This window comes from Pelmatolapia mariae, linkage group LG20 (assembly GCF_036321145.2).
Source record: "Pelmatolapia mariae isolate MD_Pm_ZW linkage group LG20, Pm_UMD_F_2, whole genome shotgun sequence".
NCBI classification, from domain to species: Eukaryota; Metazoa; Chordata; class Actinopteri; order Cichliformes; family Cichlidae; genus Pelmatolapia; species Pelmatolapia mariae.
Window position 1 is genome coordinate 40,752,477 of NC_086244.1, and position 72,089 is coordinate 40,824,565.

The 72,089-nt window shown below is 41.3% G+C and overlaps 1 protein-coding gene across 7 annotated transcripts; it reads right to left on the reverse strand.

Moving 5' to 3' along the window:
- Positions 1-3,837: 3,837 nt before the first annotated feature.
- myt1b (myelin transcription factor 1b) lies at positions 3,838-45,066 on the reverse strand. 7 transcript variants are annotated; one of them, XM_063463420.1, is made up of 23 exons: positions 45,013-45,066; positions 36,204-36,310; positions 30,026-30,080; positions 28,183-28,213; positions 27,021-27,083; positions 24,984-25,342; positions 22,027-23,151; positions 19,909-20,043; positions 19,413-19,503; positions 19,008-19,124; positions 17,056-17,270; positions 15,674-15,861; positions 13,393-13,647; positions 12,633-12,787; positions 10,027-10,089; positions 9,572-9,640; positions 7,773-7,835; positions 7,370-7,450; positions 6,565-6,786; positions 5,892-5,983; positions 5,622-5,725; positions 4,832-4,975; positions 3,838-4,694 (listed from the first exon to the last, which is right to left on the reverse strand). In XM_063463420.1, exons 1-23 carry the CDS (start codon positions 45,035-45,037, stop codon positions 4,554-4,556), a joined length of 3,900 nt encoding a protein of 1,299 aa, XP_063319490.1. In that variant the 5' UTR covers positions 45,038-45,066; the 3' UTR covers positions 3,838-4,553. The 7 variants fall into 7 exon arrangements, with proteins under 7 accessions (XP_063319490.1, XP_063319485.1, XP_063319486.1 ...); XM_063463415.1 differs by having other exon boundaries at positions 17,056-17,306; XM_063463416.1 differs by having other exon boundaries at positions 3,838-4,697; positions 45,013-45,064.
- Positions 45,067-72,089: the final 27,023 nt, after the last annotated feature.

The following is a 72,089-nucleotide window of genomic DNA, read 5'->3' on the forward strand; positions in this document are numbered from 1 at the left end:
GAAGTTTTGTACTTTAAAAGGATATCAGTATCAATACCTAGAAAATCACCAGTAAAAATAGCTCATCTGTGTAAAAATGTGCTAGCAGGACAACCCTTGGCTGTGGATTTTTTTTTTTCTCTTTGTCACAACCTATTTTCTTTTTTTTTTTTCTTTTTTTAAACCATTTTCAACTCGTCTTCGATACAACAACAATAACACTGTTTCTTCTTAATACAAATATGTACAGACACTTCCACTTGTTTCAAAATAATGCCCTGCACACTAATGCATTATCTAGGGATGGATAGGATGATGATGATGATGATGATGTTCTTCAGATTCCTTCACAGAAACTGTCCTTGCAGTTTTGGTACCTGAATCGACAGAATGGGATCACAGTTTCCTTAGGCTCGTTGTTTCGTGCCATCTCTGTCACAGAACGGCCTCTGCCTGGATGTGAAAACGCATTTATTCGACATGATCGGCCCCCGCCCCTCCCCAACAGCTAACCCCGCCCCTGAACGTAAAACATCTAGATTCAGACCAAATGTTTTCAGCAGTATTTGAACCAGGTGTAAACATACCCTATCGCAAAATGAGTTCAGCGAGAAAGGCACACATGATAAGACCACACAGCTTGAAACTACAACAGGGAGGATGTTGGGGGTCTTTTGGTTTTGCTCAGCTTGACATTTCTTTCTTATTCTCAGTGTAGAGTGTGCGCGCGTGGGCATCAACCTGCTCTCGCCGGGTGACGATGCGCTCCCCTCCCCCGACCCCTCTGAAACAAGATTCTGGTTCCCCCGAACGTTTCATCAGGTTCAATTCAATTTTCGTCCCAGGTGCTTCGGGGGAAACTGAGCCCTGACCACTTTTGTTGTTCCTTTGCAATTTAGAATAATAAATCTGCTCACTCCATCACTCGGTACTTTTATGTAAATAAGAAAACATACAGTGCGTGGGCGCAGAACCAACCGTGGGCTGCATTTGCTTTCTCAGCTAACATTTTTTCTTTTTTTTTGAAATGCTATGCTTTCATGGCCTCAGTGTTATTAATTTACATACCTCAGTAGACAGTTTCATCAAGCAGTTTAAAAGGGGTCATGCCTTATCAAATAAGTTGGGAGAATATTCAGTCTTAACACTCTCGGGTAGTATTCTCGTGCATTTCAAGAGAGGGAATACGCTACTTTGTTAACCAAATGCATCCAAACTATTTTTCCTGGGGAGAGGTTACACAAAAATATGAGGAATGGGGGGGGGGGGGGGGGGGGGGGGGGGGTCATGGTGTGGGGGCTTTGGCGGGGAGGGTGTGGGGAGTATAAAAGTCATAAAAGGCTCTGACATTCTTTTGAGTGACGGACTCGTATTTATGCAACAAACGCCTCCTCCTAAAGCAAAGGGGAGATTGTGTAGCCGGGCAAATCAATTTCCCACTCCCACACACTCATCTAGGCCTTGATCCAGCCGCTGCTGTTGCCTCTAGCCTCAGCTGACTGGCTGACCTATGGCATTGCTCTGCTCTGCTTTAGCAGCTCTCCCCGATCACCTGAGAACCAAACTCTGCTTCCCATCAGTCTCTTTTGGTTGTTCTTTTTTTCCTGTTTGTTTGGAAAAGAAAGTACCACTTCCTTTTTTAAAAAATACATTTTGAACCCCCTGAATGAAACGGCTTTTTTGTGTGTGTTTTTTTCTATGTGACAAACAGGCAGGACAATTGCCCGTCATCTATCTATTGGGTTTCTTACAAGTCAAGACTTAAAATGCTGGCATCTTCAACAGTTATTGAGAAAGTGCACAAAGGAGATTCATTCTACATTGGCTAAAAGCACATTGAAAACATGCCTTCGACATCAGAGTTACACACGGGGTCGTGTACACCACAGCAGGTGCAACGCAAAGGCAGGTTACACTACGGTCTTCTACTTGCTCACTTCAGTATCGGAAAGCTCACAGAGAGTGAGCTGTTTCCATTATTAACACAATCACTGCACAATGTTGCTAAACACTATGCGCATTACTCAGAGGCATCATCATCGTCTTTTTTTTGTGTTTTTTTTTCAAAAATGTTTTCATACATGAACTCACATGACACTTAGGAACAAAGAGCCAACCATCTAAACTGATGGTTTCATTTCTCAGATTCAGTAGTACAACATACAGTAGATGTTTCTGACATTTCTGGATCAGGAAAGAAAATTAAAAAAAAGGAATCCTATGAGAACACTTCCAAAGTATTGTACTGTATCATCGCCTTCAGCTTTGACTCAATGGTATGTTTAAAGCCACAGTTGAGCAGGTCTTAGTGATATTAATTAAGGTGTAACTGCCTCCTACTGATAACCCCTCCTCATTTCTCTTTCCAATAAGCTAGTGATCTTTTGATAAGGATATACAAGAGAAGAAGAAGAAGAGCAAGTCAACAATTACACTGTAAAAATATATGTATGTTTATATTCATATATATATATATATATATGTATATATATAGCATCTTTAAAATCTATTTATACAGAATGTATATATAGTGTACTTATGGCCATCTTGGCAGAGAAATAAAGGCATCTGAAACAATCACCACTCTCTTGATGCCGTGGTCTCCTCAGGACCAGACATTGTTACATTGCAGAAATGCGAAGAGTCAGGAAAGAAAGTGAATTCTCTTCTTCTCCTTTATTTATTTCTTTTTAGTGGCACTTTGTGCATCAAAAAATTAAAATCTAGAGTAAGGCTACAAGGGTGTGTATGTTTATCTGATAAAAGTTTGTCAAAGGAGGCCATCCTACAGTATCCTCGAGGGTTGGATATGTCGCTGTGTGTGTTTTAGACTCGTACATCCAGACTAAAACACTGCTGGAATAGAGCTCTACACATGTACCACTGCACTGATGTAAAGAATTCAAAACCGTTACTTAAACAGCCATGGTACATCACAGAGATTGTGGGTGAGCCACTTCTGGCTGCTACAAAGCGCTTGGGAGAGGTAACATTTTTTTAAATTCCTCTACAAATTGTTCTCATCACCTGACAAAAGCAAACACTCAGAGAGCGGATAGTGAAAGTGATTGCTTTTGAGTATTTTTTTTTGTTTGTTTGTTTTGTTTTTTTTAACAATCAGCTGCTGGTACATCTATGCCTAAGCAATCAAACAGTATTTGTATTGATTTTATTTATTTTTTCGTTCTTTATTTAAATATTAGCAGAGGATCTTTAAGACTACTCAGACTCAACTGTCACATCACGCACATAAATAACAAAATAAATATACAGCCATATCAGTCAATTTCTTTCATATTAAATAAATAATAAATACATACTTTCTTTTTGTTTTCATCTCCTCATCAGTGTTTTTTTTAATGTAACAGAAAGAACACAAACAAAATAAAAACGAGGAAAACAAGAGCAACAAGCCCAAAAAATAATTTTTTTTACTGTAAAATTATCAAAAAAAAATTTGAGTCTATTATAAAATATTTGCACTTAAAAAGGATTTTTAAAAAGTACTCCAAAACAAACTATGCCTTGTCATTTATCTATATAGACTTTTAAAATATTGACGTACGACATCTGCAAATTGCTTTTTGACCTTGATAATCAGTAAAGATGCATTTGTATGTGTGTGTTTCACTAAACAAAGTTAATAAATAGATTGCTTCAAATAAATAAACCTCAATAACATAAATGGCAATAAGTTACAATTTAAAAGTTCACAGGTATAAATAATTCATATATAACAATAATTATTGTACCACAAAAACTAGTCATTGAAATGAAGTGCAATTCCTAGGCTGATAAGTACTATAGATATGACTAACTGAATTCGAAATGTGTGCACACTATTACTATCATTTCATTGGGGGGGGGGGGGGGGGGGCTGCAGCGTTTAATCTCACTCGCGACCTTGCTCGATGAGGTTTTTTTTCCCCGCTGATGATCGCTGCAGTAATACCACCAAGCAAACGCACATTCAGTTTAGTGCATGCTTCATATTGCTGGGGGGTGTGGTGCGAGTATGGTTGTGGATCACAGAGATTTTCAGAGCTGCAGATGCTTGCCATAGAGAATGCTACAGGAGACAGCGGCGGTGGGAGTCTTCTGCTCCAGTTAGTGCTCCTCTTCCTGTCTCTGGGCTCTGGCGAGCAATACTCGAGCCTCGCCTGTCTCAGTGTTCCGGCTGAGGAGAAATGCTAAAAAACTGACTGACCAGTTGCGAAACCCTCTCCGAAAAACAGTTAAGGACACAAAAGAGACAACAGGTAAACATACAGTATATTTAAACCCCCAGATACAGCTTCTAGTAACATGGATCTTCTTCTGGTTCCTCCTTTGAATCCCAGCAGCAGCATGATGTGGATTTTGGTCCGCGTCACTTTTCTTTAACAGAGTGCTCCCTGGGTTGATTTTTTTTTAAGTTGCCATTTACTTAAATAACCTGAATTCCCTTTTTTTGTTTTTGAATCATATTTCGATATATCATAGAGCATTTCAACCTCTCTCCTTCCTGACTCCACCTCCACCGCGTTCTCTGCACTTTGGGACAGTTTGCGTTCTCCATTTGTATGTGTGGAGCCTCAAACCTTGATGCCCTTCACAGCTTTGTTGATGCTCTCCAGCAGAGCCTTGTTCTCAGGGCTCTGGAAGCAGTCCTTGTTGGTGTACATGTCAGTCAGGGTGCTGATGTATCTGTCAAAGTTCTGCTCTGTGATTGGCTCCTGCTGTGGTGCAAATGAAAACCAATCTCAACTGAGGGGGGCAAACAGAAACAAGGCTCCACGCGCTCTTCAGCGCACCAGATTTGCCTTCAAACAAATGCACAATCAATGACAACAGGGTGTGAATGCGGACTTACCATGTGCGGCAGACGGATATTAGCCAGGCTGCGGATGAGGGCTCGGCTCAGACCAGACAGCTCCATGAACAGAGCCTCATTCTGCTCCTCAATCATCTTATTCTCGTGCTCAATGCTTTTCAGGTTCTTCTCCATAGAGGAGATCTGCAACGCACAGCAGCAGACCATCAGCAAATGTTTTAATATTCAACTAGAAATTCATATCTATTTAATAGCAGCTGTGGTGACTGGCAATGTAGTGGCCATAGTCCAGACATTATACAGACATTTTTTTTCTTCTCTAGTGGCTCGCACCATCTGATATCTTCATTGTTCCTGGGTCCACAAATCTAATGCTGGTTCCAGTTCAACATTGCAAGTAACCAGTCAGATTGTAGCGATGACATAATTGTGGGATGTGGAAACACCATGCATCACACATCACAACAATGTGATTGGTCAGATGCAATACTGATACTGGACAATTTTTACCCATCTTTAAAGTGTCCTGCTGCCTGCAGTGCTCTTTAGAGTCTCAACTGCAGAAACTGTAATCCTGGTAAAAGACGTTCCAGATAAATATCCTCCTAAAATTATAGTTCTCTATTCATTCTCAACAGTGTCATGCTTATGAAACCAAGGTTTCATAAGGTGGTGATAATGATCAATAATTACTTTATCTCTTTTGCAAGAGACTGGCTAAGGTAGGCAGTATTGCTGTTGCATGGAGAAACTGGAGCTCCTCGAGAAAACAAGAGCATACACTGAAGATCACACTAAAGGAAAAAAAACCCCAACAACAAACACACACCTGAGTCTGCAGGTTGACCATGTCAGCCTCCATTTCATTGTTGGATTCATTAAGGTCATTAATCTCTTTGTTGAGCTGCTTGATGTCCTCATCATTGTCCAAAACTAAAGGAGAGGCGAAGAGAAAAGCACGTTTTGCAAAAAAAACCCCAAAAGAAAACAGAAAAAAACTCTATTCTAACATTGGCATTTTTATTATTTGACTCAGTAACAAAAGGGGGGGATTTTCCGCTCAGTAAACACATAGATTTTTCTTAATTAACCATCTTACCATCACTGGCTCTGAACTTAGTGCTCAGATAGTCTTCTGTAGGGAACTTGGCCTTCTTCTTAGCATACAAAGCTCTGGGGCATCCTGAGAGGCTGAAATGAAATTCAGAGAGGGTCAAATTTAACATTACATCTACATAAAGAACATTATAACTTACAGTGGCATGTGTTAGTTATGTACTGCTGCTATGGGGGAAAAGCTTAGCCTAGAAAAATAACTGGAAACGGCAAGACAGACTATTTAACACATGGTGAAAACATCTCGATATTCTTATTTAACTCTCGACAAAGCAAATAAAGATTTCCAAAGTGTTCAAATGCTCATCTTTAACTATCAAGCTGTAAATTAGCTTAACTTAGAATAAAGACTTGACTACGTTCGCCTAGATCAGTTTAAAGTTGAAAATGACCAACTGATGGGGTGTTTACAGAGATCTGCGTATTATTTTTCTGGTCAGACATAGCGATTTAAAAATATAGTATCAAACTGAAGCTTTACATTTTAGCATTTGTGACAAGTTTTTAAAAGAAATAACTAAATAACTAAAATATCCACACATTAAAAAAGAGAGATTCAGAGATACTTAGCCGTTGACTGCATTTTATAAAATCTGAATTCCTCATTTAATCAATTTGTTTCAAATTTGAAGATACTGATCAAAGCCTAAGCTTACCTGCGGTGTGTGAGGAAACTTCCGTTAGCATGTCCAGAGCCATCACAACCTGGGGTGGGGCAGGTTGGACCCTCTGTCTTGAAGGCCTTCCAGTTGAATGGCGTGCCATTCAGAAGACCCTCCTTTTGTCTACGGGCCGCCAGCGGGCACCCGTAAGCGCTACGATGTGTGGCGTACTTTCCACTGATGTGGCCCAGGCTGTCACAGCCCGGCACCGGACATCTGCAGAGAGCAGAGGTGGTAAGAAGAAGAAGAGAGGAGAAGGAGAAGAAAAAGTATGGAAGATAGGAAGCAGATACGGAAAGAAAGAGAATGACGGGGCACAAAGGTTAGACAAGGAGAATGCAAAAATGAAAGTAAAGCGAAAACTAAGATAATTCTTATCTTAAAAACTGAAAGGTTTTTAGCAGTTTTGCTACATTCTGTATTGGACATATTATTACAATGCAAGATATTGCTGACAAATGATCTATTACAATTTGGTACATGCTTTCTCCACATACTGTTATATTAACAGTTTTGTGTGCAATATGAAGCCCATGTATTTCTTATGTAATAACAATGTACTCTGCAATAGTCTACCATAAATTATATTCAGAATCAGTATCTGCAGTAAGTGTATTTTCCCATGAGTAAGTTGATTCAGTTACGGGGACAGATCACTACCTCTGCATATGATTCACAGTGACTTTCCTCTCTTTCTTTCTCTGTCTCTCTCTCTCGCTCTCTCTTTCCTTTATTGCATTTTAGTTTTACCGTCAGTCATGCTAAAAGCAGACGTTATGACTTTCTGAGCGGTACGAACTTTAAAAGCTCGGAGTCCTCCTGGTTGTCCTTGGTAGGAGTTTTAATTCCACTTTTCTTGGCACGCGGGCACCCAGAGAGACTGAAAACAGAAAGTATGGAGTTGATAACATAGGGCTGGAAAGAAAAGGTCTGGTGAAGTGATTACTTAATAAAGGAAGAGAACATGGTAAGGAAGAATAATTTTACAGAGGTTCTTCAACCAAATGACAAACCAAATCCATTGAAAACGCCTAATATGGATGAAAATAGGATCATGTGTATGTGGTGCCTGTCTAATCTATCGTGAACTGTCGCTAGGCCTCTCTGACTGGCTATACATATGTATGTTTGTGTGTGTGTGTGTGTGTGTGTGTGTGTGTGTGTGTGTGCGTGTGTGTGCACGAGCATTTGTGTTCTGTTACCTTCTGTGTGAGGCATAGTTTCCTGTGATGTGACCTGAGCCGTCACATCCTGGAGTGGGGCATCTAGGGAAAAAAACAAAGCAATGTTCAAAGTTAGGCAGAAAAAATTAACACGGGGAGTTTTCACAGCTGAAAACTGAGGTTTACGATGAGAAAAATGGTCAGTTTGTTAGGATAAAACATCCTTGTGCATATTTGTTTTTGATCCCATCTCTCCTATTTCACTTTCTATTTATCTGCTTAATCTTAAACAAATTATCACAATGTGTATATTCAATTCAGTTCCGTTTTATTGATATACTGCCAAATCACAACAACAGTCACCTCAAGGCCCTTAATATTGTAAGGCCCTACAACAATACAGCAAAACCACATCAATCAGATGGCCCCCTGTGTGCAAACACTTTGGCAACAGTGAGAAGGAAAAACTCCCTTTTAACAGGAAGAAACCTCTGGCAGAACCAAGCTGAGGGAGGGGCTGAGAGAGGTGTCTCCCAGATTCACCCACCCTTGAAACTTTGAGACACTAAAAGTCTAGCTGTTGCTTTAGACTCCCTCGTCAGCTCATGAATGGCACACAGCTTTCTCAACTGCGCCTCACAAAATCAGAAATCATATTTTTTTAGCCATTGCAATCCAACTTTCATTCTAAAAGTGACCTAATCTGCTAACATGGAAGAGTATAGTTTCAGAACCACACATCAACGCCCCTCTTTTCTCTCTTCTCTTTCCACTCGCCCCTTCCAGCCCGGGTCTGCCCGAGGCCTCTTCATGGTAAAAGGGAATTCTTCTTCCCCACTGTTTCTAAGTGCTTACACATAGTTGTCTGATCGTTGAGGTTCTCTGTCTAATCTTTCATTATTATTATTATTATTATTATTATTATTATTATTATTACTGTTGTCTTTACTTTACAATAATAATGAGCACTTGCTGTGAAGTGGTGCTATATAAATGTAATTGTAATGACCAGGAAGTTGCTTCTGTTCATAGATGTTGTGTTTTCAGTGGGAGAAATGTTTTTTTTCATAGCTCATCTAAGTGACTATTTCAGTCAAACACCAAAGATCTTGTCTAGTCCTATCTTTCAAATAAGGCCCATGGTCAAAATTAATCCACTGATCTTAAAAAAATAAATAAAATAAACTCATGCTTTTTTTCCCTTCTAGGCTTCAGTTCCCTCCTTTCTGATACACACACAAAAAACTCTCTCTGGACTCTGGTTTAGTTCTTAGTGATCATCACTGAACACATATCATCCCAATCCTGGTCAGCCATTTACACCTTATATTTGTATTAGAACGGATTTTAGGATTTTATAGATCTACATTTTTTGTTTGTTTTGTTTTTTTTAATATTTGTCAGCTGTTTTTCAGCTTACCTGTGTATTTTTCTGTTATAATTGATTTATTACTTGTTTTAGTATTTATCAATTACATTGATAATTTGCATTTTGTATTTTTCATGCCCTTTTCTAAGCTCTGATTTCACCGTGCTATATGAAAAAGTTATTCTAGCTTTCCAGGCTCTTTGCCATTTGAACACACCTGGTATCTGTACATGTTGAGCTGTGAAAAGCCTTTGTAAGTTTCATTCACATTTACATGAAGTAGTTGAAGTTAAAGCAAGCACAGACATAGGAAAAACCACCATGACAGATGCAGCGGTAGCACAGAAAGCAGCCAGCAACAATAGATAAGTTAACGTCAGCAGAATGAAGTGCTGTGGTGCTGGACAGTGTCAGTAGCAGTGAGCTGAAGTGGCAGCGAAAAGGCAGTGAAGGTGTAGAGCAGACATACTTGAGTTCAGGGGTGTGGGCCGCCATGAGGGACCGAAGGCTCTTATCAGCGAGAGGACACCCAGACAGACTGAGAGAGAAAAGACAGGCAGAGGAAGAGAAGGACGAAAAGGGGGGAAGCAAGGGGTGAGAGGGGGTTGAAAGGAGAGAGGAGAAAGATGTGAGTAAAGGGAAATCAAGAATGCAAGGCATACCAAGGTCATTTAGCAAGAAGAGGACAGACAGCAAGAAGTAAATTACTGATGCATATCAAAGTCAATGACCGTCTTTGCTTCCTGGGCTCACGCTACATTATTGCCTCTGGCATGTCAGGATCAAATAAAATGTTTGAATTAGTCTCGGTGTGCCGGCTTTGGAGTGAGAAGCAGAGGGAGAGTCTCAGTAGATCTAACATTTCATGTACAAGCTTATATAGAAAGCAGCAGTGCACACTAGCGCCCGAATAAGCCTACATACCTGCGATGGGACGCATAGTTCCCAGTGATGTGGCCGCTGCCATCACAGCCAGGTGTTGGACACCTGCAGAGGGGACAGACACGCAGTTAGCAGTGGCAGAAGGAGAGAGCGACAACGTTAGGGATTAGATGTACAAAGTTATTTTTTATAAAGGAAAAACAGAGGCTGACCATACACCTCTCTATATTCACGGCAAATATGTACATAGAGTTCACATAGAAGGTCGTTTGTTGTAAGGTTCCCATAAATACCTGGGGGTACTACATTTGTACACACTCTGATGGAACGATCAGAGTGTCACTACCCTTCTCACAAAGCACCAGACGTTCATGGATGTTTTTTATCCCGGTTGGCTGGTCATGGCCTTAAACTCACATCCACAGAACATCTAAATGTGGTTGAAAATTGCAATATGAAAAGTCATCTTTTCAGGATGTTACAACAAACTGGTTTCAACCTAATTTCACTAATAGCCCACTGAGCAATTTTCTGTTTATCAGAGCTTTAAAAGACGTCTAAATGGTACATGCTAAAACAGGGTTACATTTGGTTCAAGAGTCAATGTTTAGTAGATTTCTACATCAGACCGAGCAGGTTGTTTGTTTTTTCCAGAGCAAATACATATGTCTGTGTGTTTTAACTTTAATAATTGATTGACAAAGGATTGTGGCCAGACTATCACGCAACATTCTCTCTCTATACAAATTTATATATATATATATATATATATGTATATATGTATATATATATATATATATATATATATATATATATATATATATTTTTTTTTTTTTTTTTTTTTTTTTTGCAAGCTTTTTTGTGCGAGCCCCTGGACAGTCAGAACGGTGGTATAGTGGTGAGTATTACTGGCTCAACATGAGAAAATTCTGCTGGTCAACAGAAATCTCTTCTTTAACTTTTATTTAGAACTAAAGGGACGTCTTTTTCTACATCCCTTTTCACTGATCTTTGTACTGAACTGTAGGGATGGCAAAAAAAATCACTACAGCACAGTATCGACATAGGAACACTAAACATTGATATTTTTTATGAAATTAATTAAAATACCATGGGAGCACTATGAACAAGAGTGCTTATTAAATGTGAAGATATGTTAAAACCAAAAACCACCACTTAGCTTGACAAAGCTACCTCATAATGAAGTGCAAGTTTATGGTTTTAGTCACACGAGTAAAAATACAACATCAACCTTTGTGCATCTACAAAAAAGATCAGTGACTTGCGACTATAGTGAATTTTGTCACGTTTGGTGATCAGTTGCAACTCATGGTGATGGCTTGAGGGTGTTGATTGCAAGGTGATTGGATTGCACAGGTTGCCTGATAGGAGGCGACATTTCTACAAGCAGTCACAGTCTGACTGCAATCACTCTCAGAGAGATTGTCAAAGATTTGCAAATAACTGCTATTAAATGTATACAATTATAAATTCAGACAGATTGCCAGCATGTTGCCATCGGTCTGAATGAGTCTGTCAATGAACACAACGCGAGGGGCCTCGACTCTGGTTTTGTTCTGGTTATATTCCTACGAAACAGAAAGATTGCTGAGCACAAACGTTACAGTTAAATGTGAATTTCTGTCTATTTAGACAGCAAATGGATATGTGATTTATCACAGTTAATTGCTGTTTTATCAAAAACAGATTTCATGTAATTGCCAACTTGACCTCATTCAACTGCAAACTGGTAGCAGACTGATAGCAGACTGACTCTGATAACACAATTTATGGCAGGTTTTAGTGACAGTGTTGTTTTGCTTTACAATCTTATTTTGCTGCAAAAGAAAAAACATATTGAATAAAACAGATATTGACAAAGTGTAAATTTGAGGGAATATTTTGTAGTTTAAAAAAAGGTGATAAATTACAGTATATGTTATTGCAGTAATCAGGATGCAAAATGTTAAAAATCACAGTAATACTGTAACTGAACCCTGACTCCTCCCTTAGTTATGCTGCAATTATGATGCATTGAGTATTTCTCCCTCAGTCACCTTTCTCACTCACTATGTGTTAATAGACCTCTCTGCATTGAATCATACTTGTTATTAATCTGTGGCTCTCTTCCAGAGCATGTATTTTATCCTGTCTCCCTTCTCTCTCCCCAACCGTTCGCTGCAGATGGCCCCGCCCCTCCCTGAGCCTGGTTCTGCCGGAGGTTTCTTCCTGTTAAAAGGGAGTTTTTCCTTCCCACTGTCACCAAAGTGCTTGTTCATAGGGGGTCTAATGATTGTTGGGTTTTTTCCTCTGTATGTATTAAAGTAGGGTCTACCTTACAATACAAAGCACCTTGAGGTGACTGTTGTCGTATAAATAAAAGTGAATTGAATTGAATTAACCTTGAGTTCAGTTGAGATATTATGATATTGTTGGGTATGTATCGATTCCCTCTACATAAAGAGAAAACTTTTTCATTTTTTAGCCAAATCTCAACATCATGTCTAATAAAATCTTCTTCTTCTATTTCCTTTAAATGAGTTTTTTATGATTATTTCTTAACCTGGGTTGGATGTAATTAAGCACATATAATCTTGTTACGCATCAGGAAATAAGAATGACTTCTAACTCGTTGCCTTATTACTTACGAGAGCAACTCCTTCTTGCTATCTTTGGGCTGAAATTTGACCTTGAAGCTCGGGGTTGTGACCTCTCCTGGGTATTTCCTCTCCTCTAGGCAATCCTGCATCATGTCACAGTCCTCTGGTTCGGATGAGACGTACGACTGGCCGGTATGCTCCATCTGAAAAGTGATTAACACACTGGTAAATCCACTGCAGGCCTTTTGCTCTTTAAATTGTGGCTTGACCTATTATCTGAATTTTGTTTTTTAAATATCTGCTTCCAGGTAATAGTTTGCTATTGTATATCTGAATGCAAGCAAAGAAACTTTGCAAACACCATGTGCACACAATCCTCTTTTATTCTTTTGCAGACAAGTGATGTTTCCAAATGCAGAGTGTCCTCATAAAAAATTAACATTCAAGGCCCTTTATATTTCTTTTGAAAAAGTTCAAAGGAGTAAAAATTAGCATATGCCAAATCCAGGATGGTGCAATGCACCTGACACACTACCTCTGTTACACAGTGCAATGTTTTAACTGTACAGTAACTCTCACATTTCAGTGAAATAAATGAATAATACAAAGAGGAAAAGGGGACAGGGAATAAGAAAAGGGAATTACACAAAGACAAAGTGATGTAAACAATTAAGAGTTTTTCATTCAAAAGGCTTAGGGGGAATTTTGTCTGTTGTTATTTATGTCGCAATATCTCCTCTGTGAGTAACATCTGAGGAAATGCACCGTGTTTGGAGCTCGTACTTTTGTTCCGTCTAATTGTACTGACCTCGTCCATTTCCTCCTCTCTCTGACGGTTAGGTTTGGTGTAATCCAGAGGTCCCTCCCAGTCCTCCTGCTTGTAGGTGTGTATGCTTGGTGATGTCATCCCGCTGTTTCCACCATGATGCAGCGAGGAAGAGGAGGAGGAAGGGTCTGGAGACCGAACGTCGGGACTCGTCCCAGACAGACTTCCCTCTCGTTTAATGGGCTTTTTCATGCTCAGGTCCAGGGTGCCGTTCTCATCCACTTCAATGTCCATTTCCTGGAGACAAAGCAACAGGAATTTATAGCTGAGCCTGTGTTATTACCTGCTTATAAGTATCCTTGTAATTTTCAGTTGTAGAGCCCCAATTTGAGACTTTAACAAATAAATAATTTTAGACAAGTGACAGTGAAGTAACTAAATGAATAATGAATAATAATATCCATATGCCCACTTTGAGGGTATACTACACACGAAATAGAAGACTATCTGCTGAAATCTGCACTGAGATACCATTACAGTAGAATTTAATTGAGCTTTGGGCATACAGAGCTTAGTCTTACACACATTCATGTCATTGTTTGAAACTTTTGCCTTGTTTGAAACTTGAGTTTTAATATATATTTTTTTATTGCAGCTCACTCTGTATATGAATGCAATTATGCTTTTTTTTCTGTTAAAAACTTTGGAGCTCAGTGCATAATCTGGGAGAAAATTAATGGAGAAACACAGCTAACTAATACATCTAATTAAGTATTCTCAAATGTGAATAACTAATGCAGTCTCCTCTGGTGCACTTCACTGTATATGTGAGGCAGTCCTGTGTGATGATGATTGGGATTATTTTAATTACCCTCTTGAGCAGATTCTGATGCAGCGCTACATATCTGCCTGAATTCTAATTTCATATATTCTAAATAAAAACTGAACTTTCATGTGGAGAAATGTTGCTTTCACTTCTCCACCTGCTTGTAAAACTGCCCTCGAGCCTGTATCAAACAAGCATTTTCACAGTCATGCACCAGAGTGACGGCCTCTTTCAGAGCACTACACACTCAAGTTCAGAACACCAGCCTCATCGCCTAAGCATGTTAGTCATGATATCTAATGTACTCTGGTGCCAACAGCACGAACACTGTGCTCCATCTCTCCATGCTTTATTATAGTTCTGGCAGGTGAACAGAAACAGAAGGGTGAAAAGAGCAATGTTTTCAGCATTCATGTAAAATGGTGCTCATATGGGCTGGTCAAGGGCCAGAAAATTCAAAGGGTTAGGAGAAGAGGAGAGAAAATGGGAACAGTTCCCAGAAATGTCCCAGGTTGATGAGCTCAGTGTTCCAGTGTTTCAATATTGGATTTCAACTGGCTCCAACTCTGATTCCAGATCAGTCCCCAGTTGATCTGCGCAGCTAAGGCCTGCTCTTGGATCTGTGCCTTGCTGAACACCTTGCTCTGCTTTGCTGCCAGAGACATTAATTTTCACTTTTTATCTTCCTAAAAGCATGTCAGAAATCGAAAAATGATGAAGCAGTCACTTTCTCTCCTCTGTGAGGCAAAAAGGCTTTTAAAAATCACAATATGGGGGAAAGTGGCGCTCCTATTACACCTCCTGTGCACAGAAAAGAGAAAGGAAGTGAGGGAGTGAGAAACAGAAGTATAGATAGGGAACGAGTGAGGAACAGGGAGCCTTGCTTAGGGAGGAAGAGAGAAAGAGGGTAAAAGGACATGTGAGAAAGAAAATGATAGAAAGAGAGTGGGAGATCCGTCCAGCAGATAATGAAAAAAGGCTACCTGGTGGAAAAGTAATCCAGGCAACTGGCAGTCAGCCAAATTCAATAACAACATGAAAAGTGTGTGGGATGGAGGGATGAAACGATGAAAGAGGATGGGAGAGGTGATGCAACTGAATCTCAACACCATCCTGTTGCTGTAAACCAATGCCTCCTGATGATATATTCATGCAGAGTTGATGGAGAAAAAAAAATGAGCGAGAGGAGAGGAGAGAAGAGGGGTGGAGAAGGCACACCCACTGCTATCTCCTCTCATCTCACCAGCTGTGGCCTGCAATGTTTCATCTGCACTACAATCAGATAATAAAATCTTTCTCTAAGTGTTTTGCAGAGAAGAACAAGGCAGTACTTTACGACAGTAAAACCAAAACTACTTGACTCCCTTCAAATTGAGTACATTTTTGATCATCGAAGAACTACCAAGTGATGATGAAACCGACTGTGCTGTTTTCATTCCAACTGTGCTCCTTTATAACGACTGGGGAAAAAAACATTTGAAAAAATGGTGGGTTTACCTTGTTTTGGGGTTTGGTGCTAAGGTTCTCAGGTTTCTCCCAGCAGCGAGTAGACAGGTTAAGGATGGCAGTGGCAGCCATGTGAGCAGCTTCGGCATCATGGGCGTAGTCGTAGGCCAATGAGGAGCTTTTCCCATAACCGTGGAGGCTGAGGCTAGGTGATGATGACTTGGGGAATGACGGCTTAGCTGCAGGGGGACAAAGGCACAAATCCCAAATTGGCTGATATTCTGGGAAAGTACTAAAACAAAAGGGGATTGAAAAAATATGTGCGCTCAAGAACCTTTGTGTTTTGCTAACACTCTACCTTCATTTTTCATGATTATTTTCTGCCCCACACTGCTGAAGCATTTTAATTTAGCTGATTTTTTTTAAATTAATATATTTCAATATATATTAAATAAAGATCAATCATCAATCAATCAATCAATCAATCAATCAATCGCCTTACGTTTCTGTATTTTTTCAGAAATACATCTTCCTCACAGGACAGCCAATACAAACATATGATTTATAGAATATGATGCCAGACATTAAACAGATAAAAGTACTTAAAATGAGCTCAACCTTAAAAATATGCAGAAGTAATATTAAACCATCCAATACTGACGAGGAACATTTTTCTGCAGAATAATAATCTTTTAATTTGCTACTTCATGCACAGTTTTCCAATAATGCAGTTTTATGTGTACTGAGGTGCGTTCACTGGGTTTTATTGCTTCTTTTCTTAAAGGAATATCCACCACTTGTCATTGTCATTTGGTAAAACAGCAGATATTTATTCAGCTACCATTCTTCAGCCATGAAGGAGTGCAGAATACGTCCACGCAGAGTGCAGACAGACAGCACAAATGGCACATTTTAATCTGATCCAATTTATCTTGTTAAAAAGTTAAATAGCAGACGAAGATGTTTTCGTTTGTGTGTGGCAATTGTCTCTGCTTGCCTTTCTGTAAAAGTCACCGCACACCACTGAGTCACAGCCACTGCTATGCATGCAGACAGGACAGAAATGGCAAACTGAGTGAAACAGTAACTGAAATTTGAACATTTGTCTCTCTCTTCTTTTCACTCATTTTGAAGAATAAAAGTCAGCCAAAGAGCCATGCTGGAGTAACATTTTCAAGAGCCTTAGAAAGGCCAGCACTGCGAGCAAGAATTAGCACAAATGAACATGTCACACTATCTCACATAGCAATGAGTGAATGGTTAGTAAATAACGTGGCCCAGATCTTCAGTTTTCTGTGTGGCTCACATGGCTTTGACCGAAGACTCTAACTCACAGTGAATCCGGCTGCTGTAACCTAGCCACAGGTTTGCCTTATAAAAAAACAAATAAATAAATATGCACGATAGAGAAGAAGCCCGAGGTTCCCTCTTACTTTTGAAGGCTTTAGGTGAGGTTTCGCTGGTGGGCATCTTTGGAGCAAGCGTGCGCTTCCCGAACACTTGAGCATCGAAGCTTGCATAATCGAAGGACACCTTGGAGTACTTCTCCAGCTCCTTGGCCAAGTTGGCGCGAGGTGTGGAAGGCGCCATGTTGGGCCTGTAGCTCCCGTACTGGGGCACCTCTAGCTGCTTCACAAAACACATGGGTCTGCAGGGGGGAGAGGGAGAGGACGTCAGGGTGGGGCTGGGGATTAAAGACAAAAATAAAAGCAGAAACAAGAGATGAGAAATAAAAAGAGGATTGATGCAATAAAAAGACACACACACACACAAAAGCAAAACGGGGGGAAGAAAAAGAGAATAAAAGAATGAGAGAAAAAGGTAGAATGAAACAGAAAGAGTGAAGACAGGAGCAATGGTGTACTTAGCAGGAGTGCAGCAGGATTAAAAGCTCTCTTATCAGCAGAGGGCACATTTGCATGTTGTACAGCATGGAATTTATGAGCTTTAAGCCCTCTCGTTTTCTGGAGAGCCTGGGCTTTTGTCAGACCTGTTGGCGTAAATCCACTGATAGACCAGGGGGAGGTGGAAGGGCGTGGGGAGTGAGAAAGAAGAGAGAAGGGGGAGAAGAGAAGACTAGGAACCAAAGAAGGGGGAGTGGTGAAAGAGGAGAGACAGAGGAGGGGTAGGTTGGGGGTATAGAGCCAGGAGGAACAAAGTGGCCTTACTCATTTTTTTTTTTTTTGCATCCCCTAACCATCTTATCCAAGCCCTCCACCCACTTTGGCCCAGCCCTATTTATTCTCCTCTGCACCGAAGCCTTTCCTCAGTGTTTTTCTCCATGCTCGCATGGTCATTAATAGTCTACAAGACCTGGCCTGTAGTCATACTGCTGCAGCTGGGGTGGCCATCACATAGAGGCCCACTAATAACACGTGTGCAAAGCAGAGCTACAACTGATCACAGGTGACTTTTTTCCATTTTATTAATTCAACATCGTTCCATTAAAACGAAGAATTCTGCAGCTCCACATATAAGAGACAAGGAAGCTCATTTGAATAACAATCTGAAACGGAAAAACAAAGCAGGCCTTATTATGTTTTAATACTCGATGCTTTGTCCAACCACTGATGAGGTTTTCCTCAAGGAAAGCAATTATTTTTCCTATCCCCCCGCAATGCCCCTATAACTTGCATAATTAGCTTATCGGTTGCATTATTAATTAAAATACCAATGAGGAAGAGCACAGACAGCATAATACCAGCGTCTGGTTTGCACTAATTATCATTCTTTTGGCCGGGATCTGGCCGGTCGGGTGAGATGAATGTAGATAAAGAGATCTTAGCATGTGAGGTGACAGTAATGATTAGCCTGCCAGCCAGGATGTTTCAAGACTTTCTTGTTATTATTGAGCCATTCAGAGGCCAGGCTCCACCTTTCATGCAGGGTACCGTAACCAAGGTCAGGATTCTCTCTGCGGTTTCAATGTGGCTCAGCAGTAAAGTGGCTAACCTTGACAAGGACTCAGCTGTGAGGGGTTTGGATTGGAGGAGACAGCTTTTATGTAGGTGAAAGGGTCACTGAGCCCAGTTTATCTTAGTTTCTGCTATTCATCATGTCATCTATGATGGGCTTTGGAAAAGGACAAAAGGCATGCATTTTTTTGCCACATAAACCTTAACTGTGCAACGTTAATACAGTTAATTACAAAATTTTAATCAATATAGGAATCAAAAAGCTCCCTTCTATGCATATAACTTGTAATTAAATTATCAAATAGATAAAATCTTTACATGTCAATGTAATGATATTGGCCAAAGTCAATAACTGCCAGGTTTGTATAACTGACCTCTCGTGAGGGCATTAGGGCTCCATATCTACAGTATGTAATGTAATAAAGCAGAAAAAACCTGAACTATGAGTTTGTACTTTTTTGATGACCCACCTCAGCACTCTGTCATTGGGACTTCCTTTGAGGTGCTCGCTCCCTGACTGAGAGAGATGCTGCTTATCGTGGCTCTTAGACAGCTTCTCTGCAGCAGCGATGGGACAACCAGAAAGACTGCAGGGATAAAGGAAGCAAAGCAGATGAATATTACAAGTACATACTGCTGACTGTGTAAATCTACATCACAGTACTGATGTGGGCTGACATATTTGCTGCCCTGCATACATGAATATACGAGCTTGCAAATACACAAAGTGCACAACACTCTCACCTGCAGATACACACACACACACACACACACACACACACACACACACACACACACACACACACACACACACACACACAAACAACCTTCATATATAGATATACAGTATAAAGGTGCAATGTATATAAATATACCTGCGGTGTGTGTTGCGGTTGCTGTTGACATGGCCCTGACCTGTGCAGCCAGGAGTCGGACACTTCAGCACGTTTTCATGCATGGCCAGAACTGACAAGATGCACAATCACGAGAAAACTCAGAAAATGAAAATCACTGAAGTGGGATTTGCTTATTATTAAATTTGTTTTTATTTCTCATATTAATATTTTTGGTCTTCCTGCAAAAATAACTTTGAATACACAGCTGCACAGACTGTATTGTATAATCCCAAAATTCCCAATAATAGAATAAAATTAGAATTAAATTACGTATTTGAGGGCATTTCTTTGACTGAATTTCACAGTATTTGACCGATGCAAATCAAAGGACTGGTTTCTTCCAAACATATATACCAAATCATGGAATTGGTGGCTCCCGAGACCTCAGAAAACCTCATGGCACAACAATTACACTGTTTAACTATTTTTTTATGCTAAGCAGCTGGAATAACAAAGAACAACAACAAAACCTCACTCTCTGGGGGGATCCTGTCCTTGTGCGGACAGCCTGACAGGCTGCGGTGGTGGGGGTAAAGACCGGTCACGTGACCAGTGCCATCACATCCCGGTGTGGGACACTTGTTCTCCCTCTTCTCTGGCCTGCTGCTCTCTGGGTCAGAGTTGGGTAGGAATGTAGAGGAAAATGGAAAGGAGGACAGGAAGATGGAAGGCCAAGTAAAAGGAAAGGGGAAGGTGGGACGAATAAGGTGCACAAAAGCAAGTGGTTAATGTCATCAGACAGTGTGCTTGGCTGAGCATGAAATCCAGACATATTCCCAACATCTGCACAAAACCCACACCATCTGTATCCCCCGACTCATGGCTTATACATGCCTGTAAATACACCATGCATTTGTCTAAATGTTTATTTAAATACTTTTAAAGATAAAATACTATAAAAATGAAAAACTACACCATCTTATTCTGTTGAGCTGGATAATGCCCCCATGGCTACATTTGCACAACACTTCCAAAGACCTTGTTTAGATCTTGGACAAAGCAGCACCTTACAATACATCAGAAGAAATTCGCACCACTGTATAATTTACACATAATTAAAGATGCCTGCTCCTCCCCTCTCCTATTGGAGGTAGGCCAGGCAGTATCAGTGGCACTGGAGAGAGGAGAAGGGTGCAAGAGGATGGTGTGATGCTCTATTGGCCTTCAAATTGAATGTTAACGAGACACGCATCTCCTAATTAGCGTCGAGCAGAACAGGAACGTCACCGCAGGAGGGAGTTAAGGCCAAGGAGAGGGCAGCACTACCGGGCATGTAATCACACTGCTGCTATACTGTGAGAAGCATGACAAGCGGGCAGCGTGCCAACTGTGTAATACAAGGCCCGAACACACGTAGCATGTAAACAAACACTCCATGGCTGACTGTGGAACAACCTGCACTCCTCCTTTTTCTCTGTTGATATGTTGTTGTCTCTCCTGTGCTCTCTCGCATGCTGTCATCCCTTCTCGCTCCCTCTTTGAGTACTTCCTCCCAGCTCTTCATGGAAGTCTATTCAGCTGGAACCACTTCAACCCCATTACAATAGAAAAGGGAGGATCTAAACAGAGCTCTGTGACTCATCTCTTATTTGGTACACTGTGTTTATTTGTACCCTCTGCTCCCAACATTACATTTAGCACATTTGCCAAAACTTCAGAACATCGTTTTCTGTATGCTCCCTTATTGGTTGCATTCCTCTGATATCATTGTGGTATTTAAAAAAGCACTTGCTGTCTTGCAGAGTATTAGAGAAAATAATGAAAGAGCACCTTTGGCCTGTATTTGTAATATAAGGATAAAGCCAGGGGGCAACTGCCCCCTTAAAGCTAGCTAACCTAACAAAAGAAAAACTGTCAAATTCTGGCACTTGCCTGTGATGTTTTTTTTTTTTGTTTTTTTTTGCGGCAGAAAACTGCTGGTTTGTGTAGAGGTTAAACAAAAATAGCAAATGTTCATTAGGCTTTTTTTTAAGGCCTGGATGAAAAAGTGCCAGCTGATTCTTCCTGTCAAATGCTAATGACATCTGGGTCTAGTTTCACTAAGAATTGTATTAGTCAAACTTAGTTACTTTGATTACATACTGTTTTGCACACATTATAGCCTGTGAGAAACATACTGCTGTAGATTATCAGTCCAGCTCTGTTCAGAGTAAAGTACTTAAAACCTGTGACATATAGGTGCTCTTCCACTGTATGAACTGTGGGCAGACACAAAGTGACGCCAAGATTTACAAGAACACTCCCCTAACACAGGACCATTCTGTTTTTAAGGCGAATAAAAACAGGTGAGTGCAGAAGACGTGCTCAGTGCATCACACAGAAGTTGTGTTGGGGTTTTCAGAAAAATTTCATAGAACGGGGAAAATGTAAATTTTCCCGGTAAACCTATAAAACATTGTTGGATGAGGAATAAGTTTGCAACATAGTACTTCAGTACCATGTGCAGCTAATGTAGCTTTAAAAAAACAAAGATATAAAAAGAAACGGACTAAATGTGGCTGATGTGCTGTCTCCCTCAGGCAACTTTCACAATACCCTCTCAGTACATGTTGTAGCTCTGTCCTCCCCTGGTTGCTAATTCCCTCTGTCATACCTTTGCTGAAATAGCTCTTGCGGATGACCTCCAGGTGCTTGGGCCTGTCCTCCATGGTGAAGTACCGCTGGTGGTGGATATCTGGTGTGCAGAGCAGCTCTCTGGGCCCTGCTGGCTTCACCTGCTCTGCCTTCAGGGCAATGGCTTGCTCTAGCAGGCCCAGGTTCCCTCGGGTCATGTCGAACATCTCTGACTCGTCCGTCACTGCCGAGCGCTGCGACAGGCTGTCTTCATCATCGCGCTCGTCATCTCCATCCACGTCGTCAAAGTCTTTGTCCTCTGACTTATCGGATCGTACCTCGATAATGTCAGGAGAGGCTGAGGATGAAGCTTTGTGGATTTTGTAGTTCTCCCCTCTGGGAATGGGAAAGTAGTCCTCCAGTGGACTGGCCCTGTGGGAGCTGTAGCTTAAAGGAGGGCTGGCCTTATAGTTCGGAATTGAGCTAGCCTTAAGAGAGCTGTCTTGTGGACTGGCTCTATTCTCAAAGGGACTTGCCCCGCATGAGTTGTAGTCCTCCAGAGGACTGGCCCTGTGGTCTTCAGCCTTGATGTGTGTTCCCTGAGCTGCTGCGGTGCTGGTGATGATGCGGATAGCAGTTGGCACATCAGAAATGGGCAAAACACCCCTGTGCTCCTCCTCATCTGCTGAAGTGCCCTGCCTCTGCTGCATTGGCACTACTATCTTTTCTTTTTCATTGTCTTTACCTATGAACTGTTCACACTGGTCACTTTTAGTCAGATGCTGTGGGCTCACGTGGTTGCTCATATCTTCGTGCTCCCCTTGCTCATCCTCCACATCAGCTGCCTCCTGCTGCAGAGCAGATGACTCCTTCAGTGCTTGAACTCCATGTGCCACCTCCTCATCTTCCTCTTCTCCTTCGTTCGTGTCCTTCTCCTGCCCGTCCTTTACTTCTTCACCCTGTGTAACAGCCAATGTGACATCCTTCTCGGTCTCCATAGCAACAGTCTGCTGAATGGCCACAGTTGGAGCATTGTTGTTGTTGACACAGCCCAGGTGGAGGAGAGAGTTGGCCACCTCCTCGGTGCTCTGTGAGGGAGAGTGACACTCCTCGGCTGCAGGTACCGCTGCTCTGAGCTCAGGCTCGATGATCACACACTCCTCCTCTATTGGAGCAAAGATGAAGAGGTCAGAACAGTGACACAGAGGAAAGCATGAGTCACATAGTGACTTCAGGCTGTTGTCAGCAATATCTTTATCTTCACTTGTATCGCTTTTATGCCTGCTAAGTCTTTCACTGTGTATATTTATATATGTGACATAAAAAGAACCTACTGTTACAAAACTGTAGCTGTAAAGCAGTTTGTTGACAGAGAAAGACACTCACAAAGTCCTCGTGCTCCTAGTGGCCATGATTTCATCTTTTCTCTAAAGGCTAAATCTATCACAATCAGTGAGTCTCATGGACTCATGGACAAGAAGACAAGAAGTTCCTAATTTTGAAATATATACAAACAAAGAGTTTGGCAAATGATTATTGGTAAAGAGTCACATCTACTGTCTCTGATACCTGCTCTCTATTGGACTGGAGATCTACTGATGCTGCTGCTCACTAGAGCCAGTGTTGGGGAGTAACGGAATACATGTACCGCCGTTATGTATTTAAAATACAAAATATGAGTAACTGTATTCCGTTACAGTTACCGTTCAAAAAGGTGGTATTCAGAATACAGTTACTTTGTTGAAATAAAGGGATTACACGGCGGTCTTTTCCTCTTTCATATGTTAGGCTATGCCCTCTCTATTTTTGGTAAACACGCATTAAGAGGCTCTAATGCCTGGGTCTCAATCTCGTGTCTTATAATGACGTGAAGAAATATTTTTAAAAATGATTTAATATGAAGGCAATAAGAGAGTGTTACAGGCATCGCCATAAAGTATGTAGCCTCATGGGTAGTGTAGTCCGTGCTGCAGGGAGAATGGACTGCCATACCCGTTATGTGTCTGTGAGCGCGAGGGAGGGAGAAAAAGGAGAGTGGAAAAGTACGAGCTGTCACCGACCAGAAACGGGAGCTGGAAGCATGTAAATATAATAATAACCACTGCAGCCAAGAAGAGTGCCTGACGAGCCCAGTTGTAAGTAAGCTATTAAGACTCGACTGTACACTGTGTTCGTGTTTTCCTCCGAAACAATAAGTTCCGTTGGAGCAGCCTTTCAACGCCTCTCTCTGTCTCTCGCTAGCAAAGTTGACCCAGACAACAAAGTAAAGCTAGTTTTCGGCTACGAGCCCGACACGAACCTGACGTATTAGCCAGAGGTCCCTTTACTACGGTTCGGAGCCGTGGACCTGTTTTATATATGCGAGGAATAGTTTTCTATACAAGATCACTGCAAAAAGTGCAGCCTTCCCTAATGTCCACCCTACTGTTACTCATTTTATATTAAGATTTAAAAATCTAGTTGCTATTGGTATGGCGAGTAACCTTCAGTAATAGTAATAAATCACACAGCATAGTACAATCATGTAGTTGTAAACAGCATGATAATATATTAAGTAATCCAAGGTATTCCGTTACGTTACTCTCATTGAGTAACGTAACGGAATACGTTACAAAATACATTTTGGGGCATGTATTCTGTAATCTGTAGTGGAATACATTTTAAAAGTAACCTTCCCAACACTGACTAGAGCCAACATAGCCATACAATTCAATATATCAGTTCTGCTAATGGAAATACCAGTCTTCCTTGATTATAGTAGTCCTGACTCAAATGAAGAAGCAGGTAGTGAGCTGAGTGGGGTCTAAATAAAAGACACTCCAGTGGGAATCGTACGATCAACCAATTTGGGAGCTTAACCCATCACGCACTTACAGTCGGGATATCTTGGCCTTAATCTGCTTCAGTATTGAAGTACATGATGAATATGTGCTCCTTTGATGCTGTGGTTATTTTTCACTGTACCCCTCTTTGCTACCAAGAAGCTATGTTTCATACCTTCATCAGCTGCAAAGTTCTCCTTCTTATACGTCTCTTCCTCCTCTTTCTGTTGTGTGTTCTCCTCCCGACCGTTTGTCTGTCCGTCCTGTGTGAGTTCTGTCATTTCCTCTCTCTCCTCCTCCACACCTGTGTCTGTCTCCTCCACTTCCTCTTCTACCTTGGCTCCTTCTGTTTTCTCTCCATCGCCCTCAGCCTCACTGCTTGCGTCACTCTCTGCACTGAAACCTTCATCTAGGGCTAGTTTCAGGGGGTGGGACTTCCTCTTGGAGGCAGGCCGTTCTGTTTCCTGTTCTTGTTCCTGCTCTGCCTCTGCTTCGTCTAGACGGCGCTTTCTCGCTATGGGGCAACCCAGAATGCTTGTGAGGGGGGAAAAGGAGAAGACAAGAACAAAAGGGAGAGAACAAAATTAAGAAAATCAAGCTGGGTTATAAGTGAAACAACAACCTAACACGTCTAACAGAACCACAGCAGAAGGAGGCAGGGTATTTTTCTGACATGAAACAGGATGGAGCTGCTTTTTCCAGTATGAATCAACACGCCTGAGGGGGGCGCCATGCTAGCTGACTCAGATATCACAACCAATCTCAGCCAATTGAGTGGAACGTTTAATGAACAACTCGTATGGAGAGGCGGGCGGGCGATGCAGCAGAGGGTGAAATCCAATAAACTCCTTCTTACGCTCACCTGGGAGACGCTGAGGGAGTCTGAGGAACGATCTATAAACAAAGTGCATCTCAAAATTGCCTGCTGAACAAATACACATGTAAACAGATAGCTAATATCTGCCCCTCAATAAAGAGGAGTCACAAGCCAGTGAGCTGCCCCGAGTCTCCCAGGATCTCCCAGGGCGAACGACACAGACGATGAATGGAGGGACGGGGAATGAGGCTGGAATAACACCTGAAGAAATCACATTTCACCACTGCCCACTGAAAGGTTTATTACTTAGGTTTAGATTTAGATGCTCTGGGAGTCTGGTATGTGACATAATGAATGTGCTCTATTTGCAATCTGATTCAGTAAGTATCTTTAAAACTCATTCACATTGTCTCCATCTGCAATTTAAATAACAAAGAATCAAACTGGTGCTGAGGAACCCGAGAAGCTGTGCAGTTTACCATTTGGTTTTTCTATTTTTTCTATTTCTATCTTTATTTTACAAATAATCAGAAGGAATTATAAGGACAGCAATGAGTGGGAGAACTGGATTCATTTTATGATTGGGGGATGTAAAAGCAGGAAATGTGGACATAAAGCAGAAAAACGTATCCTCAATCAGCTTCCCTCTAATCTGTGCTTTTTCTCTTGTCAAAAACACTTTTGTTGAACCTGATCTTGATTTCTTCTGATCTGAATGTAAACAACTAACTCTCTGCTACATCCTTCTCCATTAGCACTGCAAAAGAGGACCATTTTGCTCATGACTTGACTTCAGTAACATCATACTATTAACACTACAAAACTAAAAGATGTAGCTTACCTCAGCTTAACAAACATCTAGCCTGGCTGTGTCCAAAGATAAGTAATTAAGTTGATAAGAATCTTTAAAGCTCATTAATCAAGAAATCATTTGTTTGTCTGTAATGTGAATAGCACTGTTTTATGCCAGGAGATACATTTTGGAGTCTTGTTGTCATGGTGAGGACAAAAGTCTCCCAAGACCACTACTTTGAACTGTGGTTCCAAAGTGCTGTTTGGAAGAATTTGGGGGGATATAGCCATGGCTACCTATAGTTAGAACCTAGCTATTTCACTCAATTCTATTCTTTATGCTTTTTTAATTATTATTATTATTTTTTTTACATTTCATTTGTATTCTTTATGCTAAGCTAGGAATCCAGCTGCTGGCTTGAGCTTCATAATTAGCGCACCGATATAAAAGTAGTATTGATGTTCTCGTCTAACGCTCAGTATTACAGCGAGTAATGCCGAATAAAAGCACAAAGCAGATGATATGGGACAGAGAACAGAGAGGACAGACAAGACTGAGACAAAGGACAGAGAGACAGAGGGTGGGGTTTTAATCTGCCCTACCTTCTGTGTCGTGAGTATCTCCCACTGATATGGCCAGAGCCATTGCATCCAGGGGTGGGGCAGCTGGATGGGATGGATGGAGGTTAGAGATATGTTTAAGGCACGGGTGCATTTTAGTCCCTGTGCAGTAGCAATGATAAACACAGGCAGTAAATAAAAAAGAAAAGGTCAATTAAGACAAACAAAATAAAGTGAAGCACAGACATGCAATCTGAGCGCATGTGTCACACAAACGCACGTGCCCCCACTCTTCTACCAGACACACATAATGCATGAATGCAGGTGGCATCATGCAGGAGAAAACATAATATTCTCTGTCATACATCAACCCTGGCCTATATCCTGTTACTGTGAGAGATAAGGATCAGCCGAGGCCTGCTGTAATTTCCCCTGCTCTGCTCTCTTCACCAGTCATCATCATCAGTTCTCGCTCACTCTATTTTCTTTCTCTCTCTCTCCTTTGATTCAGGTTGCTATGACCCCTCAGGATGGCTCATTTCAATTCTCATTAACTTCCACCAGCAATTGCCCTTTATTACTCCAATTATCCTTATTATTAATTTCACTTATTAAAAAATGCTGCATTTGCATTTTAAATCAGCCACTCTCTGGCCTCTTTTTTTTTTCTTAATCCCAAAACCTCAAGTATTTTTTTGGAGTGCTGAGTAGAGATCAATGCTCAGAGGTGAAGTGTGACAAAATGAGACAGGATGAAAAAATCATTTGGAAGGAGGGCAAGGAAGGGCGATGATTGGCTTTTGTGGACCCTGAAAGCTGGTCCCTGAGTGGGAAACTATGGAGAGGAGCTAAGGGCGGGAGAAAAAACTAAATAATAGCCCTTCACAGTCCTCTCTTCTTGTGCTGCATCCTTTGATCAGACTGCAAAAAGATCGTACACCTTTTTCATTGGATGTACTGTATGTGTTCATAGCAGGAAACAGCAAAAGGCTGCAAGAAATCAATTGCAGCCTGTTGGAGGCACTGACCACGAACTGAGAAGTGCTGATAATGAGTAATAGAAAAAGAATAATATACAGCGTCATCTAAAGACGCAGCGTTAGTGAGTGTATGAGTGCCAGGGTGGGGGAGATACGAGGTGGGGGTTTGGCGGGATATATAAAAGAACTTTATGAAAGGGATTTGCACAAAGGTGTTTCCTTACCTCAGCTCTTGTCCTACAACCTCAATAGGAACTGAAAGGGGGGGCGGGGGGGGGGGGGGGGGGGGGGTCATGGGGAGAGAGAACAAAGGTGAACAACTGCTCAGAATGCCGCGCTGCTAAAAGAAACTCAGATCAATAAATCACAAATGCATACGAATCCCAGAAGGATTCCTCATAGAGGCTTAGACACACACACATGCCGAAAAATCCTAAAACACACCTACATGCTCCTGGGTTCACACATACACATCTACATGTAAAACAAACAAGAGTAAAGCAAACATGCTGCATAAAAAAGGCACTCACACACAAACAGAAAGGCTAAATCAGCCAAACTGCACAGCACCGTTCAGAAAAAGGTGACAGTTATATGCAGACTTCAGCAATAAAACATGATTAATTGTTACACTTTAGTTACCATAATTGGGGAAAAGAAATTAAAAGGAAAACTGCCTTCATCAGGAGAAAACAGCACTTCTTTCAGGGCCAACTTATAGTAATTGCCTTCAAAACATAAATCAAGCTCTGCTCCCATAGAGCACGCGCACACTTGCCGGCTGTGGGCATCGATTGGGAGTTGAGCGATAGAACGAGTTTTTGGAGAAATATCCTATTTTCATTTGAAGCCAAAATGAAAAAACAATAGGATCCTGGAGGATTCAGTTTGGCCTCCGATATCACATGCATTAATCACATGTCAGAACGAGCCTGGGTATCAAGATACACCAAGAGCACTAAGACACATGCACACATGCATACACACACAAGTTTTTTTTTGTTTGTTTGTGTGTGTGTGTGTGTGTGTGTGTGTGTGTGTGTGTGTGTGTGTGTGTGTGTGTGTGTGTGTGTGTGTGTGTGTGTGTGTGTGCGTGCGCGCATGCAACATCGTAGTTTCTCAGTCTTTCATCATGCAGTTGGAATGACTGGACGCCTTCTGAACGCCCTGTGAACTGTTGCTTTGCCGTCTCGTTTCTAAACATCAAACACACGTGCAAATGCAAACACACCAAGGAACTCACACATATCAATATGGATATTTACACATTCATTCAAGTGCACATTAAATTTACATGTGGTTGTACACATAAACACACTGGCTTTGCAACAGCCATACGTACATGTGGACTAAAAAAATATGGAGTTGCAAGGGCTGTGGTTTTTGTGATATTCTAGGAGTTATGACTCAAAAGTAATGCATCGATATTACTGATCTGTTCAGTGGGCATTAGCACGTACACATAAAGCCACAAGGTTTCCTTTCATTGTTTGTGCCCTTAGAGAGAAGGGTCATACATTGGGTACGAGGGCTCAACTTGAATGGTTTATAATGAGGATGAAAATGATTAGAATCGTGCTCTGGTCTTATCAGATGTCGACATAATTGAACACCTATGGTAGGATTTGGAGCAATGTGTTAAGACAGCCCTCTCCAACACCGTTATTACAGCACCAAATATGTTTTGGGAGAACGGTGTTCATCCTTAAAGCAGAGTTGCAGAGACTTGAGGAATCAGTAGCTACATACATGTACAGATTTACTTAGAGGAGCAAATTAGCCTTTGCTAATATTGGGGCAGACATTTCCACATGTTACGTGTTACATCCAATACTACAGAGAAGCTCTGATGTTGGAGAGCAGTGTGTGTACATACTGCTGAGTAAAGACACGCAGAGGCCTTTTTTTATTCATCGTCTTTGTCACTCATGTTTATGTGTACAGGCAAACATACGTTCTGAGTCCACGAACGCACACGCTTGTCAAAAAGCAGAAGAGATGCTTGGCTGTGAAGGAGTGTTTGTAAATGTAACTGTTGCAGACTGGGCCTGAGTGACCGACACTCACCTCTGATTCCCTTGGACCGAGTGCGAGTTCGCTTATCGTCACCCTCTACGCTCATCTGTGAAGAAAAGGAGAAAGCACGAGCAGAGAGAGCAAAGAAGAGGAGAAGGAGAGGGGGAAAGAAACCATCAGAGGTAATTTCTCAATGCTCTCACTATTTTCCACCACACATCTACAGCTAATTGCACTTGTCTTCCTTCAAAACAACGACTATAATAACCCACGCTCAGGAAGTTCCCATTAAAACACACCAAAGGTAGCTCCGACACAAAGAGATGATCATATCTTTAATTCTCCTTTGCTCACCCGACTCACTTAGTATGCTTTAAAAACCTTAAAACCCACTAGAGCCAACATCAGTCTCGTTTAGGCTACTATAAAGGCAGCATGGTGTGGAAAGAAAAAGCAAACTTGGTTGTTCAAGCTACTTTTTAGCTCCCTCCCCACCCTCACCCCTCACACACCTCTTATCACTCCCCCTGTAATTTCCTGCATCTGAGTGGTGCTCATGATTGTAGTCTGTAGAGAGGCAACAGGCGGTGAACGCAGAGGGGCCATGGCCCCTGTAAGCAAAGGGACTGACAATCATAACTATGCTGAATATAATAATAAAGCAAAAACACACAGGCAGCCAGAAAGCCACTGTAATAACCCTTTTAAGAAGAGGACTTGTATGTGTGTGTGTGTGGGGGGGGGTGTGTGTGTGTGTGCTGGGTCTGCCACTAACTCCTGGCTCAGCTTTTAAGGCACAAAGGAGCAGGTGTTAACCCTGCTACCTCACACACACACACTGACCACACCTCCTCAGCATTACCTCTCCACACTGAACACTGCTCCCAATGCACTCTAAAGCTATCAGATGCTTTTTAGACACAATGGAGCCATTAGCTTTGATTACTGGACTCTGGGTAGATTTTTTTTTTTTTAATCGCAGGTCTACCCCTTTTTCTGTCTCACTCTTCCTCCATCCTATGCTCGTCTACCACCCTTTTATCCCCCCGGTTGCCTGTACTCCCCTCTTCATGCCCAGCCACTTAGCTGCTTTGTTGCTTCTCTATAGTCAAGTTGGCAGAGCCACAGTGGGATTCAAACACGGGGTCCCTGTTTCTTGTAGTCTTTTTCTCCTCCTCTCTCTATTTGGCAATGTCCCTTTCCTGCTAATAGACTACTTATGAAAAGAAGGAGGGAAAGAGGGATGAGAGGAGGATGAAACACGCTGTTGTTGTTTTTGTTAAGGGCTTTTCTTTCCCCCTGTCTCCCGAAGAGGGTGCACTTCATTCATTAATGTTTAGTGTTTGGCCGGAGGTACAGGTGCAGGCACAGGCCCCTCCCTTCCTCTGCGAGCATCCACTGCCTTGCCTTGCCCTATGCTCCTCTCTCTGTCTCTCTCTCTCTCTCCCTCACACACACACACGCACGCACACACACACACACACACACACACACACACACACACACACACACACACACACACACACACACACACACACACATAGACTGTCTCTTGCCACTCTGGCTTCAGCTCTTTTGATCAAGCGCTTAGTGTAGAAGTCATGCAACAAGCACCAGCTTTGTGCCCTGCCTGAAGGGAGCAGTTGACTCCTTCTGTGCTCCACTCTCAGTGCTGTGTGGGAAGAGGAGCGGATGAGTGTGCAGTAATGACTTCTCGGTCATGTGTGTATGCTCTTTTAGCCTACACAAGTGTGTGCCTGCCTGCATATAGCTCAAATCCATTTCCTTACACTCAATTGTCTGCACTTGTTAGAATGGAAGTGTGAAAAGAGCAGACATGGAATATAAGAAATAGATTTGCAAGCTGCCTGTACTTCACTTGCATGTTTCGGAGTTGTTGTTTTTTGGGGGTTTTCCTCCTTCTCATTCTGTCTCAAAGAGAATACTGTTCATCTAACCCCACTAGATTTAGAAAAAATGTGGAATGGCTTGTCTAATTTGAAATATTAAGCACAAATTAATATTATCAATAGCAATGAATGTCAAATATTAAAACAGCTAAACAGCATGTGCTGAGAAAATATAATAACCAGGTGAGCCCTCAAGCTTAAACATTAAAAACTTTAGCTCAGTATTTTAAATAAAAAAGTAAAAGTAACAGATAAGTGAATCTGAATGTAAATATTAGGTAGAAGTAATGGCTAAAGAGATAAAACAGCTAAAAGTTAAGACTTATAGTATGATAGCTCAAAGGGAAAAGTGGTAGAGCAGAAATATATTTTGCTTATAATAACCAGCTTGTATACTTGTATGAACACAACTTTTTCTTGTTGGTATTTTAGATTTTATTACTGATACAGCATATAACCTTGTAATATTAACACCCATACCTATAATTTAATTAAATGGCTTTCCCAAAGCTCCAACTGTCAAACTAAAATTGTTTATTTATCCACACCCAAGTTTGCTAACATACATGACAAGAAATTGATTTGGCTTGAAAATTGACTGAAAAGATTAATCAGTCATCAAAACAGCTGCAGACTCCTTTTCCTTTGAACAACGAGGCTAATTGAAAAATCAGTTCCTCGTTTCAGCTCTTATTGCTACTTTTACTTAACCAATATGATATGATTACTTTTTCTACCAGTGAAGCAGAGTGGCCAGACAGTTTGCAAGGCAGCGATTTAGAGAAAAAATACAAGACATGAAACACAAAAAGAGCTTTCTAATAAATGTTTAACCTCTAAATCAATTTAGATTTTCACAGTTACAAAAGGTAAAGTTATATTTAAATGTGATTAAGAGATTTAGTAGATGCATCAAAGAATCAAAGGCTAACATATGAAAACAGATCTATGTGATCTATGTTCTATGTGATTGGGTTTTACTGGAAAGGAAAGAAGATGTCTGTGAAGATGCGATACAGAATATGTGCATATGAGACTGAACTACACATTCCTCCTTCATGAAAAGATGATATACTATTCTCTTACCCCTGTAGTTCTCCCTCCTCTTTCCTTTCCCTCCTCCCTATATTGATAGGCATTGGATGAATCAAAACCTGGACTGAAAAGGGCTCCCATTGCTTTCATGTTTGTGTAACCATAGCTACGCACATTTAAATAGGTAAGCACATCTGAGCTCTCCCCTCTTTCCTGTCCTTTTTCTCAATTCCAGCTCATTAAATTTGTATGAACACAAAGTCACTGCAAATGAATCCAGATGCAGCCAGGCAAGCATTCACCTGATTTTTATAATCCTTTTCAAAAGGTCCTTTTTAAAGGTATGTTCAAAACTTGTCCTTTACCTTGCTTTCTTTTAATTAGACTCCTTGAACATTGCACCTATGTAGGTGGACCTACACAGTACCAGCAATGTCTTATGCACAACAGAGAAAGGCAGAGAATGAAAAAGAAGGAGATAGTGTGTCAGGCTGTGAGTGTGCGGCAATATGCGCGCGTGTGAGATGTGGGGTTTAACTAGTATGAAATGATGAAATGTGGCAGCAGAAGAAGGAGAAAAGAAGAGGTGGAGGAAGAGGAGGAGGAAGGCTCTTCCCTACAGGCTGTGTTGTACATTATCAATTATGTCCTTCTTTGTGTGCAGGAGGACCTCAGCTCAGCTCTGCATTCTGACAGCTCTATGTAAATGGCTGGCTGGGGGCAATGACTTCAGAGAGAAGGTCATCCTCTGTCCCCTGGTGCACATAAATGACTCTTTTATTCATTTTCAGGTTTACAAGAGTAGATGAGGAAAGGAGGGGGTTAAGGTGGGGGGGTGCGACACAGGGAGAGGAGTTGGAGGAAAGCGTTTGCAACTGACAGAGAAGACTGACATCTCCAAAAATCACCTGAAGCTGCCAATTAGAGGCGGGCCTGCAGTTCCCTCTGCACGGCCTCCATGTTGGACCATCGCACGTCGAGCCCCTTGACAGCTTCACTTTAATGATTCAGGGAGGAAGGAGCACGCGAGAAGACTGAGCATGTGTGACTGCATAATGGGTCAGCTGCTGTCAGAGGTTTGCCATTTACAGTGTGAGTCATCCTCGAGTGATTTCAAGGTTTGTAACTAAACATCTTTTCGGTGCTAATGCTCAGTCTGTTTCATCTATCTCTACTGCAAGTCAAAAAAGACAATAAGAAGGTATCATAAGTGGCAGAGGCCTCTTCACGTGATGTAGTGTTTGAAAGCAGCACATCTCTCTTCTCCTCCTCTCTGTCACTCCTTCAGTAGCAGAAATCAAACCAAATCAATAAAAGTCATCACTTTAGATGAACCCTAGCCATCAGGGGGGAAGCAAAACTACTTTTACTGGGCCCAGGGGGAAACAACCCCCACTCCTCTCTCCTCTGACACTCTCTTCCATCTTGTTCCATCTAATTGTCGCTCTCATTTGCAGTGCAAAGAAAAGACTAAAAGTTGGTCTTAATGATGAAAGTAGAATTCTTAGAATTATGACATTTTCTAGGTATTTCCCCTCAAAGACTAAAACCCAGTTAAGGTAAAAATTATTTCAAAAGCATCTTTTTCAAAAGAGCTTCCAAAGCAGAAAATTACTAGGAGCACAAAAAGGGGCTTTAAAGAGACTCGGGAGTTTTTCAAAAGGACAAAACGGCAGCAAGACAAAGTGCTGAGCTGCAGGAGCACCTGGGGTCAAAGCAAATGCAATATCAGTGACTAATGTCCCCTATAACTGATAACATGATCTTATTGAAGGCTTGTGTCAGCATTTCATAAGAAGAACATTATGCCAACAGTCAAACATGGTAGTGGTAGTATGATGATGTGAGGCTGTTTTGCTGATTCAGAACCGCTGTGATTTGCCATAATTGATAGAACCATGAATTCTGCTCTCTACCAGAAAATTCTAAAGTCTGCCCTGAAGCTCAAGTACACCTGACTTATGCAGTAGAGCAACAATCCAAAAATACACAGCAAGTCCACCTCTGAATGGCTAAAAAAAAAAAAGGTTAAGAGGTGGTCAAGTCAAGGTCTGGCCTTAAATCCAATTGAGTTGCCTTGGCATCAAAGAAGAGCACTCCAAAATTTCTCCACAGTGGAGTGAAAGACAATTGCCAGTTAGCGCAAATGCTTGAGTGCAGTTTTTGCTGTCAAGGGTGGCCCAACCAGTTATTAGGTTTAGGGGGCAATCGCTTTTCCACACAGCACCAGGAAGGTTTGGATAGCTTTCTTCCATTAATAAATGAAATCGGGATATAAAAACTGTGATTTGTATTCACTTGTTTGATGAGCTAAAATATACGTGCGACAGAGAGAATAAGAAATCGGGAAGGGGGCTCTGTGCAAAATAAGCAATTAATAGCAACAGTTTTGCTTCACATGTGTGGGTCTGTGCTTTTCAGTCACACAGATAGATGCTGCTTTCAAACCAGGCTTTCTAGCTAATAACTTCAACCTCTCGTCCAAATTCATTTACCTCTGGCTCCAGGAAACTACGACAGCAGGTCCAAAACCCATCGGTGATGTCACAGTGGCTATCAGTTTCAAAATGTAAATGTTTTAGTCCCTTCCTTGTTCAGAGTTGCTTTGAGAATGGGAGTCCTTGCCGGAATTTATTTGGGCTGTGTCTGAAAATCTCAGAGAGGACTGTCAGACTGTTGTTTTCAGAATGAAGAAACCTCCTTGAAAGGATGGCAGAGCAGGTCAGAAGGTTTAGACACGGCAGAGCAGGTTAAAGAAAAGAAAAGAGGTGTTGGTGGAAGGGAGCATTTTTCTCCTCTGCTGATAAGGCAGAATATCATGCACTTAAAAAAAGTATGAGCAGCTCAAGGACATCCTTTTGAGTTTCTTTTTTTATTGTGTTTCAATAGGAAAAAAAACCCTGTGAAGTGAACTCAGCAGTAGCAGGAAAACGCTGAGCTGTGCCACGCTGAGCTTAACTAAGCTGAGTGGGGCCGAGGCAAAAGATGGGCAGGGCCAAGCGGGAGATTTGATGTGCTGTTTGATTCATGTTTTTTCTGTCCTGCATGGCTGTCTAAAATCCCCTGCACCCTAAGACACACACACACACACACACACACACACATACATATACACAGCCTGCTTTATTGCCCTCTGCTCCGTCTGCCTCCACCCTTTTTGACTTTCCCCTGCTGAGTTGGGGATTGGAGGGAAATGCCCAGGAAGCAGAATCAGATTGGAAAGGGGCGTGGTGGCGAGTGGTGAAGCGGGTGGGGATGTACAAGGGGGCTGTGTTGTCACTCACCATGATTGGTCGACGGCTCTGCAGTCTCTGGGAGGCCTGACAGCGGCTGCTGGTCCTCTCGCCTCGTGTCCACCGCTGGTTCACCAGCTCGCCCCGAAACTCATTTTCTGTTGGTAGAAAAGGAAGAAACAAGAGCAAGAGGTGGGGCAAGAGAAAGCGATGGGTTAGGAGAAGGGACAGATTTGGGAGAAAGAAAAAGAAGGGAAAAAGAGAGAGAGTTGTCATGTGAAATCATCAGCGCCAGTAGATGGGCAGTGTGTGGTTAAAGGAAGAGAGAAGAGGGTGGGGGTTTTTCTTTGAGGGAAGGTTGGGGCACTCAAGCGTGCTGCAGACGATCCTTTATTAACTAAAAGACAAGTATGTATGCATCTCGTGGATGCACGCACACACACACACACACACACACACACACACACACACACACACACACACACACACACACACACGTACACACACACACACACACACACCGAGGCACAGTTAAGTGCCCCAGCTGGGATCCCTGTCAGTCTACTATTAGAATCAATCAAATTTGTGCATTTTTATCAAGCTTTTCAGGGAGCGTATATATGAAGAAACGGGGTGGTGGTAGTGGTGGTGGTGCTGGGGAGCAATGTCAGGGGAGAGAGGTTGAAGAATGGCTAGCATATAATGAATCGCACATAAATCAAACCGCTCTTCTTCCTCCCCCCCTCACTCTTTTTTCATCAAGGTAATAGCTCTTCAGTTTATCTTTGTGATGACGGCCTGAGACAAACACACTATTACAAATCCCTTTCTGCTCATAGCGACGCCAGTGCAGGTGTTAAATACAAAACAGAGACGTAGTTTCAAGATCAGGTGGGGAAATAAAGTGTAGATTTTTCTTTTTTCTGGGAGTGCTCAAGGCTGAACTTTGCAACTCGTGTCGCTTCAGCTCTGTCTCTTTCTCCCACTCGATTTTCAAGCACTGCTGAGCTAGTACAGTGAAATCTGATCCTTTTTGAGATAGACACACACATATATTTGTGTATATATATATATATATATATATATATAACCTTTAGCTTTCACCTTGGTTACACAGAACACTCTGAAAGAGAAAGCGTCCTTCAGCTTAGACTGACTGTATGACCAGGCATTTGGGCCACTCTGTTGAAAATGTAAATGGAAGCTGCAGTGGTGCTTGAGAGCAATCATGCCCAGAACTCAGAATCTGTGGTGGGAATTCAAGGTAGAATCTTCTTAAATAACTAATGCAGCTCTTTCAAATATCCTGCAGCAGTCTTCAGAGGCAACAAAACCTAAAGCTCTCTGAACAAATCCTCGGCCTTTGTTGACTACATCCCTACCTTTTCATTTCTCTTAAGTTTTTTTTTATTCTTTATTTCCATGCTTGACTGTCCTGTGCGTGAACCCATGAGTGAGAGTGGCGCACTAAAAGCAGTGAGAGCAACGGTGGACGAGACAACAAAAGGCTGTGTGTCCGCATCCAAGGGGTCCTGAAGCAGACCCCTTGAACACCCCCTCCCCTTTCCCAACACACACACACACACACACACCCTGACACACCAAAGCTCAGCCATTTACAAAATGCTTGTTTATCAACTTTCACCACCACCCCACCCCAGAGTGAAAAAGTGATTACAGCAGCAATACTGTAGGTCTGCATCTCTATCTCTGTCTCAGCTATCTCCACACAAACACATACACACACAAGTAGGCAAACTCCCATGCCTATTTTGCTTCCTCTCTGGTCTTTCTCCCTCCTTTTAAAGTGAAGTGAAGTGAGCATCCATCCTGTATTGTTAGTTTTGGGGCCAAGGAGCTGAGAGCCCTTCCTAAATGCCAAACATATAACAGCACTCTATTAGGACACATAGCCTGGGGCCGTGTGTCAGCAGCCCCCCGTTCACTCTGCTTAGTCCTGACCTCGTGCTGCACACACACACACACACACACACACACACACACACACACACGCACACACACACACACACACAGAGAAAATACAGCTGGAACCAAAGCTGAAGCGATTCATCACAGAAAGAGGTGTCAGAATTAACCCTTCTTTGGCATCTTGTGTTAAATTTAGAACAAAAAAAAGGAAATTAGAAAACTAATTTGAACCTCGCGTGCTCAGGATCTGCTCTCTCTGATTCTTTGATCACATGCTGCTCATTCTCCACCTAAAAGACTCACAGCTCATTATTTTACAGCAAAAGTTGGAGGAGTATGAGACAATTAGCCATTCACCGGGGACGTTTGGTTAATCAGAAGTGAGACGGTAGGTGGGAGTGAATGCAAAATGAATGGGTTTTTAGCTTGGGTTGTTTTTGTTATTGAGGGGCAAATTTGCCAGTTATCTGCACAGAAAGCAAATAAATGATAAGAATCAATACATTTAGCCTGATCCAAAAAAGAAAACCTTTTACCTGAAAACAAAGTTTAGGCTCAAGTAATACCATTACAGGACTGCGGCTTACTGTACTGGGACAATAGAGCAAAGAGGCCTAAATCCATAGTTAGATTAAATACCAGGGTGAACTGTCTGTAACAGCATTAGTGTGTGTACAGCGCTGGGGCCAGCTGTACACCCCTGGTCCCCTGTTAAGCAGGATTTAGAGACAACTTAGTGTGATTACAGAGAGCTGAGCAGACGGGAGCGAGAAATCAAAAGTTGTGCACCGGCGGGGTGGTTTCATGTTACTCTGTTGGTTTCTTTGTGTCAAAGCACAAAAGAAAGGAGAGTTTCCAGATTATGAGGCAGGTGTGAAAAGAAAATTTGTGATTTAAAGATCCTAGCTTGAAGGGCAAATTAAACAGGAAAGGTGACTAAAAGAGGGGCAGATTGCAAGATGCTACTATCAGTTTAGTGATGGGGATTGGATGGAAAGGCAACAGCACCATGGCAACCAGCTTTTAGGAGGGGGGAGCTCCCCTGAGGGTCACCTTGACCTCTGAGAAAATGACAAACCGCTGCTTCTAAGACTAAACTGAGCCGCACACCTGAAAATCTGTACCTCTCCGTTTTCCAAACACTTCTCCAAGTTGCGTTCCTCTCTCGAAGAATCTGTGCACTTTTGTCTTGCTTTTTTAATTAATTTTCACTTTTCTTTTTTATTTATTTCCCATTTCAATGCAGGGCATGAAATTCATTATTTCCAGCCTTTCAGTTGAAATGCTTCCTCTCTACTGAAAGCCAGGGCCAACCCTGACCTTTGCTTGTATTGCTTAGATTTCTGATAGGCTTTGAATGACGAGGGTGCAATTTGGCCCCAGCTGCTCCTCCAGTGCGTTTATTGCGCTCCCTCCTCCGGCACCTGCTGTCCTCACCATCGCCTATTCAACCCTTCATAAATAGCGAGGTTTCCTCCTATCACAGTAACTACAAACACACACACACAGGAGCAGGTCATATCAGAGGCTGCTACATGCAGCTCTATACGCTGCTGTAGCAGCATAAGGCACCAATAACCTAATTCTGTAATCCCCCTCCAAAACTAGGCTACATTTCACTGGAAACGTAAACAGAAGAAAAACAATAGGTGTTTTATCATTTCTGCCTAGGATGCGTTACATGTGTGGCTCTGTATTTATTCTACATTAAGCCAAACAATAGGCCTGCGGATGCTTTTTCCATGCATTTAAATGAGCTTTAACCAACTCCAGTGGAAGATTGTAAAAACTATTTTAAAGCCGCAGATATTTAAAAGCAGCGGAGACATTCTGCCGTTTAAAGTCTGCGTTTCCAACGGCGAAAACCAGGAAGCAAAGTAACGCCGAAAGCTTTCCTGACGGGCAGCTCAAGTTTCTCCCACTCTCTTCTGAGGTTACTACTGCTACAGGGGAGTGGGGAGAAACTTAAAGAGCGGGTGACATAACACTGTGTATCACCATCATCGGCAGCCCCATCTCTTTCCTCCATCTTAGGACGCGGGTGCTTTGACAAGCCGCGAGGCGCACACATCATGCGGCCATCTAAGCAAGGCAAGAAGGTGGGGTGAGCAAGAGAAGGGAGTGGGGGGTGTGAGGGATAAAAAACAAGAAAAAAAAAAACAACAGCACAGACGCACGGGCTCGCTTTCTGCACCGTGCCACAGTCCGAAAAGATCCAGTGAAACGTGCCTCTCGAGGCTCCCCTCCCCGGCGTCTATTTTCAGTGCGCTTCTGAGGACTTTTTTTTTTTCATCTGCGCACTACTAAAGGCGGCTGACATTTGAAGAGAGCATCTCTGTTTTTTGCTGCAGAGGATCAAATGGTCAACCCCTCCCTCCATCCTTCCCTTTGCCTTTCTCTCTCTCTCGCAATCACACTCACTCCATCCATCCATCTGTCCACACACAAACACACGCAGGAGTCCTGCTGCTCTACCTTTCTAATAATACAAACTCTGCACACATATCTCAATTTACTAGAAAGGGTGGGACGTGGTACAGTAAACGAGCAAATTTATTCCTGGAGACAGGAAGGTGAAACTAGAGGACGGAGCAGAGGATGGAGCATCGTACTGAGTGTGTCTTCTTCAAGCCCCACACTCTGATGATGAACTATTCGACACGGGCAGAGTGGCAGAGAAGTGCACGCATCAACTGAGGTTCCGAGAAAGCGCCATAGTTGGTTTATTCCCACTTATTACACGGCGCCGGTGTAAACACACGCAGCATGGAAGGGGCTAAAATATAGCTTCATCTCCATCCTGAGCGGAAAATACTAATAGCAGCTGACAACGTAAATAAATGGAGCGCACTTCTCAGAAAAAAAGAAGAAAAAAAATCAGGTCAAACTGTGGGGAGATCGCAGCTGTGGGTAAGTTTTAATCCACACCGGGGAATTAGGAAATATAAAAATGTGACATCAACACTAAACCGGTGCTAAATCGCGCTGTGGGGGGATGCTTTTAAATATCACACAGAGTCAAAGTCACGCACAAAGGCTGGGTAATTCCAGATGAATCATCCCAGATCTAAACACTCAAAACATTTCTGATTACCTGTATCCGATAATATTTCCTCTGTGGTTTCGGCGCCGCGTCCTCGCTCTCTTTTCAGAGTTGCAGGCCAAGTAGTTTTCTTTAAAGAGACACGATATCCCGAGTAAAAGCTCTCTGTGTTTGTTTTTTTCTTGTAAAAAGCAATCGTCTATCCCGTTCCAAACGTCCAGATGTGATAAATAAGAAGAGCGAGTTGAAGGTTGCACCGGCCTCTCCTGCGCAGCGCATCGGCGCACGGCTCCGTATCCGGGCGTTAAGATGTTACTTGTTTGTAAGCAAAAAACATGGCTTCATTTGCCTTTGTCAGCGAGGAGGGGAGAAAAAACGTAATATTGACTTACCTTTCCCTCATGAGCCATTGTACCACCCCCTCCCTCCACCCTTCCCTTCCTCCCTCCATCCATCCCATCCCCTCTCAACTCCCCACCCGCCCCTTTCAACTCCTCCCTCCGCCCTTTGCCGTGACATCACGGAAGCTGTAGTAAAACCTCCAGCATCAGATGGGCAGGGCTTGAGGTCCCCTCTTACTACACACTAACTCAATGGGCATATGTGCACACACACACACACACACACCCCTCCCTGACTTTCGTCCTTCCTCTCTCCTAAGCATCTCTCAATACAGCGAAACGTACAACTTTTAACCAAATTTGACTCTAACTGCGCGCCATTTCCCACATATGAAAATAAAGTTTCCATCTCTCCAAACATCCCATAAACACCATTATCAGCGTGAAATCGTTGGTGAAGCATCTCTACGCCTCTGGGCTCCAACACAATATTAGACACCAGAATTAGCTCATGTTTTATACATTTCACCCGCTGACAAGTTCTTGATGTCCCCCAAAAGCATTACTGTAATCCTTCACCACCCCCAACGCACCCCGGAAAGTGGTACCGTCCAATAATTCATTCAGGGGGACTTTTTTTTTTTTTTTTAGTCGAGGACCGTGAATTGATGTAGTAGCAGAGTCTGGATATGCGCGCAGCGCTGACAGCATCTGATAACTCCTCCGTATGGGAAGAAGGGGGTGGGGGTTAACGACATATAGGCAAAGAGGGAGATTATATGTCTCCCCCGAGCATAAAAAATATTTATGCTCAGGGGAGGCGACAAAAGGATTGAAGTGTGATATCGGTTTGAATAAAAACAGAAGCAGGAGTTTACTAAGACAACTAATCACTCTCACTTCCTGATCTGCTCATCGTTTTTAGGCTGACCGCCGCAGCTCCGAACAACAAACAGCCGGTCTTAACAGAGCAACTTGGAGTCACTCCCAAATGTTGCTCACATCATGCTTTTTGCTTTGCCGTTTTGAAACCATTAGTGGAAATGACAACCATTCATTACAAGCCATTTGAGAATAGTCCCCACAAATGCCATCCTTTATCTGCTGTCTCCACGCCGCGCACGTAGGGAATATTCAAAAAGCCCAACCTTCAGCTTTCAGAAATTCTATTAAATTCTTATCTCTTTGCAGCAGGCTCTTTTTGTGAAATCCCATTGTTATGCATTGGAGCTGAAATCAATCACCGGCCGTGCACGCCGCCATCAGTATGATTTCAGACAGTGGTGTGCAGAAAGAGACGCAGAGAGAGAGAGAGAAGGGATTCACAACAACGCCATCGACAACCCAATAAACAAAAGAGAGAGGGGGGGGGGGAATAGGAAATATCCCGGGCCATGATCCAGCACAGGGTGGACCGGTGTCGCAAAGTTGAGGCCTGTAGGTCAGGTGTGAACTAGAGACACACGGAGGGTTTCTGGCGGTTAAAGAGAAGAGAGAAAAGGCCTCAAATCTCAAATCACAATCGCTCGCTGCTATCAGGACTGCGGACAGCTCCAAAGTGCTGCTCCAGAGGTGCGTGTTCAGAACCGTGGACAGCTCTGGCAAACAATATCTACTACAGCCCATTGTTGAGGCAACAAAAGCGTTTGTCTGCCCACTGTTGACACTAACTATCTGCCATCAGCTAACTTTAATGGCATCAAACAAAGGTCCTATTTTTAAAATGATAATATTTCACCTTTAAAAATAGGGAATATTGCTCCATTTGTCCCAATCCTCGATAACGTTGCTTCAAACTTGTCAGTTTTTCACATTTTATTTTAAAAGGTAAATCTTATGGTTTCAAGTAAAATCAATTTACACTAATAATATGAATGCTTACATGTAAACTTTATTTAATACTGTTGAACACACTGTCACAAGAGTACCAAGTGGGTGGGTTTTTGTTGTTGTTGGGTTTTTTTTTTTTTTACTGTTGTGGCTTTTATTTTGAAGGATAAAACTTGAACCATATTTGCCCTCGTTATAAACTAATACAGAAAAACGGAATGCCAAATCTATGAAAATGAATATCCAAAACTAATGTTTATTCCATTTAAAGGTCTAAAAACTTTATCATATCACCACTGCATTTTATTTTTTTTTGAAAGGAAACATTGACAAAATAAAGTACAATCATTTTATCCTTAATATAAACTGAAATAAACAAAGCAGAATGCAGCTTTTATAAGTCCAAGCTCTGAATATTAAACTGTCTTTAATTTAAATATCTAATGACTCGTATTTATAGTCGATCTATTTACGTTTTTACTTTGAAAACATATATAAATATATATAAAACTATTTTCCATACTCACCCCAAACTGCCCCCCCCCCCCCAAAAAAAAAAAAATAAATAAAATAAAATAAAATAAAATAAAATAAATAACTAAAATAAATATCACTTTCATGAATGGACAGATCTAAACCTATTTAATGTATACGTTTGAAAACTTTACAATATCAAGCCATTCACTTGTTCTTGCCTTTTATTTTGAAGGGTAAGTAAGACACGGTTAAACTCACCTCATTCGGAAAGAAAAAGTAAAATACACAGTGTCACTTTGTATAAGCCTAAGTTGGCACAGTTTAACATTTGTAATCGGTCGCCCTGAAGAAATGAAAACTGAAAACATAAACTTTCTTCTGAAGGCTGAGTATGAGTAATCGAGCAGCCGGTGCACGAGCTGGGAAAACTTGTTCCTCTGTTGTTCTAAAGTCTGTCTGCAGATGCAGATGGCAGAGGCCTGCAGCACTATAGCTCTTGTATGGTGGCTATATTGTGCGGAGTGCAGGCAGCCAGTATAAATATTACATGGGGGCAGCAGCTGAGTGAGCGCTTAGGTTGGGACCGGGGGAGGCCCCTATAGTCCCTCGACAGATGGAACAAGCCGACAGACTAAACACACACACACACACACACACACACACACACACACACACACACACACACACACACTCCGAGAGAGAGAAAGAAAAAAAAACTTTTTAATAAGCCCGCAGCTTTGGCAGTGTCCCCATGGTACCGGGGCCACACGGTCCCCCAGGGACCAACTGTCCTTTGTCTGGCCAGTTTTTATCCGAAGAGGCTGGAGTTTATCTCTGCTGTGTGCACAGAACTCAAGTTTACATTTCTTAAGTTTATTTCGAAATGCTTGCATGCGATGAGTTTGCCCCGCGGAGAAGTTTTAAAGTTACAACTGGTGTAACCAGACAGAGCTGTAAGCCTCTTTTAATTCAGCACAGCGATGGCCACAATGTCTCTAAAGGGATTTTTGTTGTTGTTGGGTTTTTTTTTAATCTTCTATTTATTTATTTCTTGGACGCTAACAGAGCTGCTGCAACTTTTTAAAACAAAGTTCCGGAGCGTGTCTGTTGACTGTCTGCTTATATCTGCGTCAGCACTGCCGAATGATTCTAAAGAGAGATGGAGATGCCGAGACACAAAGTTTAAATACCAAGTTTCAAAGTTGCTCCTCTACAGTTTAAAAACGTGAGCGATACGAACCTAGAAAAGTGCGGCACAGCTTCATCTCTGCGGTGCTCCTTCTCTCGGTCCCTCTGAAAAGTCCCGCAGCGGCCGTCAAGTGCTGCTGGCAAGTTTACTTCAGCCTAACAAAGTTGCTCAAACTTTACTTCAACTTCCCGACGGAGTGACGAGGGGCGGTGACAGACCACTGACCGACACGCGCGGGAGCCAATAGGAAGGAGGGCTGTCCTCCTGCTGCCAAGAGCTGGAGCCTATCCCGCCCCTTCAGTGTCAGCTTTCAACAACAATAGCCCGAACAACAGCAACAAAGAGCATCTGCTGCGCCGGGCAACTTCTCACACTCACGCTCCCCCAGCGATCTGACTGAATGCACATAAACTCTCATCTGCTTCATTTACATCAACCTGCACATGCTGCTGCACTGAAAACTTCCACAGACATCAAACATAGATTCAAACGTGTTGCACAAAGAGCTTCGCGGGATTAGATCACAAATATCTCACAAGTCCACCACAAACTCGTGGACAACTGCATGGACACGTAATGAAGCAGAACCGAGCTGCAGAATGATGAATCTAGCTGTAAACAAACATGGAATTAAAGCAAGGTATATTTTTTCTACATTCTGCTTATGTTAGCAACATCTCTTTTCTTTTCTCTACTTTTTTTTAAAAACATGATTGGTCAGTTTCCACCAGCCTCCCTCATCACGTGTGACCAAATGTACCAGATGTACAGCTAATTTAGGGAAGTTAGAGGAGCATTTTTACTGGAACTCCAGGCCTATTCAGAGCGTCTGTGTCTGGGACAGACAGACAGTTCCTCCCTCCCAATAGCAGATGGTCTGCCAGATAATGAGCTCTCCCATTGCTTGCTCCCATTACCCCCATCCCCATCTCTCCAAGATGTAATGGGGGGTAAAGCAACCTCAACACATTCTGCATGTACATTTAATGTTCTGATTGCTTATTGCTATTGTTTGTTGAAGAGAGTTGCACATTGCCAAACAATATCCTCTCCTTTCATGGAGGCGTGTGCTTGTCTACACTTTGAAATTTGTAGTGTTAATGTAAAACCAGCTCATCTCAGATTCGGTTTAGCCTCCCTTCATCCTCTACGAGTTTAAATAAATGAATCACTGCTCACTAATAAATGCACTGAAACGAAACAAACTACACTAAACAAAACTCTTAATCTAAATTAAAAAAATTTTTTAAACACAAATACACTATGTAGCTTACATATTGTATTTTTTATATTGACAATATTTGTTGCTAAACTAAATTATAAAAAAATAAACTAAACTAAAAATACTCAACTTAATTATTTTAACAAGCCTGAGATAAAGCTTGAATACTGAACTCAGATACATTTTTACTCAATTGAAGTGAATTAAACTAAATTTCATTATCCTTAACTAGAGTATAAGCTTCACTAGCAAATAACTATGTGTTACTAGAGTAAGCTAAAAGACAAACTCGAGCAAAACCAAAAAAAACCCACATTTGCTTGACTCACTTCTAAACTTGAATGGTCACAATAAATAAACTAAACTACACTGAATTCAACTTTCCCTTTCTGTGTAAGCACAGTAGATGTAAGTGACTAAACCAAGCTGTATACATTATTAGAAGAATCAATGCTGCTAAATTAAACAAAAATAAAAAGAACTTGGATGACTTGGAAAAACTTTTAAAATCCCCCCAAACTAAACTAAGCTGTGGCAGCACAGTAAATTAACAGAGTCTGACTACAGTCAAATTTCCAGTCTTCATCATAAAAAAGGAAATATTAGAACAAGTCAATAATTGTTCCACCAAGCTGGAAAAAAGAAAATGAAAGACAGAATGAAAGAAAACAAAACTAAATTCACAAAGCTCGCTCCTAGCCTGTTTGTACTGTAACAAATGTAACAAATCTGCACAAAATGCATTCCTCTTGACCCAAAGAAAAATCCCTTAACTTGCTTCATAAAGCCTGAATTTTCAACACTGAAGACTAAAGATATTCAAATAAAACGTAACTGAATTAAAAAACAAACAGACAAATCTGAACAGCTGACAACAACTGTGTACGCTAAACTCAACTCAACTTGTGTCAACCAAAACTAAACTCCAACAGATTAAATTAAATGAAGCTAAACTAAACCTAACTGAAACAGCTGCTGCAAATGCCCTTAAACAGACTGTTGGAGGCTTATTTAAATGGGGTTGCAGAGGGACTGTAACCTGTTCCAGCTGACATAAGGTAAAAGGTGTGGTACAAGCTCTACATGCTGCCACGGGGCTTAAACTAAACTAAACTAAACTAAACTAAACTAAACTAAACTAAACTAAACTAAAGCGCTTACTTAAAAATTACTTAAAACTAAAAAGTCCAACTAGATCAAATAAAACAAAATCAACTTAAGCCGCTTATTTGAGCCCAAACTCTGATTACTGAACTAAACATTGAATGAAATGAAACTAACTAGATGAATTTTAGTTTTAGCCGTGCGCATCTGAGCTAAACTTACTTGAATGTGCACTGAATTGTGGTTCTAAATGCTGTCAACAAATATCTGACCGACACAGCCTTTAACTGAAGCGTAGTTTTCATGTTTATTCTTATCATCGAGTGAACAACAAAGCTAACCATATCTAAACATTAAACTGAAACTAATGCTCCTAAAAAGCTGGATGTGGTTTTCTAGTTTACACATCTGCTCTCCACATCCCTTCACTCTCCATCTCTTTGCTTTTATGGCTCCAAAAAACGAGAGAAACACATCTATAATGAATTCACTGCTTATTAAAGTGGCTTTTGGTGTGCGTGGACAAAGAACGTGTCGCCGTTAAGGAGGACTGCTGGGTCTCCACTAATGCCTCTGCAAGTTTTTTTTATCTGGCCATGCCAGACAGCCTCTTGTATTCTTCCTAAGCACGGTGCTCTCATTAGCCTATTAACTTCACTATTCACCCCCCTTCACCCTTCTGTTCCACTACGCAGATAGGACTAAACACACACAGACACACTCACGTACACACACACACACACACACACACACACACACACACACACACACACACACACACACACACACACACACACAAACACTACACATTCACAGGCATATGCAAACGCACACAAATGAATGCGAACACTCCTCCCCACACCATACCACCCCACCCCCCACCCTCTCTCCTCTCATTCTCTGCTCTGTATAACAAGCAGCTGAACTCTGACATAGCCTCCAGCTGTCCTAGAGACACCAGTGACAATAAAGTTTAAACAAATACACACAGAAACACACACAGGGACGAGCAGGAAACAGAACATTGTTGAGAAAATGACTCCCGTGAGTTAATTAATGGAAATTTCACTCCATCTTCATCATCATCGTTATTCAAAAGTCCTCTTAAATGTTCACTCCTACGCTTTCATTATCACTATTCAGCATCTCGATTTGGAACAACTTTGGGCTGCGCTGGTGGAAAGACGTGAGGGTCAGTGTTCCACCGGAAGGGAAAAAGTTTTTCTCTTTGATAAACGAGCAAATTTGTGTTTGAAGTAACAAATGATGTGAAAGATGTGAATAATTTGTTAAGGAAAATAAAGAGCTTTATTTCTTTTTTAAAAAAATAGCAATTAGACACACGCTCACTTTGACACAGAAACACATCCTGGTTTCGTGCACAGATGGACACCAGTCCTGAACCCACTCTTGTGACAACAATCAGATTCATAACACGACGACTTTATTTTCCTACATGCCCCCTCCCTCCAACCCCTCTCTTACTGTCATACCCCCAACCTTGCTTCTTCTTTCTCTCTAACATGCATGCATCTTGATCATACCCATATCTGTCAGCTTTCATTAGATACAGATAAGCCACTAGTGCTTGGGTTTCTGAGAAATCCATGATTTTAAATGTCCACCCCAGCAGTGTTTTGCTAAAGGACAGCTTCACTTTTTTCAGGCTGGTCTAAAATAATAACACACCCATACTGAAATATCTTCTGATAGACATGACTTCAAATTTTTTAATGAAATAAGAAGGCCGCAAATAATGAGTATTTGCATTGTTAATTAATCTGCAGATTAACTAAATAAAATCATCCAGTCTATCTCTTCTGCTGCTTGTAGGAAAGCAAAGATTTGCTATCTTTCAGCTAAAACCATAACCCCCCCAAAAGCACTGAGAGAAAGGGTTAAGATGATGTTTGTCATGGAGAAGATCACAGCAGGACTTTATCTGAAAACAGAATTGCTGATGGAGAAATGGGCACTACATGTACAGGCTGTGCAAGAACTCCGCATCTAAGATGTAAAGACCCCCACTTTGCTTTGTTAAATGTTAAATGGACTGAGGAAAAATAAAGTAGAAATCCAAGGTGATGTCTTTGAAAGCAGGGTTTTGGTATTCTTCACAGCTTTTGAAGACTGAACTATAGATCAATCAAAACAGTAAGTATGTTTTGATTTCACTTAATAGTTTCAGGTCTGCTTTAAGTTGTTTCCTTTTTGTGTTTCCCCATTACTTGTTCCTGCTGAGCAAAAGAAAAGCCGATACAAACAGAGAGCCATGTTACTTTTGCCTAAACTATCTCATGTATTTTTGGTGACATGAGGACTATGTCCAACATCACTTACAATGGAAGCGCGTATCATGACAGCTAAGCCTTAGCAATTCAAATGGTGGATAAAATCAAATCATAGTTGCCATTAGACTAGCGTATGGTGTAAAATCTTATAGACGTTAGACTGCTTCTGAATTTCCTTGTTTTTATGTATTGTGGATGTGTGACAAAGTGATATAGATGCACAAACAGTCTTAAAATGTTCACATTTTGAAACAGAGTTGGCGTTCCCATGGTTCTCAGGTGTAAGCAAGTAAAGTTTATATATTAAACACATGTCACAGACAAACATTTAGAAAGCGCTGTACACAAAAAGAGTAAAATAAAAAAGACCATTAAGTGCCATAATAGCCCATGATAAGATACAAGTCACAATATAATAAACTACATAAAGATTTGCTGCTAATTCCCAGCTCCATACATTTATTCTTTAACACTGTTTAGGTAACTTTGAATGAGCCATAGTTCGGAACAATCCTTATTGCAGGCTTTCAGTTCAACCTCTGACTGAAACACTGTACCCCTCTCTGTAATCCACCTTACTTCTGATTGGCTGTCCCTCCTAATCGGAACATGTCAATAGCAGGTGGATGTAGACCACACACACATCATACAGATCCAAGAGTAAAGACTGCCTGAAGACTGGGTGTAGAGTGCCGTCTGAAACCTGAACATCTGGTACTTGTACGTACACTGACCTCATTATCTGAGAAACTGATGATATTTTATAAAGGAAATCCTGAGGAGAAACACTGAGGAGAAGGAGTCAAAGTGCTCCCTGATTTCTTAAGCGTCTTGTGGCTGGTTGAAACCACAAGCATAGTTAAGTTCACTGTCGTGCTCGAAGCTTAACGGGTAAGTTTCAAGCATGGGTAAGCCAAGTGTTAGTGAGCATATCACAGATACATCTATATCTGTGTATATGCTCATTGACATTTACCATTTTTATTTTTTATTGTTTTAAACAAGACCTAATACAAAAAAATGATGCAGAGTGGCCCTCATTTGTGAAATGCAGCGCTGCAAATTGGAAACAACGTCAATTCAAATACTGTGTATGAATAATCATACATTTACATCACTGTTTCCTTTCATCCATCCATCTGCTTATCCAATCCACAACAATCTGTAAGAGGTCAGATGTTTGACATAGAATGACATATCTATATCAGATGTTTTGTGAGCTCTAGATGATAGCAAGTAACATCCATTTTAATCTACACCTCGAATGTGCATTTAGCTCTAAAACTGTGAACCAACTCTCTACCATAATCAACTCATATGCAGTCAAAATATATGCTGTTGTAGCATGATGAAGACACAAGCTGCCTGTAGCTCTTCATTACTCACAGATTCCCCTTCTCCTTCCTCTGTCTTTTGTGGGAGTTATGAATTTGTAACAGGCGTGCACACACATACACTCAGAGTGAAAGGAAAAGGCCAAGAGACAGACAAAGTTGGGTCTGGATGCCACTTCTGATGACCGTCATCTCTAGAGACCCCTCCCCTGCGTACCCAACCCCATCCGCAGCCTGAGCCTCCCCATGGGGTGGGTGGGAGTGGGGGGGGCAGCTCTGCCAAAAGGCATCACGTCGTTCAGCTCCTCTGCGTCGTCTGCTCCTCTGTCTGTCCTCTGTACCGCTCTGTCACGTTGCCTGTCACTTACACAAATCTACACTGCAGGACTTTTTCTCTCTTTCTCTGACTTGAATATGAATATCTTAAAGTGAGCTTGAGCCACAATGCAGCATCAGAGTTGTAAATAAGCCTTCCCCTTCCACCCCCCTCCTTGTCAATCCAGTGGTACAGACTAGCATCCCAGCACACTCCTCCCCCTGCGTCCTACACTCTGTGCCCCCGCTGAGGTCGCCCGCCTGACCCCCTGTCACCCTCCAAAGTCGATAAGTCAAATTCTTCCAGGCCTCTCCAGGCTGATTTCTTCACTTCCCTTTCTCCATCTGGAGTCACCGCACCTTCTCTCCACACTTGACCCCTCCCATCCTTTCATCCTCTCTCTACTCATGTTGACAACTGCTTCCATCTCCTCTTTTTCTCTCCCCAGCTTTCCATCTCTTATCTTTCCCTCCCTGTCTTTTAGCCCTCTCCACGTACAGTTTCTCACCCCCTCTCAGACCAGGCAGCAGCAGCGGCAGCAGGCTTGGCAAATATGCAGCCCGAGCAGCGGTAAATACAGGCAGCACTTCAAAAACAAGGCCTGATTACAATGACAAAGGCTGCCACACTTTAGGGAGGAGCTTGGAGCAATTTGGAGGCTGTGGGGGCCATTGAGCGAGTGGCATACTTAATGGGCTTTGTGTGCCAGAAGAAAAGGGTCTGAGCTTCTGGGCCCAGCTGTCACTACGGAAAATATCAGACTGACACAGCACCCGACGCTCTTTGGCTTGCTCTCTTTTCTTCTTTCACCCCCTCCTTCTCCCTCCCGCTCCCTCTTTTCCCCTCTCCACTCTTTTTTCTCTAGTTAGTGAACACAAAAAAGTGAAAGCTGCTAGAGAGAAAGAAAAAAACTAATTGAGAACTCCCTTTCTTGATCTCTGTCTCACACATAAGGAATAAAAAGAAAGCATGCAGCCATGGTCTCTGTCTCTCTCTCTCGCTCTCTCTCTCTCTCTCTCTCACACACACACACACACACACACACACACACACACACACACACACACACACACACACACACACACACACACACATAATGCACTGTAGGCTGACTCTGCAGCAATTATTTAAACCCTAAACCCAGAGGGATAAATTACATTATTACATTTCACTACTTAATTACGTGTGTGGATAGTTACTAAGTGTTAGCCATCATGCATGCATAATTCAGTTCAGTATAGTTACTTTGCTTCATAAAGCACCCCTTTCATTACCAAATGTATGGCAGGAGAACACCAAGCGAACACATATGTGGTGCATATCTACGTGAGAAAAAGGAAAATACAAGTATGCATTAGTGTAAGGCCTCGCAAGGCAATAGTAAGTCCTAACATTTAGTGTATTTCCAGCACAGCCAAACACCAGTTTATTTTATGGAAATTATTTTTCTCCAGTGATAATGGGCTTGGCTCAAAAACAAAGACTTGAGAGATCCTCTGAAGCAGCTCTCTGGTTATGCCTTCTGAATCCTTACACACAAAAAGTGCTCACACTCCAGATCCAACTGTATTACACCAGCTCTGTGACTTATGGCACTATAACACTGAGCATAATACGCACACCCACACACATACACAGCCGAGCTTGCGCGCCAGCGAGCAAAGCAAAGCGTGCACTGGAGGCAAAACAGGCACAACAAACACTTGCGCATGGTCGCACGGCGCTACATTATTGAAACACAGCACAAAGCCAGAGTTGGATGTTGTTTCACCTAATCTCTTTGATACCACTGTGGTGCTGCTAAGCTCCAGAAAATCAGCTTAGCAGATGTCCTAAAGTGTAGGTGGCTTGTTTCATGAGGCAAGAGAAGAAAATGCTACAAGAAGAAGACGAAGAAGAAGAAGAAGAAAAAGAGACAGAGGGAGGGCGGGGGAAGGACCACAGATTTAGAACCTGGCCCTGACAAGTTCAACTCAATCCCCTTTTTTACTTCTGTCTGCCAGGCACAGTTGTTCCAGCAAAGTAGAAGGAGTGTTTTTTTCTCTCTCAATTCTCCCATCACTCCATCCTCACTTCCTCCCCCAAATCACTCACTTTGGAGCCTTCTTTCTGCTGCTATTTTTCAAGCCAAAGAAGCTGTCTTACTTCTGATAATGACGCCGATAATGACAGTAATGAGGCTTTTTTTCCCCAAAAGGTTGCACGTGCTGCTCTGCCTTGAAGCCTTAACCTGTGCTCAGATGTCAGCTGATTGCAGTTGCAAACTGCACACAAACACACACACACACTCACACACAGACTGGTGAATGCATTATCAGCACAAGTGAGACATCTGTATGCAAATGTCATTATGCTGGTGGGGAGGAGAATGGGAGAGGGCCGACTGTGAGTGAAGCTATGATAGTGAAGGAGGGAGGGAAGAAGGTCAGGTCTAAAGAAGTGTGTGTCAAGAGTTAGTATATACACTATATGTATACATAAATGGTAGCCATAGTAACCAACTAGCCCTAGCTAAATTCAAGATGGCTCACTGATGCTGTCACTTTTTTCTCCAGCCTCAACTTGTTTTACTTGCACACGTAGCTTACCTGTTCACAGCGATAGAGCAGCAAAGAAAGACCTGACTGTGTTGTAGACGCATCGATGAAACATCTAATCCTTCATTGAGATACTTCACTTCCATAGTGAGATAAAAAATGTTAATGATCCCAGGTGCTGCATAAATTTAATTCATCCTGCTGTAGCGAATAACTGCAAATGTGGACATCTCAGTTGTTTCTAAGAGCTTGTGTGGTATGGAGCAAGCACTTCAGTGTCAAGTCATCCTCCTGTTTTAGCAGATTCTACCATGCCCACAGCAGCAAAAGATGCCAAATGGAATGAAGGACATACTGGAAAAGCTACAAATGCTCTCAAGAAATGTTACATGGACATGAAACATTTTACCATGCTAGTTTCAACAAGCACCATAACTTAAACAACCATAATCTGTGTCCTATTACAGCTAAGCAGCAACCTTCAAGACTGAAAAATGAAGCCAATGCAGATACTTCATTTATTACACGCAGGTTCTAAAAGCAAGTCAGTCCCCGTAGACTCACACGTTAAATCTTCAAGTTAACAGCATTTAAAAGCTGCAAGAAAATGGACAGAAGTGGTCTATCACTAACCACTGTGGTTATGGGATAGGCTATCACATGACAAACAATGACGGGGATATGCAGCCCAGAGATTTTAACTTTTGGTAGTAAAGCAATGAAGGTCTCAAAATCTCAAACCTATAAAAAAGGCATGAAGATATTCTAAAAAGTTAAAGGCAAAACTGGCCCAGCATCACTCTCAGCAGTTGTAGAAAAGAGGCAATAAAGAATTTTCTTGGGAGGTGAACAGGGAGTCTTTGGTCGGTCTGGGATTACATGAAGAGACACAACCTGCATCCTCAGAAGAAATCTAGCAAGTTCTCCAATATGCTTCAAACAGCCTGTTTTGCTAAGTACTTTGCAAAACTGTGCGTGAGTGCATGTGTCTTCGGCACCGTGCTGTCAGAAAGGCAAAGGGTAGTCATGCCAAATTGATTTGATTTTGGTTTTTTGGTTTGTTTTTTTCTGTTTACTCCACTTTCTTGGAAGCGATAAATAAAACCTATTGATGGAATTATATTTGAAAGCATCTCCACTTTACTTTTAGTGACTAAAACGTTGGCATAGTACTGCATATTGTGTGACTTCCAAAGCTCTACCTGGTAATATATTTTGTGGCTGGAAAGAGGAAATAAGTAATTCATAAAACATTACTTTCTGTGATTTTTTTCCAGTCAATTAATTTATAGTCTTTTTAAAAGCATTGCTATTTTTATGTCACATATCTACTCCTACAACTCCTACAGATTGAAAATTCATTTTTAATTTTTGTAAAGAACTAAAACAAAAAAAAAGGTTCTTCATCAAATTGTGGTGCAGTACTTCTAGTCTGTGTAAAGCTCAGCACTCTTTGGATAAGTGTTTGACCGGTTGCCATGGAACATGTAAGGCAGAATTACAGTAAGCCAACGACAACTTCACATGATGCTGTTTTCCAACCTCTTGGATGTCTTGGATTTGCCAGGATTCATATTAAACTTCAACAGCAATTGGAAGATTTACACATGAGTAACATTTAAAATTAAAATGCTGGTGTTTTGATGATGGTAGTGGAGAGAGGTATTTAGCACATCAGTCTTTTATTGGCGTTAAGTTAGGCTAAGATTAAAATAAAATCACTGTTTGTATTGTCCTTTAATTTGTCTTTCTGAGCGTACGGTCAGAATGAACAGTTACATGCTTTTATTCACCATCGCTGTAATCAGTAAAAAATATGAAATACAAGTAAGAGAGAGAGAGAGAGAGAGACTATTTGGTGTACATACCAGTATCTTTAAAAGTGACTCACCTTCATGCATGAATATCTATAACAGCCTAATTATAATAATGAGCCATGATGACAGAAAAAAGAGAAATGCATGAAACTGCATTCCAAAAATGGCATATCATAAATATTTAAGACCCCTCCCCCAACACCCACCCACGCAAACGCATGAACACACACACACACAAACAAAAAGCATGTATGTATTTTATATATATGTAAACTCTAGTTAATATATGTATTAAGTTTTATTACTTTGGGAACAATACTTATTGCTTGTGTTCTAACCAAATGCCTGAAAAAGATATTCACTTCCTTCCTGCAATTTTTAAATTATGATTTTATTTATTAAGGGGAAAAAAACTCTCCAAATCTGCCTGATCCTATGTGAATAACTAAGTGCCTCTGTAGTTAAATTAAAAATGTACTGTGATTAACCATACTCTTTTGGAAAGGTAAATTTTGGAAAGGTCAGTTTCTCACAAGCCACACCAAAGACTGATTACTGACAGACCTACTGAATCAAGGAATGAGTTAAATAAAACTTGTCTGACAAAGTGAAGTAGGCTAAAAAAAAATCTCAAAATGCAACACATCATGACACAATGCAAAAAAACAGATGAGAAACTGTCAAGTTTGATGAGTGAGGGCCCAATATGCAGACGCAGAGAGACAGGTTGAGGCCAAACAAAAGGCGAGTCATTTATCTAAGCTGATGTGAAGAGAATATGGCAAAAGACAAAGCCAAATGAAAAACAAAGTTCAAGAGAGAAAACTCACAGGACATGGAGAAGTGGAACAGAATAACACTGGGCAAAGACAGAAGACAGCAAGTATAAATACACAGAGGGTTTATTGGGGCAGACAGGAAAGACTGGGGGACAGCAGCTGAAACTCTTGGGAAATACAAGACTAGGGAAAGTAAAACAGAACACAGGGGCAAGGATTAACAAAATAAAACAGATAAACGTGACACAGAGAAAATAAATACAGGGACAGGACTGACACGAAGACAAGAGTGAGGGAACAAGAAGAAAATACAAGGAGGAACTAATAAACCTGGAGTCACTAATAACTAAACTAAGACTAGGAGGCACAAATATTTAAACTCATGAACACTAGGAAACACAAATACTGTTAACAAAACTTGTAATCTCCTCTTAATCTAATCGCCTCTCTAAAGCCACAAAAACTTGAAACTCAGGGCCCACGATAGAAATAAAATTATATACATCTCTCAGTCTGGAAGGAGTTACAAAGCTATTTGTTAGGATTCCAAGTTCAGTGAATGATGGTGAGGGCCATTATCTACAAATGGATAAAACAGTGGTGAAACTTCCAAAGAGTGAATCAACAACTCATCCTGGAGCTCAAAAAAAGAACCAAGAACATCATGTGAAGAACTGCAAGACTCACTTGACTCAGTTAAGGTTATTGTTCAGGACGCATCAATAAGAAAGAGACTGGGCAAATAAGTGATAAACGAGAGAGTTCCCAGGCAAGCCACTGCTAATCAAAAAGAACACAAAGGTTCATCTCACATTTGCCAAAAAGAAACATCTGGATGATCCCCAAGACCTTTTAGAAAGATATCACATGGACAAAAAAAAGTTGAACTTTTTGGAAGGTTTGCATTCAGTTTCATCTGCTATAAATTTAACATAAAAAGTATTTCATACCAACTGTTAAACATGGTGGTGGTAATGTGATGGTCTGAAGATGCTTCAGGACCTGGACAACTTGCTGTAAATAATGGATCCAAAGCTGCTTTTTACCAGAAAATGCTGAATCAAATGTTATAAGTTCATGCCCTGAAGGTCAAGTTCATTTAAGTTATGTAGCAGCAAGTTATGTAGCAATGATCTGAACCAGACCAAATCCATCTCTAAAAAAAAGAAAAGAAGAAGTTTGACGTGGACTATGTAAAGACCCATATCTGATTGAGATGCTTTGGCACAACCTTAAACAAGCCATTCATGCTTGAAAATCCTCCAGTGTGAATAAATAAAAAAAATTGTAAGGAATAATGGACTAAAAATCCTCCACATTGAAGTGAAAGACTCGTTACGAGTTACTGCAAATGCTTGACTGCAAAGGGCGGTACAGCCAGTTACTAGGTTTAGGGTGTAATTACTTTTTAGCTAGAGTCGGATAAATTTTTCCCTTAATAAATGAAATCATCCTTTAAAAACTGCATTTTGTATTTAACCAGGTTGACTTTGTAAAAAGGTTAAAATTAGTTTGATGATCTGAAACATATAAGCATGACAAATATGCACAAAACCAAGAAATCAGAAAGGGGACAAATCCTTTTTCATAGCACTGTAGTTAGGGGAGAGAGACTTGTAAGTGCAGCAAACACGAAATAGAAGAGAAACAATGGAGTGAAAGGTTGGCACTCTAGAAATGAACTTTATCCTGTTCTCTGTTATTATGTTTCAAAGTCTTTATTTATAAATGTTCTAATATTAAGAATGATTTATTTAGGAATGTTTTCTATGTGTTCTCCTGGAATACTATATACTTACAGTATATATACTATATACACTTCACTAGTTGATTAAGACCATTTCCACACTTACTTTTGACACTGTTTTGACACAGGTCATATGGCCATGGTCTCCAACCACTGTTTTCACTCATGTGACAAAAAAGTGATAGAGGACTGCATGTTTCTTTCTGTCATTGTAAGGTCTTGCCCTTGCAACATAAAACACATTGAGATGCTGTTACACACTGATATTATATCCAATGAAAACAAATGGATGACAAAAGAGTGATATTACTTCAGTATTTTATATTTACCACATCAGCTGCTTTTTTCTGTTTGTTTGCATTGTGGATGCTCTGATGTTGGAAAAATTAGATATTTGGGACTTTCAAATAGACTAGCAAACATCACATTACTTAAAGTTATCTTTAGACAGCAAATGGTTCGTGTGCTGGTAAGTGATTCAGCACTGGCATTTCATGCTCAGCCAAGTCACCAATACTTATTTTATCCTCTAAAAAGTCTGCTTTCATTGCATTCTGTATGTAGAAATGTATTTGCAATACCAGATCTGCATTGAGGCATAAGAGTTAGAACTGTTCTCTGCAATCCCACCTTGCAAATTTTGGTGAATATAATAATCATATTTCTACCTGTGAAGCATAGTTTTATATAATGCTGAATTGTGGATAAAACTATTTTGGTTGTTTAAAAATACAAGTTTGTTTTTGTTGTTGTTGATTTTAAGGGTATAAGTAGAAACAATAAAACTGCAGAAAATGTTGATTATCTTAAGGAAAAGGGTAGAATTAGCTATTAGCATCTAGAAATCCAATAAGAACCATGCTTTTAAATAAGGTGTTAGGTAGTTTTATACTTTGAGTTGTGTGGAAAACTGTTGCACAGCCACAGTTGTATTCTTTATAGCTACTGTTGATTTAGGATTGAAAGGAAATTCCATTGTTACACTTTGAATATTTCAAAGGAAAGTGTGCCTGAGAAAGAAACAGGAACTATTCACAGACAGGCATACAGCATCCCTTTTCATGATCTTCTGTAGCTGACAAATATACTTCATAAATCCTCTGTTGACCTAATTCCTTATGAGTTCAATTTTACCTACATACACTGCACACATGAAATATTTGGTCAGATGGGCCAGACTAGGTTCTGAGCTCACACCCTACAAATACACTCCCCCCCCCCCATGTTAGTCTTACCCAAATGGTATTGTTAGTTGCATCTGGGTGGTTTTCGAAATGTCCATGTTGCCTCCCTGTTAACGCACACTGATTGTATCTTTAACCACTTTGTTACTATCAGATTGTTTGCCAAAGATGCCAAAAATAACACATTTTGGCAGGAAAATTTTTATTTTTGCACCAACATCCATCCATCCATCCACCTTCTTCCGCTTTATCCGAGGCCGGGTCGCGGGGGCAGCATCCTAAGCAGAGAAGCCCAGACCTCCCTCTCCCCAGCCACCTCCTCTAGCTTATCCGGGGGAACACCAAGGCGTACCCAGGCCAGCCGAGAGATATAATCTCTCTAGCATGTCCTGGGTCTGCCCCGGGGCCTCCTCCCGGTGGGACATGCCCACCCAGGAGGCACCCAGGAGGCATCCTTGTCAGATGCCCGAACAACCTCAGCTGCCTCCTTTCGATGTGGAGGAGCAGCGGCTCTACTCTGAGCCCCTCCCGGATGGCTGAACTTCTCACCCTATCCCTACGGGAGAGGCCAGCCACCCTTCGGAGGAAGCTCATTTCCGCCGCTTGTATCCGCGATCTTGTTCTTTCGGTCACTACCCACAGCTCGTGGGCAATGTTCCCTCTAGCTGCGCGCATGCGCAATTGCGCACTGCTTGCACAGTCTCTCCGCACAGAAAAAAAAATCTAACCTGAATTGAAATTAAAATTAATACTTTAACAATTCTGTTTTGCAGTGTTAGTCAGTAAGTGACTGGTTGATTAGAACGATGCCTTATCCCATAGTCCAGCCAATAATGCGATTCACATTCGTATATACGCAGCTAATCAAAGTCGCTGACAGGCTATGACAGCGTCCTTATGTGCCGACACCGGTGTTTTAGCTAGCAAAGCGGCGTGGCTGATGTGGAGTGAAGCCACGTTAATGACAACGTGTACAACCATTGGAGATGTGAGCAGGACAGACGGAACAATTGACAGAAAAAGTGTGGACTTTATACCAGTTTTTAAATTGTGTTGATAGGTCACGTAAAACCAGAGTTATGATAAAAATATATGCAATGTTTGGTTTTCTTACTGCAGGAAGAAACGGTAAAAACAGCGTTTTATAAGGAAAAAGCTCGAAAGCACTCTCCGCCTGTGAGCAAAAACAAAACCAAAAAAAACCCCACCCTTTCCTATTGGTGGAAAAATGTAACATGTCGACCAATCAAAAAATGATATGGCAACATGGCATTTAGTTGTTTAGGAAGGGGGAAGTTTTAGGAGTGACAGCGGTGTTTTGAGATGTGAGAGATTTGCGACGTTTAGCGTAAATCTTGTGTAGTTAGTGTGTAATGTAGTCAATAGTTTTGTTGTGTGTGTCAGAACAATGAGGCGACTGCTGAATGTTACAGGTGTTACAGGAGTGATACATCTCCTGTTGTCAGGCCTGCAGGTATCAGGCTGTTGTTCTCCTTTATCTCATAGTGGACAGAAATTATTTTTTGGAGTGGCACAAATAATTTGTGTGGCATCAAATTTGATGCAGAACAGCTGATTGTTCTGTAAATAGTTTGAAATGTTTATTTTATTTTATTTTATTAAAAACGCCTTGGCTGCATTTTTAGGTAAACAGCTGCAAAAAACTTTGTTGTTTGCATAACTCAGTTATTTTTTTGAAGAAGTAACGATATAATTAACTGCCCAACATTGGTCATTATATCCTGTATTTTGCAGACAGAGAGTTACAGGACTCTCTCCCAGACCACAGACTCATACTCATAATACAAGTCAGAGCTTTATAAAAAAAAAAAGAAAAAAAAGAAGGAAAGTTTTGTTTTCAAAATTGGAGCTCAAGTTAATTTTACTTCCAATAGTGTTCATGACCTTGTTCACAGGTCATGAACAAGATTTTTTTTTTTTAAATTTCATTGTAAGTGGGCTAAAGCACTTAATTAAAAGTAGTCCAACATAAATGTAAATGCTGTAATTTGGTTATTTTAATAAACCATGTAACTTGGATGGATTAGATGCTGGCGTGACCACAGTGCACACATCTACTGTTGCTCACAGTGGTCCAAGGGACCGCTCAGGGAGTTTGTGTGTTCGCTCAGACACATGAAAAATTAGAGGGAACATTGCTCATGGCCATAGGTGAGGGTAGGGACGTAGATCGACCGGTAAATCGAGAGCTTCGCTTTTACACTCAGCTCTCTCTTCACCACGACGGACCAGTGCAGTGTCCGCATCACTGCGGCCGCAGCACCAATCAGTCTGTCGATCTCCGGCTCCCTTCTCTGCACCAACAACATAATACCCAAAAAGATATTAGGCAAAATGCGTGCAGTTAAACCGGACACAGTGCAGCACACTGTTGCGAATTATAGCAAAACAAGCAGTGGCAACCCTAAAAATCTATTTACAGCAAATGAATGGTATATTAAAGGAAATAGGAAAAAAAATCCAGTAAAGACCTGACACAGGACCTGGGAGATGCATCTACTGTTTGGAAAAGCCTCATCAGAAATGTTCTCTCAGCTGGAAAGGCCTTATAGGAGCCTCATCGCAACAAAAAAAAAACCCCTCTGAGGTATGTCAGATTACAAAAAAGCTGGACTCAGAAGCAGGTCTTATGGTGTGATGAATCCAAATTTGACATTTTTGGTTTCAAATTGTTAGAAGTATATCCAAAGGAAATCTGGAGAGAAGTACAACAGTTGAGTGTCTACATGTTTGAGGTGTTTCCTATCTTATCAAAACTGATGGAACTATGAATGCACAAACATCTCACCAGAGTTAGATCTATCATGTAATACCATCCGGTATTACAAATAAAGAAATGTGGGATAAAATCTTTTACTAGCCTCAGTTTCTTTATTAAAATGATCTATCAGCCACAATTAAATAACTTGCTGAACATCATATTATTTGTATTTATCTATTATTTTATTATTTATTTATTATTTTATACAGGTTTTGATGTTTTTTGCACATGGTTTAAATATTATGATATATAATCAATATAATGTACCACACAAATAAGATTATCATCTTCAAGGCATAGATACTGGCCCTCTTGGGGTTTTCTTTGTTGTATCTGGCATTAGGAAGTTGGCAGTGAAACCTTTGGTTGTGTTGTGGCTGTCTGTGTATTGCCATGTTTTGGTGCAACATGAGGAATGTTCGTTGTCACAGAGATATATAAATTACTGCAGGAGGAAGTAATAATCTTCTTTTGGGTATAGTGGTCCTGACTGAACTAAAATATTTCAGTCAGGACCACTATAAAAATATCCCCCCAAAAAATCATTCTATGTGTGTTCATTATACTGACTCGTATTGTTATAAACATTTTATTTAATATTTTTCTTATAGGTCCAAACAAATGAAAAAGATGGCGTACAGAGGGCCCCGTCACTGGAGCAATTTTCCAACATATTTTTCATTAATCAAATTATGTCAACTAAATTTATATGAGGTAATACAAATGTCTTGGGATGTGAGCTTTGCTTGGTTAGTAATCCAGCTGCTTGTGCCAGTGTGATGAAAACATGAAAAGAGGTGGAGATAGAAGGTTTGGTGAGGACACTGTGCTTTGGATTTAAGTGTCTGTGAAATAGCAGATGAGAACACGAGTGCACACTCAAAAAAATAAGTGGAGATTGGGGAAACATCAGCTTGCAGGAGATAAAAGACACAAGAATAAGGAATCATCCATCTCCGTTTACAGCTACACACATACTCCCTCTCGCTCTCTCCGTCTCTCTCTGTCAGGATGATGGGTAATTGAGGCAGTCACAACACAGATCGGGATGCAGTGTCATGCTGTGCCCTGGGTCTGGCTGCCTGCCCCGGCCCTTTGGCAGCATGCTGCGAGACGCTCTGGAGCGTGCGCACACACACACATTTACACACACGCACGCAAATAAAAACACATGCTTGCTATGCCTGTGCACATATAGGGACACACTCTTCACACATGCTCATTACAAACATACGCAAATGCTAACAGGCGGTCTTTACACATGTGTGTGCAGTCACACAGGCAAATAAAGACAGAGGCACAGGCAAGTGTGAACACACACACAGACAACTTGAAGTCACACTTTCTTTCCAACACACTACCATTGCATGCCTCGACAAGTCCACTCTCCTCCTTTTATTTCCTTTCTTTTTGTTATTAGCCTGTCCTGCCCCATGTTGTTTTTCTGCTCTCCAGTCTCTTCAGCAACTTTCCACTCCAGCCTCGTTTTATCTCCTTGCTTACATTGCTTTCTTCTTACATACAGTCTTTTTCTTGCGTCTTTTCTCTTGTAACTGTCAATCTTTCCTCTTACTTCCTCTTTCCCTTGTACCCTTTTCCTTCTACTTTCTCTACTTGTCGTGGGGCAGCTGGCTGGACTGGATATCTGTTTTTATTGTTCATTAACCTTTTTTTGCAATGCTAAGTCTCAGGTGGAGTAGCTCTGCTGGCTCCTCTCTCTGGGCCCGCCCCTGGGAGGAATTTCTGTTGGAGCAGTCCTTCATACACCTGCCGTTGTCTGATAATCAAATGTGGAGTATATCAAGGCTGGAGGACGCAAAAGTTCTCTGCCAGATTGTTGTTGCCATTATGATGAAGATCAGGCCACTGACCTGTTGTTTGTGATCGCCTGCTTCTTTTAATTCTGTCTCTTCTTGTGTCCAAACAGAAACCTCACTCACCTCAGTGTTGCTGGTGGAAACCTCCAGCTCTGCTTACCTGCTCTGACAGCAGCTCTCTGTAACCTGTCAAAGGAAGGAGTTACCTGCTCGTCTGCCTACCTGCTCTCCATCTGCCATCTCCGCCAACTCTTGGATAACCACCAGCTGCCCACAAACTCCCTCCAACTCTGTATTCATTCCTAACCACAAACTGTTATTAGCTATCAAGATATCACAAATGAACCAAGTTCTCCTCTTGGACTCCTGCTAATTCCTTATCTCTTTTCTGACAGAGCTCCTGTGTACAAACCTGTAGTGCTGCTGAATCTCCCTGCCAAGTGCTCTCTATCAGTAAACCATTCACTCCTTGACAATAAACACTTTAAACCTGCCAACTTCTGTCTGAGTCTCCTCTTTGGATCCATCTTTTGCCAAATGTATCAAATGTATATTTCCAGTTTTTCTGTTTTTTATTAAATATATATCTCTTTTATTTGTTGTACATTGTCCTTGGGTGCTCTGAAAGGCGCTATTTTTAAATAAAATTTATTATTATTATTATTATTATTATTATTAAATCATAACACTACTCATTACTGTTTTCTTTCCTTTCTTCTTCAAACTATTATTTTTTTCCCCTACTTAGTGCTATGTGATGTCTTCCCCTCTTCCATTTCCTTCTATCTCCTATGGCCCCTTCTCACCTGTTTCCTTTTTCGCTTTGCCTCACAGTTCCACAAATCTTTCCCAAACCCAATCCCACAGAATTTTTTACTTTAATCTATTCCTACATGACTGCATCCTTGCTTTCTATACTTTCTTTTATCTCTCATTCCTTTCCTTCCCTACTTTCCCCCCTCCCTTCCTTTCCCTGCTTCTCGTAGTTTTGGTTTCCCATTAGTTTTCTCTCCTTTGCTCAGTTGTCCTAAACTCTTCTCTTAGTATCCACTCTTCTCTTCTCCTCCTTTCCTTCCTTCACTTAATTTTCCTTTACTCCTCTTATCAACTCATACACTATACTGCCAAAAGTATTCACTCACCCATCCAAATCACTGGCTTCACATGTTCCAGTCACTTCCATGGCTACAGGTGTCTAAACTCAAATTCAAATTCTTTATGTATATGCCATATTTGGCTTTTTGTTGCACTTCTGTACACTCTCTGTACATTCTAGAATTAGAATTAGATTTCAGTATGTATGTACAGTAAGTATGTACAGGCTATAACTGAAGTGAATGTACAAGCTATGTACAGGCCTGAACAGGTTACACGTATGGTTATAAATTTGAAAAGCTATAGCACATTATCAATATACAATTGCGAGTATTAATAAACAGTTGTAAAACTATAATTATTGTATTGTACAGTATGATTGTCTATACAGCATTTACAGTAGTGCAGTCGAGATCAGTGAGATATAAGGATAAATTATACAGTAGTTATGCCAGTGGTTGTAAGTGGTGGTTCAGTCCAAGTTATTATTGTGTGTACTCACTCTTTACATTAGTGAGTAAAGTTTACTTTGACTTGACTTTGATAAGGTGCCACCTGTGCAAAGAGTCTAGTTGAAATTTCCTTGCTAATAAGTATTCCACAGTTAGCTGTTAGTCATATCATAACAAAGTGGAAGTGATTGTGAAGGACAACAACTCAGCCACAAGGTGATGAGTGGGGTTAGTGGCACCAGCTTTCTGCAGAGTCAATAACTACTGACCTCCAAACTTCATGCAGCCTTCAGATTAGTTTAGGAAAAATGTGTAGAGAGCTTCATGGAATGGGTTTCCATGGCTGAGTAGCTGCATCCAAGGCTTACATCACCAAGCACAATGCAAAGCATCAGATGCAGCGCACTGCCACTGGCCTGTAGAGCGGTGGAGACATGTTCTTTAGAGTGGCTTCTCTGTCTGGCAATCTGATGGGTGAGTCTGGGTTTGGTGGTTGCCAGGAGAACGGTGTTTATCCTACTACACTGTGCCAAGTGTAAAGTTTGGTAGAGGGGGGGATTATTGTGCGGGGTTGTGTTTAAGGAGTTGGGCTCCTCCCCTTAGTTTCCATGAAAATAACTTTTAATGCTTCAGCATACCAAGACATTTTGGACAATTTCATGCTCCCAACTTTGTGGGAACAGTTTGGGGATGGCCCCTTCCCATTCCAACATGACTGCACACCAGTGAGCAAAGCAAGGTCCATAAAGACATGAATGAACGAGTTTGGTGTGGAAGAACTTGACTGCCCTGACCTCAACCTGATAAAACACCTTTGGGATGAATTAGAGAAGACACTGTGAGCTTGTCTAACACCAGTATCTGACCTCACAAATGCGCTTCTGGAAGAATGGTGAGAAATTCCCATAAACACTCCTAAACCTCGTGTAAAGCCTTTCCCAGAGTAGAATAATGGGCTGACATCATATCAAACCCTATGGATTAAGAATGGGATGTCACTTGAATTTATATGCATGTGAAGGCAAGCAAGCAAATGCTTTTGTCAATATAGTGTATTTCACCTCTTCTCTATTTCATGTCTCCTCCTCTTTCCCCCTTTCCCTCCGCTCTTCTTTTCATCTCCTCTTATTTCTTATGGCCTTTTCTATTTCCCCTCCACTCGTCATCATCTCTTAACTCCTTCTGTACGTTGCTTTTCTGCTATATTAATTACATCTCTTCCTCAGTTCTTTCCTCACCACATGTACTTTTCTAATTTTTTCCTTATCTTCTGCTCCCATTTCATTTTTCTTTTTAGCTTTCTTCTCTTAAACTCCTTTCTTTTTCACCTATTAGATATATCTCCTCCCCCATTTCCTTCCCTCTACTCTTCTTTTGTCCTCTCCTCTTGCCTGTCCTCTTCCTGTTTGTCAGACCTGAGGCAAACAGGCTTGGCTCTCGGCAACACTGAAGCCTCTTCTGCTCCTCTTTACTCTGCTCCCTCCCTCCATCCCTCTCCAACCCTCTTTCCTGGCGATCCTCCAGTTTAAACAGAAGGCAATGCTGGGGGAGAGAGTGGGACACAGAGAAAAAGAGAGAGGCCGGTTGCTTGTGTGAGTGCTGCATGATTCATGTTGCCCTGTAATGAAGCCGGTCCAGTCTTTTAAGTGTTTGGTGTGTAATGGAGTTTCAGGGACAGGCCTATCATTTTCTCCTAATAGCGCTTTCTCCGCCACACGCCATGACCCCTCTCTCCACGCCCCCACCCCATGCATCCCTACTGTGGTAACTGCACATTACCGCGGCACGCGTGCGCATACACACACACGCAAAAACACACACACACGCAGTGATTACTGACAGCTGCGGGAGTTTCTGAACGGCAAAAGTGGCCAATTTTCTCTCTCTTCCATTTAAACAACAAACAGGGTGGCGTGTTAAAATGGGCAAAAGGAAGAGAAAAGGGAAATTGGGCTGATAAGGGTTATTGTGAATCAGGAAGAGAGTGGGTTAGCTGCTGGGAAGTAGCAGTGCGTGGCGAGCAATGATTTTAATATTCTTACAGAATACTTGGAGGGAGAAAGCAAAGAAATAATGTTCAGTGGGGTTTGTTGTCTATAGAAGAGTCTGCACAGATCCACTGAGAATCTGAAGCATGCTTGTGCTGAATTTAAACACCATGTAGAATTCCTACAATGCGCAGCTTTTTTAAAAGAAATTTATTTTAGGATTAAAGTCTGATGCCTTCAGAAATGAAGGATCAATGTGCATGTGTGTGTGTTGGGGGGGGGGGGGGGGGGTCGAGGGTATGGCCAGTTTTACTGGAGCAGATTGTGGAGTGTGTGCACAGACCAGACCTGAGATTACTGAACAGATTGCACAGCTGGCAAGCAGCCCTCTCTCCACACACAAACAGAGCCACACATACATACACACGTACACACACACACACACACACACAAATGCAGAGCGAGATAAACAAATATTGACAAAGTATTGATCCTGGGTGTATTGGTCCATATTGACAAGGCACTAATGCCAGGAATATCATTCTGGTCCACGTGTTAAATCACAAGTGGTCAGATTCCCTAATTAGATAAGTTGTATTGGCAACAAAGCAAAGACATTGTGGAAAGAAGGCTGCTTAGTTATTAAACTTATGCATCATGGTTGTATTATGTTAACATGGAATAAAAATGTCCATTGATGCTATAATGTTAGCATAGTAAAGAGTGAACATGTAAAGGACACAAAAAGTCATTAATAACTAATAGGATCATTAACCCATCAATCAGTTTTTTATTTTGGGTCACTCTGATACACTGGTATACTCTGACACACACAGAGAGAGAGAGAGAGAGAGAGAGAGAGACTTATCTATGCTTGTATTCAACATCTTGTCCTATTTGGGGGCAGTGGTGACTGCGTCACAGCTAGAAGGTTTCTGTTTCAGACTTCCTGGTCTGCTACTGTGTGGAGCTGCACGTTCTTCCTGTGTCCATATGGGTTCTCTCTGGATACTTCGGCTTCCTCCCACAGGCTAAAATGCAAGCCGATTAGGCGAAATGATGATTCTAACTGGCTGTAGGTGTGAATGTGAGTGGTTGTGTTGGTGTCTGTCTTCCTGTGTTAGCCCTGTGATGGACCAGTAACCTGTCCAAGGTCGGCTCCCACTCCTTCCCCATCACCCTGTGTAGGTTGGGATAGGCTGTAGCGTGCACAATGGCCCTAGGTTGGAAAAGCTACGAAGATGAATTTGGCTTCATGGTGGTTTCATGTAGCTCTGCTGTCATTTGTGTCCCTTTTGGGTAGTCTTGTCTGTCTTTGCAGAAATGCTCTGTGTCTTTGTCAGTTGGTTTTGTGTCTCTTTACTGTAGTTTTATGTTTTCTTTTAGATTCAGTTCTGTTTCTTATTGGAAAAGTTTAATCGTCTTTGCAGGGTTTGAAGTGATGTATACAGATGTCTCACAAACAAACACCAGAGGCTCTGGCACTGTGTTTGTTCAGGTCAAATAATAGGTTTAGGATATCACTAGGAATGACTGTTACATGCAACTTTTCAATAAACTATGAAGGAATGAAGTAAATATCAACAAATACATGTAATTATTGTTTGTTTGCCACCATTATCCAGCCAAAGTGCTGACTGATTTAAGTTGAGCACAGAGAAACTTCTGCACAAACACTGATCCTAGATTATTCTTTACAAGTAAAAACAAAGTGCAAATGTGCACTTTGAATAATAAAAGTTTAGGGAGCAAAATGTAAGCTAAAAGTAAATCAAAGTGGGCAGAAAAAGTTCTTAAAAGTTCCCAATAATTGCAAATGTGCAACTCTTTCACATTTTTTGAGAAGCTTCTTTAACCGTCAAGACAAATATTACATAGCGAACTAATTCTGTTAGTTAAAGTTAAGGTAAGTTGTTAAAGGAAAAGTTGTATCTGATCAAACAGGCAGGTGCGAGCCGTGAAACATGGCTCAGCTGTATGTGTGCAGCTGAGTCTGCGCACACTTGCACACTCTTTGCCTTATCTGTTAATGCCAGTTAATGGTTATACAACAAAAAATGGTGGGAGTAAAAAAGGTAGCGTTCAGTTTTTCCATCCAAGGAACACCTGCCATTCCATGCCATGCCATCTCTGACATATGTATCTCTGCTTTGTTGCTGCCAGGATGTAGTGGCAGTGCCGTCTTTGTGCGTGTGCTCTTTGTTTTCCCTGAGGGCTGAGGGAGAGGGGACTTTCTTTCTTTCTAAGAGTTGAACAAATAAACAGCAGACAGCACAAGAGACAAAGCCAGGGAGGGAGCACCTGCCAAGGGCTTTGTGTCGCTTAATAAGGAACACTACGATCTGTGAGTGGAAAACCCCACCCCCCACCCCATCCCCTGAACACACGCTGTTTCACACACACACACACACACACACACACACACACACACACACACTAACAATAGTAATATCTAAATATCTTCTCATCTATATTTGGATCTAACAGACTGTATCTAAAAGATAGACGTATCCACACAATAACCATAGCATTCTCTACTATAGTTGTGGCTATATTACTGTTTCTTTTGTAGTTTTGTAGTTTACTAAACATAATTTGACAGTGTGCGAACAAAAAAAAAGAGAGACTGTTATGAACCCATAAAGTCCTATTAGCTGACCTTAAGACACAGCCTCATTTATTAAATGCATTACTTTTATTTATTTATTCATTTATTTTAAGCAGAATGCTATTATAAGATATTTGTTTTACAGACAGCACAAGAGACAAGTAAAAGCACTTTAAAGGCAGTGACTGTGTAGTCTCTAAAATTACAAATGGCTCTTTAAGTAAGTGGGTCAGGACTTTACTTGAAAATTACTGCAGGTAATAGGTCTGTTTTCACACTGAGCCATGTGTGCATGCATATACAGGTTTGCAAACTAGACCTGTGCAGAACTCTAACTGATGCTTTGTAGCCCATATGTGTGTAATAATCTGCCTGTAAAACAAAACAGCGAAAAACATATGGCTCTGAGGTGCAGGCTGTCTTGCGATTGGAAGGTTGGTTGTTCAATCCCCAACCCCTCCGGGAACAAACCAAAGCATTCTTAGGCAGGATACCGACCCCTAAATTGTTCCCAAAGTGTCCAGTGGAGTGTGAGCGTGTGCCTGATAGTTAGAAACTGCTTAAAGGCATAGAATATAGTGATGTGTAAATGTGGCTTGCAGTTAAAAGTGCTGTGAATGCTCAGTTAGAGCAGGAAAGTATTATATTTAAGTAACGGTCCATTTTCCATCCTGTAAAGACACACGGCACCTCCGTCATGTATGTTCTCTTTAAACTACCAAAAAAGGATCTCTTGAGAGTTTTAACGTTCAGAAAATGATTGCTGAAAAGTGATTGCTACTCTGCTGAATATGCTTCTTTAGTTAATGAACACTCAGCAGTACACTCAGCCAGCTCAACAATTTGAGTCACATAAATTTTTTATGTCAGAGGAAATCACACTTGTAACTTTAAAAATAAACAGAAAATTACATTTAATTTTAATTGAAATTAATAAGGTTTTTTACATTTGGGCAAAGATAAAAGATTTGTTTTATATCAAATAAAACTTTGGCTATACACTATGTTTCCTTACTCATGTGTTCAACGAGGATTTTTTGTTACAGTATTGTCTTTTCAGGCTGAAGGTATGTTTGAGTCACCTCTTGTTAAAATCAGGCAACAAAAGCAAAAGAAGTGATGGCAACTGCAAAATTTCTTTAAAGACGGGAAAATAACAAAGAATGCATTTCCACGATTCCTTCATCACGGTATTGTGAGCTTTATTGTGTCATATCGAAGCCACAGCATCTCTCTCTGTAAGAGTGTGTTTGAGTATGTGCGGGTCTCTGCGCATAGCAAGGCAGTATCATTTTATGCCTGAACTGGACAGTTACTCGTAAAAAGGTGACAGCACTCATGTGAGACATATAAATGGAGATGGTCTTATTCTCTGACACCTTCTTTATTATGGTGCCAGAGGGGCAAGGCCACGGAAATGTGTGTTATACCTATAGAGAAGTGGCATGAGAGTACATTTTCTACTTCTGATCTCATTTATAGGATGGAACAAAAGGTGGAATTTACAACAAGCAAGACAGAAAGAAATAAAGGAGGAAAGAGAAAAAAAGAATCAGCAGCCAATTAAAAGATGTTTTTATTAAAGCGAAAACTATTTCTTTACACTTGAAGTGCAATTTTTCACACATTTCCTATACTCTTCCTGTCGTATGCCAATTGAATTCACATTTTTCAATGTGAGAGATTGCGTTGGAGCATGAATTACATTAACACCATACATAGGTAGCATATATATGTATGTATTTGGATATTCAGAGAACACACAGACCAAACCATGGGACTAACCAGGGCCACAAAGCTCAGCTCAAAGGCCTTTATGAAGCCAGGTGTGGGGCTTGGGGAGGTAACGTCAGAGTTGACCCTGGGTTTTCAGTGTTAGAAAGGAGGCTCATGTCTTCTTTGGTGTTTTATGTATACTTATATACGGAGTTGTAATTATAAGTGATGGAAGTATTTTCTCAGGCTTTTGCTTCTGGCCAGTATTTGGATTTTATGCAATGCTTTTACCACTCAAAGTTCACACACTTTCATGGAGAGCTTCTTAATACTATAGCT

What these genes read in the sequence shown, in the direction of transcription:
- myt1b (XM_063463413.1), bottom strand. Translation starts at nt 45,037, where the DNA reads ATGAAGCTGTGCCGCACTTTTCTAG. An exon ending in AGAGCCGTCGACCAATCATG is followed by an intron (nt 30,081 to 36,203) that starts GTGAGTGACAAC and finishes TTTTCTTCACAG; the next exon opens with ATGAGCGTAGAGGGTGACGA. An exon ending in TAAGTTCAGAGCCAGTGATG is followed by an intron (nt 5,726 to 5,891) that starts GTAAGATGGTTA and finishes CCTCTCCTTTAG; the next exon opens with TTTTGGACAATGATGAGGAC.